Source organism: Microtus oregoni, unplaced genomic scaffold (genome assembly GCF_018167655.1).
Source record: "Microtus oregoni isolate MIOR12 unplaced genomic scaffold, Mior012 000017F_ref0000208, whole genome shotgun sequence".
Taxonomy (NCBI): Eukaryota; Metazoa; Chordata; class Mammalia; order Rodentia; family Cricetidae; genus Microtus; species Microtus oregoni.
The window spans coordinates 12,228,116-12,300,204 of NW_024543076.1; the positions used below are offsets into that span (position 1 = coordinate 12,228,116).

A 72,089-nucleotide genomic window follows, 5' to 3' on the forward strand; every position below is an offset into this window, starting at 1 on the left:
CACAGCTACTTGCATTTTACATTTAAGATCCCAGATGTAATGAAGTAGACCACCATGAGCAGCCAAAAAAAATACAGAGTAAGTTTGTAAAGTAGTATTGAAGTATAAGTTTTGGTCTTTGGTTTGTGGATTTCACTGTTTAAGTAACATAGAGGCTTGACAGAACCGTTGAATTGAAAATAACCCTATACATATGTTTCAGAGTTTACCTTCTGCCTCCTGAGAGCCAGCCTTTGCATGAGGTAGTATACTTCAGTGCTGCCCACACGCTCCGCGAGCACTTAAATGCTGCTCCACGAATTGCCCTCCACACCGCACTCAACAATCCTTATTATTATCTTAAGGTAAGAAGGAAACTTGATTCTCCCACAGTTAAGCTCAAGTCCCAGATATCAGCACCACAAAAATATTCAAAGTTTGCAGTTCTGCTGTAATGAAAGTTAGCAGCTCTGGGTTCTGCACTCACATTTTCTTAAGGAAAAAAATAGATTCTTAGATTTAGGTGAACTGACTCCCAAAAGTCGTCCTCTGACCTACACACATGCCCCCCCCCACACACAAAAATTTTTAAACAAATCATAGGCATAAAGCTTTACAATATAATGCCTTACTCTTGTGAAAAATGATTCCTTTGTAGGTAGGTAACAGTTTGTCAGTGAACAGGTGATAAGACCTAATGAACGTGTGTAAAATTACAAATGCTTACTTAAAATGAGAATTTTTAAATTTTTTATTTATATATTTTTTATGTACTCTGCATGCACACCTACAGGCCAGAAAGGGGCATCAGATCCTAATACAGATGGTTGTAGCCACCATGTGGGTGCTGGGAATTGAACTCAGGATCATTGGAAGAGCAGCCAGTGCCCTTAACCTCTGGGCCATCTCTCCAGCCCCCTTAAATGGAAAAATTACACCGGGATTTCATCTTGGGTTTTTAAACCTAAGAGGCATCTACTCTGAGAGCAGCTGTAGGGCTTTGCTGCAGAAACTCCTCAGGCGTACAATGGCAGACACAGCTGCCTAAAACTTAGAACATTACTAATTCATTTCAAATGTTGAAAGCTACCTTTCTTATGACAGTTAAATAAACTTTTTTTTTTTTTTGGTAGATGATAAGGTTTTTCGTAGATGGATAGGGTTGTTGTACCTGCATGGTCATGTGTGCGCAGGAAGAGCTAGAAGTCTGCCTTTCACAAAAGATGTTTTAGAAGGCACTCTAAGTCCGGAGTGGTAGCACTGCATAGGCTCAGGCAAAAGGATCAAGTTCAGCGCCAGCTTTAACTTAGTGAGACTTGGAAAAAAGTCATGTGGGCAGCCACACAGCTCAGTGGATAAAGGGCCTAAAGTGATTACCTAGTAATAAACCTAGAACCTGAGTTTCATCCCAAAGCCATGTAAAGGTGGATCCCACAAAGTTGTCCTCTGAGCTCCACATGTACTACACATAGCACATGCATCCTCATACATCCCCACAACCTCCTCAAACATATACACATAATAATTTTTAACTAAAAACATGTCCCATAAAAATATCCCAAACTATGGCCGGCTCGTGGCAAAGTGTGAATGTGACGTATGGGAAGACAATACAGAGTAGGAAGTTAAACGGCAGTGGTTTTCAATGGCAGTGGTCATCAGGAGCTTGATAGATTCATATTTAAAGACTTGTTCTAATTATGTGTGTGTGTGTGTATGAGCTCGTGTTAGCCCAGTGCCCACAAGAGGCCCTGGAGCTTAAATTAGGTGTTGTGAGCTGCCTGAAGGAGGACCTATAGCAGCAGGTGCTCTCACCCTGAGCCTACTCTCCATTCTTGGTAATTTCATATTTAAATAACAGGCTGGTTAGATGGTTCAGTTAGTAGGCAAAAGCCTGATTAAACTCACTCTGAAACTCAAACTAGAGGGAAGGAAGCCTAACACCCGCAAATTAGTCTCCCGCCCCCACCCCCCACTAAATGAATTAATTTTTTAGGAATAACAAAAGTTTTAATGTATAAATTAAAAATTAAAATGTTTAGTGGCAGAGTTACAGAAAAAACTGATGTAATTTTAGATGCATTTTGTGTATGGGATTTGTTTCTTAATAAAAACATGGATTTCAAATAGGTTAAAGCCAATACTGAGTTTAGGGCTCACTGGTCGATTGCCTACAGCTCTTTTCTGGTGCCCTCTCTTGGTCTTTGCAGGTGCTTGTACTTAAGGACATCTGCTCACATAGACATATTCATACACATAAACAAAAATAAATCTGTAACTGGGTTATGATGGCTGGCCCAAGCTATATGTTTCCAAAAACTAAAAAAGATAGTACAGTGTTGGGAGCAAAGTCTTTTTCTTTGAGAGATAACTTTTTACTTTCCTATTAATGAGATGTTTTTACTAATGCCACATGATGATTGCTAGAATTGAGTTTAAACAGTTGGAAGGAGCATTTGATTGGGTAACCATTCCCAGAGACTTCTGAACTAATTACAGCAAACTGAAATGTGTTTTGATAGTCTCAACAAATAATAATGTATAATTAAGATTTAGGGGAAAAAAAAACCTTGCTGAATACTACTGAAGTATGAAGAAAGGAAACTAAAAGATTCTACTTTCTGATTTACTAAATTTAGGAATGTTTTAGTTTGGGTAGACCCATGACAACAGCAACTGTTACAAAGCACACATTTAATCGTGGTGGCGGCTTACAGTGTCAGGTTAAGTTCATCATCATGGCAGCGAGCATGCTGACATACAGGCAGGCATGGTGCTGGAGCTGAGACTCCTTACATCTTCATAGGCAGGCAAGAGGAGTGACAGCCTTGCAAGGGAAGCTTGGGGAAAGAAACCTCAAAGCCCACCCCTACAGTGACACACTTCCTCCTACAAGGCCACACCTCCTAACAGTATCTTTGGTGGGCCATTTTCTTTCAAACCACCTCAGGAAGAAGTTCAGCTAATCATTTCGCTTTTAATCATTTCTAAAAAGTTCGCTTTTAATCTGCTGTTTTTAGAATGAAGCATTGAAAAGTGAGGAAGGCTGCATTCCAAATACTGCCCCCGATATCTGCATAGCATACAAACTGCACCTGGAGTGTAGCCGGCTTATTAACCTGATCGACTGGTCAGAGGTAGGTCACAGAGAGAACGTGATAGTTCTTCAACCGCTTCAGGCAAGGTTCTTACAACTTTTCAAATTGTTTTGATTTCAACTTTTATTTTTTCATTTTTGTTTGGGAAACAAATTGTTACACTTCAGAAGTTCCTTAGGAAGTAGCATCTTAGCAGTCTGTATTCACAAGCTTTGTTCTTATCCTGCATTCTTTAAAAGCAAAAAAAAGACTCCAGTCAGTCTGTGCACTCCACAGAATACAGGGTGTAATGAGTACCCTTCGTACAACAGGAGAAATTCCAGTCAGGAAGAACATTTCAGGAAATGCCCTCAAGGTAAAGGACAAGTGCTGCTATCCCGAGAAGAGTAGTAAAGAGATTTTAACTCAACATTAAAGGATGTGCTGAATTAGCTCTTACCAAGAAAAATATGCATCTTCCTGGAATAAGACTGAAAGAAGAGGAGACAACGGCTTTCTTTGCTTTTTATTTATTTATTTTTTTAATTTTTTTTGGTATTTTGAGACTGGGTTTCTCTCTGTAGCTTTTGTGCCTGTCCTTTAACTAGCTGTTGTAGACCAGGCTGGCCTCGAACTCAGAGATCCACCTGCCAAGCCTCCCGAGTACTGGGATTAAAGGTGTGCGCCACCCTGCCCAGCTGCTTTTTAAATTTTTAACTAGCTGTTTTTTTTTTTTTTTTTTGCTGTTCTGCGTTAGTTCTCTAAAACTAGCATATAAAGAGCCAGTGTTATATTAGTATGGTTTTGGGAATCTGAAGTCTGACATGAAAAAGATGTGCCAGTTATCTACAGTAGCAGTACTAATGCCTGATTAGTACAGAAAAGATGCCTAGCAACAAATTTTCTTTTCTTGTGTACTCAAAAGGCTTTTGCAACAGTTGTGACAGCTGCTGAAAAAATGGATGCAAATTCTACAAGCTCAGAAGAAATGAATGAAATAATCCAGTATCCTTTTAAAACCAGGCCTATGGTGTCTTAGTAAAAGTTTTTTAAGTTTCTTTTTTCTTGGGCCTGAGAGTCCAGGTCAGTGATACAGCATGTTCTTAATTAAACACAGGGAGGGCCTAGAATCCAAGCCCCAGCACAAAAAGTACACAAACAAAAAAGCCACATCTAGTAATTCATAGATGTATCCTTCTCAACCATACCATTCTACAACCACCTACATTTCCAAGTGTCCTGAATTAATCTGAGATCAAACCTAGAATTCAACTTATATCCAGTCTGTAAATACATCTTTAGAAGATTGGGAAAGAGTCAGTTCTTATATAATGCTGGGATTGCTATAGGTGTGCACCATCCCACACAGCTCCATCTGAGCTTTATTAGCAGTGTATTCTAACTGCATTTAAATTTTCCAATAGGATTATTTAAAGTTTAGGGAATATTATTTTAACTACCTATTTCAATTACCAGTTAGTTACTGTTTTAACTTTGAAATTTTAGCCTTCTTGTGAAAAAAACTAATTTTCCTTAGCTAGAGTCTCCAGTGCTCGATTTATTAGAGCTGTTTCTGAACTAGAGCTTTTGGGCTTTATAAAACCTACAAAACAGAAGACTGACCATGTAGCAAGGCTGACATGGGGAGGCTGCTAAAAAGCAAATAAGTGAAGACAGGTGTTCCACATCTGACACGCTATCAGAAGAAACTACTGCTGAGCTGAGTTTAACCAAAAAGTGCACTGCTAACCTGAAATCAGTGCATCGAAACGTCTTTGGAGTACTTCAAATCTGATCAACAAATGCATAAATGACCAAAAGCTTTTACACAATGTAACTATACTTGCTACAGTTATTACTAAATTCTAAACAAAGAGTTGAGTGTATAGTGTATAAATGACATACTTTCTTATCCAGAGTAAGTTACTTACACTTGGTCAGCAGTACTCATGCCTTTCTCCAGATACTTTCACTCCTCACACTATGCGTATTGTATAAAATAAAAAACAGGTGTTTTTCTTGCTGTTTGGCTTTATATTTAATGTCAAAATATTCACATGAACAGTCGAAGATACCCACAGCACAGCTAGTAAAGGCCTTCACAAAGTGCACCCAAGCTGACAAAACTCAGAAATATAAAGACCCGGATAAAATATCAGGATCTCTTTCATGCAAAGAACTTAAGGATTGGACACCTAAAGCTTACTTAATGTTCACCCCCCCCCACCCCCACCCCCCCAAGAATTTAGAGACGGATGCCAAAATTGCCTTACAGGTGATCCAGAGAGCCCATGTTCAGGAAAACAAAAAAACAAACAAACAAAAAAACTCTTTAAAAAGCCTTCACACACTCGGGAGGGAGAGGCAGGCGGATCTCTGTGAGTTCGAGGCCAGCCTGGTCTACAAGAGCTAGTGCCAGGACAGGCTTTAAAGCTACAGAGAAACCCTGTCTCGAAAAACTGAAAAAAAAAATAAAATAAAATAAAAAGCCTTCACAGCCGGGTGGTGCTGGCGCATGCTGTCAGTTCCAGCACTTGGGAGGCAGAGGCAGACAGGATCTCTGTGAGTTCAAGGACAACCTGGCCTACAAGAGCTAGTTTCAGAACAGGCTCCAAAAACCTGGAGTTAGAGTCAGCTGTTGATCCCCCCAGATGTGGGTGCTGGGAACTAAACTCAGGCCTGCTCTGAGAGCAAAATTCATTTTAATCCCTCAACACAGATGTACGTATCCCAGATAAAACTGAGAAACTGATGCCCCAGGCTGGCTTCACTGTTGGGTAACCCAGGCCTGCTTGCCTGCCTCAAACTTATGATCTCCCCCAAGTGCTGAGATTATAAAGAAAGGCTTTTACCATTATGCCTAGATCAGAAAATGTTTCTTTAAACAATACAACATTTTATGCATGTAAAATACAGAGGCTGGTCTTAACACCGTTAACACTGGCAGATTTTTATCTTGCCAAGGCACATGTTCTTTTCTTTTCCTAGGTATTCACCTACATTTGTACATGCCATATGCATGCTGATTTTCTCTGCCATCTAAGATTAAGAGCAGCACAACAGGAACTGTTCTCATAATATCAAAAATACTTGTCATACTAAACCATTAAAATGATGTGTTATAATTACTTGACATCCTCGAAAATTCAGCCCTTAGTTGAGGAAAACTGAAACCTCAACTAGCTTAGAAGTAGGGCATTCATTCTGATTATTTCTCTTTTGTTTTCATGAAATACTAATCTGAAATCTTAAATTACTTTGTTAAAGAAATATCAAGCATGTGCTGTGTATCTGTTCCTTCCGAGATACTTCATAAATCAAAGAGCCTTGTCTTCCTCCTACTTTAGCCAAGTGGTAGAAAACAATGGGGTAAGAAGTAGGCTTGCATTGTACTCTTAAAGAATGGTCAGAGCAAATCTCACTTGAGCAAAACTACAAAGAGTTAAAAAAAAAAAAAAACACCCTACCCTCCCGACCCATGAAAGTGCTGAGTGCACTCACTAGGAAGGAGAGCAAAAATAACAAATGTCCTAAGGTGGGAGTGGACATCCAGAACGGGTGAGGTGGCTCAAGCAACAGCAAGTGAATAAGAAGGGCAGGGGTATGGGTCATAGCTCGACAGGTTTATTTTCTTAGGTAGGAAACAACCTAAGCAAAAGACATACACCTGTAAGTGGTCAGTACCTTAAGAGGAGTGATGAAGGAAAGCAGTAACCTGATAGTTGACCACTGAGATTTCCCACAAGGCAAATCTTAGACTAGGGGCCACAGGAGAGACAGTGACACTACAGTGGATGTACATGACAAGCCTTAGATCCTTTCTGCTTAAAAACAGCATGGCTCTATCGGGGCCTGCTGTGGTTCCGTTAAGGACCAGAGGACCATGTGTGAGGCTTAGTCCCTAGGATGACAGGTGGAATGTCTAGGAAGTAAGTAAGGCCTAAAGGAAACTTCTCATGACCCCAAGGAAAATGTAGAATCCAACTGCCAGTCATTTCACTCTCTCGCTCCCTGGCTGATGAGCGAGTGGTTTAGGTCTACACTGCCCTCAGCCATATGCTGCTGCCTCATCGTAGACCAAAGAAACAAGGATAACCAACCACTGAAACCTTCAATGCTGAAATAAACTTCCTGAGGATTTCATTATAGTTACAGAAGGCTTAACTTACTAAAAGAAACATTATGAGCTTGGCTTTGGATATAAATTAGGGGATATCCTGTTAGGCATTTAAGTGAAATGCCACCCAGTGAGGTGGTAAATCTTGTAATCGAGATCAGGTCACCAAAATCAATATCGAAAAAAGAGGCAAGGAACTCAAACTCTATAGCTTTGAGGTTTATGCTTATTTATAGTTAAAATTTCAGGAAAACAGTAAAAGTTAATATAAGAACAGCCGGTAAAGAAGTTGAAGAAATATCTTGGTGTTTTAAGCTCAAATGTTATCCATTGATTGGATTTAATACCAGATGACCTAACCGGGTGTTCAAACTGGACAGCAACAGGGGAGAAGCCATTCACTATTACTTTATAACGTTGAACCCATAGCATCACCTTATATTCTTACACAAAGGTTTACCCTAAGCACTACAAGTTCACTAGTTAAGAATACTTGCTTTTCTTCTTAAGGATCAGAGTTTGGTTTATACCAACCATATCAGCCTCTTCAAAACCACCTGTAACTCTAGCTCCAGAAGATCTACCACCCTCTTTCTGGTCTCCGTGGGCACCTGCACACACAAACACCTAAAACTTTAAGCCTGCCATCTGGTTTATAACTTGTAATGGCTAGGTTGTTAATTGTAGCATAAAGAAAGGCTCCAAAGTAACAGGCTTAGTCCTTCCAGAAAGTTAAGAGTTGTTCCAGAAGCTTAGAATCTTGAATCCTGGGGGTAGAAGGTAGGCTTAGAGAACTAGAGCTAAAAACCCTCAGCAAATGAGGAGCTATGAATGCAGTAGACATTCTGCTTTGGACTAATAGTACGGAGGTTACAGAGAGCATACATGCGCTGGCATTTACAAGTTTAACTTCTTGAAAACAATTTATAGCAGCTTATACTTGAAGGAAAAATTCTCTCAACTTCTATGAATGTTTTCCTAGCCAGTTGTCGAGGGCTAAATTTGAAAGATGTGATCTCTTGTTGGCACAATGTGCGGAGGGGAAAGTTTAACTGGCACCTAACGAGAGGCCAGATATACTTACTGTTAACGCTCTAGAATGCAGATATATCCTAAATGCCAATAGTTGTTGAGACTGAAAGGCTCAGTTTACAGCCAGCCACCATATTACGACTTGTGTTTCTCATACACGAATGGCCTTGCAAACTGCCTGGGATACTTGTGAAGGCCCTACAACACTTTGGCTGCTTGCTTTTAAATGAAGTTATGGAATGCAGTTAAGTTAAAAAGCCAAAATCCTGTTTTCAGTGAATGTATTACAAATGAAATAGTATGTTTAAGACTAGTCTAATGACTAGAAGTATGCTACTACACTTCAGAAGGGGCCAGAAAGATAGCTCAGCAGTTAAGAATACTTGCTCATCTTGCAGAGGACTACAGGAGTTTGACTCCCAGCCTCCACACAGGGAGTCTTCCGGCCTCAGGAACCTACACACATGCATATATATAAATAAATCTTTTTTTAAAACTCAGTAGAATTCACTGAGCAATATTTTTGACTGGGGGGAAGGGAAGGTTCCCTCTTATACTGAACTCCTGACCCTCCTTCCTGTCTCCCCACTATCACAGTACAAGTGTATGGCTAGAGTTTCAGCTTGCTCTAAGAAAGGTACTTTGAGAACCATGAATGGAAAGTGTGTTCATTCATTCAAGTGATGTTAGTGTTTTGAAAATACTTAATGTTTTGGGTATGTGTGTGTGCCTGAGAGTGTATGTGTATACTATGTGCATCTTGTGACCTTTGAGCATCTGTTGGTGAGCTGCTGTGCGGGTGCTGGGAACTAAACCTGGGTCTATGTAAAAGCAAAAAGTGCTCTTTAAAGGCTGAGCCTCTTTCCAGCCCCTTTAATGTTAATTTTGTCAACACCACCCACCTAGGATTTCCTAAGTCTGCCAAGGTTTGTCTAGATCAGGTTGGCCTGTGGGCATGTCTGTGGGGGGGGGGGGGGGGGGGCTGAACTGCTTTCACTGATTAGGAAGAACCAACCTGAAAGAGAAGTGGCACTGGCCCTTAAGCTGTAAGAGAAAGGTAACAGTATTGTGCATCCATTGCTCTCTGCTCTTACCTGGATGCCATTCCTGTTGTTTTGACTTCCCCAGCGATGAATTATAGCCTGGAATTGTGGGCGAAACTACACTCTTTCTACCCTAAACTGTGTATATCAACTAGAGCAGCCATGCTGTCATGTATCACATCATTCAAAAACATTAAAACTGGAATCGAAGGTAAAAAAATTCTACACCTGTTTGAGATCTTGCTATGCAGCTTGCTGTACAACAGCAAGTTACAGAAGCAATTCTGAATCAGAACTTAATTTTTGGAAACAACATTTAATAAAAGGTAAACCTTACCAGAAAACTAACTTTATTGAGTTCTAGAAAATACTTATGAGTTGCTGAGGAATCCCATCGGGACGGGTGAGTGTGTGCCACCCAGGGGCGGACTGTCCCGGAAGAGAGCACAAACCCCCTCCCCCAGCTCCTTCTGCAGGGCTGTCTTTCTTTCGCACGACCCAGCACCCCTCCCCAACCCTGCCCTGCTGTATGCTAGGACCAGTGCTCAACTACAGTCTTAAGCTCCTAAACTAAGGCGACCAACCCAGAGTGGTGAGTGCCTGCCAGCCGGGCAGGCCTCAGGGTCCCCTGTAAGGGAGCCGGGCACCTTCAGCTCAGGCGCCAGGCTTCCTGCGCGCTCCTGGATACCACCCCCCTCCCCTTGCTCCATTCATCCTGTTGGCCCTCGATCATTGGGCTACTGGCGGCCCTGTTTAGTTGCTGAGGAATCCCATCAGGACGGGTGAGTGTGTGCTACCCAGGGCGGACTGTCCCGGAAGAGAGCACAAACCCCCTCCCCCAGCTCCTTCTGCAGGGCTGTCTTTCTTTCGCACGACCCAGCACCCCTCCCCAACCCTGCCCTGCTGTATGCTAGGACCAGTGCTCAACTACAGTCTTAAGCTCCTAAACTAAGGCGACCCACCCAGAGCGGTGAGTGCCTGCCAGCCGGGCAGGCCTCAGGGTCCCCTGTAAGGGAGCCGGGCACCTTCAGCTCAGGCGCCAGGCTTCCTGTGCGCTCCTGGATACCACCCCTCCCCCACTTGCTCCATTCATCCTGTTGGCCCTCGATCATTGGGCTACCGGCAGACCTGTTTAGTTGCTGAGGAATCCCATCTGGACGGGAATGGTTCCTGCTTCTACACTGAAGAGATATACCCTGAGAGTCAATCACAGCAAAGACTGGACCAAGAGCCCAGGCCTCTCCTGGCTCCATTTGAAGGAAGAGATGGGAAGGCGCCAATCCAAGAATTCCTCCAACAATCTGAAAGGCAACATGACACCACCAGAAACCAGGGATCCCGAAATAAGAAGAATTGTACACCCTACTCCTGAAGAAATAGAAGAAATCGACTCAAAAGTGAACTATATGAAAATAATAGAGGACCTTAAACAGGAGGTGAAAAACTGCCATAAACAATTAGAGATTACAAACAAAACGGTAGAGGAAATGAATAAATCGCTCAAAGACACGCAAGAAAACCAAGAGAAACAAGAAAAAGCAATCAAACAGATTAGGGAAGCGGTTCAAGACATGAAGAATGAAATGGAAGCAATGAAGAAAGCACAAACCGAGGGAAGAATGGAGATGGAAAATCTGGGTAAACGAACAGGAATGACAGAAACAAGTACTAACAACAGATTACAAGAGAGAGAAGAGAGAATATCAGACACTGAAGATACCATAGAAAAAATAAACACACTGATCAAAGAAAACAGCAAAACCAACAAATTCTCATCACAAAACATTCAGGAAATTTGGGACACAATAAAAAGACCAAACCTAAGAATAATTGGAGTAGAAGAAGGAGAAGTGCAGCTCAACGGTACAGAAAATATACTTAATAAAATTATAGAAGAAAACTTTCCCAACCTGAAGAAAGAGGTACCTATGTACGTTCAAGAAGCATACAGAACACCAAATAGGCTGGATCAAAAAAAAAACATCCCCTCGCCATATAATAATCAAAACACAAAATATACAGAATAAAGAAAGAATATTAAGAGCCGCAAAGGAAAAAGGCCAAGTTACTTATAAAGGTAAACCTATCAGACTTACAACTGACTTCTCTATGGAAACCATGAAAGCCAGAAGGTCCTGGATAGATGTACTGCAAAAACTAAGAGATCATGGATGCAAGCCCAGACTACTATATCCAGCCAAGCTTTCGTTCACTATAAATGGAGAAAACAAAATTTTCCAGGATAAAAACAAATTCAAACAATACGTAGCCACAAATCCAGCCTTACAGAAAATTATAGAAGGAAAATCACTAACCAAGGAGTCCAACAATGCCCACAATAACTCAGTCATCTAGAGACCTTTCACCAGCGCAACTCAAAGAAGGGAAACACACAAACCCTACTACTTAAAAAGTGACCGGAGTTAACAACCACTGGTCATTAATATCACTTAATGTCAATGGGCTCAACTCACGTATAAAAAGGCACAGGCTAAGGGATTGGATACGAAAACAGGATCCAACGTTCTGCTGTCTAAAAGAAACACACCTCAACCACAAAGACAGGCACCTACTCAGAGTAAAGGGCTGGGAAAAGGCTTATCAAGCAAATGGTCCTAAGAAACAAGCAGGTGTGGCCATACTAATCTCTAACAAAGTTGACTTCAAACTTAAATCAATCAGAAGAGATGGAGAGGGACATTATATACTCATAACAGGAACAATTCATCAGGATGAAGTCTCAATCCTGAATATCTATGCCCCGAATATAAAAGCGCCCACGTATGTAAAAGAAACATTACTAAAACTCAAGGCAGCCATCAAACCACACACACTAATAGTAGGAGACTTCAACACTCCTCTCTCACCAATGGACAGGTCAATCAAACAGAAACCTAACAGAGAAATTAGAGAATTAATGGAAGTAATGAAGCAAATGGACTTAACAGACATCTATAGATTATGCCACCCGAAGAGGAAAGAATATACCTTCTTCTCTGCAGCTCATGGAACCTTCTCGAAAATTGACCACATACTCGGTAACAAAGCTAACTTACACAGTTACAAAAAAATATTAGTAACCACCTGTGTCTTATCAGATCACCATGGATTAAAGTTAGAATTCAACAACAATGCTACCCCCAGAAAGCCTACAAACTCATGGAAACTGAACACTCAACTTCTGAACCATACCTGGATTAAGGAAGAAATAAAGAAAGAAATTAAAGTCTTCCTTGAATTCAATGAAAATAAAGAAACAACATACTCGAACTTATGGGACACTATGAAAGCAGTGCTAAGAGGAAAGTTCATCGCACTAAGTGCCCACTTAAAGAAAACAGAGAAAGCACATATTGAAGACTTAACAGCCCACCTGAAAGCTCTAGAAAAAAAAAAAAAGAAGCAGACTCACCTAGGAGGAGTAGAAGACTGGAAATAATCAAACTGAGGGCTGAAATCAACAAAATAGAAACACAGAAAACAATACAAAGAATCAATGAAACAAAAAGCTGGTTCCTGGAGAAAATCAACAAGATTGATAAACCCCTATCCAAACTAATCAAACGGCAGAGAGAGAATACGCAAATTAATAAGATCAGAAATGAAAAGGGGGACATAACCACAGACACAGAGGAAATTCAGAGAATCATCAGATCATACTACAAAAGCCTGTATAACACAAAACTGGAAAATGTAAAAGAAATGGACACTTTTTTAGATAAATACCATATACCAAAGTTACACCAGGACCAGGTGAACAATCTAAACAGACCTGTTGGTCGCGAAGAATTAGAAGCTGTTATCAAAAACCTCCCTACCAAAAAAAGCCCAGGACCAGATGGTTTCAATGCGGAATTCTACCAGAACTTCCAAGAAGAGCTAATAGCCATACTCCTTAATGTATTCCACAATATAGAAACAGAAGGGTCATTACCTAATTCCTTTTATGAAGCTACAGTTACTCTGATACCAAAACCACACAAAGACTCAACCAGGAAAGAGAATTACAGGCCAATCTCACTCATGAACATCGACGCAAAAATCCTCAACAAAATACTGGCAAACCGAATCCAAGAACACATTAGGAAAATTATCCACTATGATCAAGTAGGCTTCATTCCTGAGATGCAGGGCTGGTTCAACTTACGAAAATCTATCAATGTAATCCAGCATATAAATAAACTGAAGGAAAATAACCATATGATCATCTCATTAGATGCTGAAAAAGCATTCGACAAAATTCAACATCCATTTATGTTAAAAGTCTTGGAGAGATTAGGGATGCAAGGGTATAAATATAATAAAAGCTATATACAGCAAGCCGACAGCTAACATCAAATTAAACGGAGAGAAACTCAAAGCCATCCCGCTTAACTCAGGAACACGACAAGGATGTCCACTCTCTCCATACCTCTTCAATATAGTACTTGAAGTTCTAGCAATAGCAATAAGACAACATAATGGGATCAAGGGGATTCGAATTGGAAAGGAAGAAGTTAAACTTTCGTTATTCGCAGATGATATGATAGTGTACTTAAGCGACCCCCAAAACTCCACCAAAGAACTTTTACAGCTGATAAACACCGTTAGTAATGTGGCAGGATACAAGATCAACTCCAAAAAAATCAGTCGCCCTCTTATACACAAAGGATAGGGAAGCAGAGAGGGAAATCAGAGAAGCTTCACCATTCACGATAGCCACAAACAGCATTAAATATCTTGGGGTAAATCTAACCAAGGAAGTGAAAGATCTATTTGACAAGAACTTTAAGGCATTGAAGAAAGAAATTGAAGAGGATACCAAAAAAAGGATGGATCTACCTTGCTCTTGTATTGGGAGGATCAACATAGTAAAAATGGCAATTCTACCTAAGGCAATTTATAGATTCAATGCAATCCCCATCAAGATCCCATCAAAATTCTTCACAGATCTGGAGAGGACAATAATCAACTTTATATGGAAAAACAAAAAACCCAGGATAGCCAAAACAATCCTATACAATAAAGGATCTTCTGGAGGCATTACCATCCCTGACTTCAAACTCTATTACAGAGCTACAGTAATGAAAACAGTGTGGTACTGGCATAAAAACAGAGAAGTCGACCAATGGAATCATATAGAAGACCCGGAATTAACCCACAAACCTATGAACACCTCATTTTTGATAAAGGAGCTAAAAGTATACAATGGAAGAAAGAAAGCATCTTCAACAAATGGTGCTGGCACAACTGGATGTCAACCTGTAGAAGAATGAAAATAGACCCACATCTTTCACCGTGCACAAAACTCAAGTCCAAATGGATTAAAGACCTCAATATCAGCCCGAACACACTGAAAAGGATAGAAGAGAAAGTGGGAAATACCATACAACAGATGGGCACAGGAGATCGCTTCCTATGTATAACCCCAGAAGCGCAGACATTAAGAGCAACATTGAATAAATGGGACCTACTAAAACTGAGAAGCTTCTGCAAAGCAAAGGACACTGTCACTAGACACAAAGGCAACCTACTGACTGGGAGAAGATCTTCACCAACCCCGCAACAGACAAAGGTCTGATCTCCAAAATATATAGAGAACTCAAGAAACTAGACTTTAAAATGCTAATTAACCCAATTAAAAAATGGGGCACTGATCTGAACAGAGAATTCTCAACAGAAGAAGTTCAAATGGCCAAAAGACACTTAAGGTCATGCTCAACTTCCTTAGCAATCAGGGAAATGCAAATCAAAACAACTTTGAGATATCATCTTACACCTGTCAGAATGGCTAAAGTCAAAAACACCAACGATAACCTTTGCTGGAGAGGTTGTGGAGGAAGGGGTACCCTCATCCATTGCTGGTGGGAATGCAATCTTGTGCAACCACTATGGAAGTCAGTGTTTCGGTTTCTTAGGAAATTCGGGATCAACCTACCCCTGGACCCAGCAATACCACTCTTGGGAATATACCCAAGAAATGCCCTATAATATGACAAAAGCATTTGTTCAACTATGTTTATAGCAGTATTATTTGTAATAGCCAGAACCTGGAAACAACCTAGATGCCCTTCAATGGAAGAATGGATGAAGAAAGTATGGAATATCTACACATTAGAGTACTACTCAGCGGTAAAAAAACAATGACTTCTCGAATTTTGCATGCAAATGGATGGAAATAGAAAACACTATCCTGAGTGAGGTATCCCAGACCCAAAAAGATGAACATGGGATGCACTCACTCATAATTGGTTTCTAGCCATAAATAAGGGTCACGGAGTCTACAATAGGTGAATCTAAAGAAGCTAAGTAAGAAGGGGAACCCAAGGAAAAGCATATAGTTATCCTCTGGGCTAAGGGAAGTAGACAAAATTGCCGGGGAGAAAATTGGGATCTTGGGGTGGGGTGGGTTGGGGGTAAGGGGAGATGGGGAGAGAAAAGTTAGAAGGGAAGGAGGTCGGGCCTTGGGAAAGCAGGAGGGTTGGGATAAAGGAAGGTTGGACAGGGGAGCACGGAACCACAATTCTTAGTTAAGGGAACCACTTTAGGGTTGGCAAGAGACCTGACCCTAGAGGGGCTCCCAGGTGCCCAAGCTGAGGTCCCCAGTTAGTTCCTTGGGCAGTTGAGGATAGGGAACCTGAAATGACCCTATCCTAGAGCAATACTGACGAATATCTTGCATATCATCATAGAACCTTCATCTGGTGATGGATGGAGATAGAGACAGAGACCCACACTGGAGCACTGGACTGAGCTCCCAAAGTCCCAATGAGGAGCAGAAGGAGGGAGAACATGAGCAAAGAAGTCGGGACCACGAGGGATGCACCCACCCACTGAGACAGTGGAGCTGATCTATTGAGAGCTCACCAAGACCAGCTGGACTGTGACTGAAAAAGCATGGGATAAAACTGGACTCTCTGAACATGGCGAACAATGAGGGCTGATGAGACGCAAAGGACAATGGCACGGGGGTTTGATCCTATGTAATGTGATGGCTTTGTGGGAGCCCAGCCAGTTTGGATGTTCACCTTCCTAGATATGGACGGAGGTGGGAGGTCCTAGGTCTTAGCACAGGGCAGAAAACCCTGACTGCTCTTTGGACTGGAGAGGGAGGGGAAAAGGAGTTGGGGGAGGGGGAGAAGGGTGGGAGGAGGGGGCATAGGGGGGAAGGAGGGGGAGGGAAATGGGAGGCTGGGAGGAGGTGGAAACTTGTTTTTTTTTTCTCCTTTTCTCAATAAAAAAAAAAAGAAAATACTTATATTTAAAACACTACTTTATTCAAATACTACCCATGTGTACAATTCGAAAACAAGCAGAATAGAAGTAAATGTTTTATTTTTCCAACTAAAGTCCAGTGCTACAAGGGCAGTAAAACAATGATACACTGGGGAGGGGGGGTGCAGCAATAAACATTTGTTAAAAAGACTGATAGAATAAATAGAACTACCAAAAAAATAATAATAAAGGAAATCATATAAACCCATTCTGAAACCCCAATGAAAGTCCTGAAATACAGAAATGCCCTCCTCCTCCACTATTTCACAGAAGTACTGTAGACTAACTGCTTAATTGTCCTGGGATTACATTCTAAATTATTAATAACTGGTTACAGCTTGGTTGTAGTGCACAATTAAAATCACACTAACTTCATCTGACGTGTCATTCTACAGCTTTATTTACATAACCAGTGAAGGGCATGTTCTAGATGCCAACTTTAATCCCTTTCAAACATTAATATAAAGAAGCCAAATTGTAATGATACAGCAAAACGAGGCCACTGGTATTAATACAAGTAGCAAAGGTCCACATCCAGGTGGTAATGACATCACGGAAATTTCCAAAACCAATTGCTGCTGCCTAAGAGTGGTTGCCACTGACGAAAGCTTGAAATAACCTGTATTCACAGACGGGCACTGGCACTGTTGCAGGTCATAGTTGGGACCTCCTGCAACAACTCAACAAGGAACAGGGCAGCCCACAAATGCAAAAAGCGTGATTCATGAAACATCTGGAGGAGAAAAGGAGTATTAGTGCAAAGAATGAGACAAAATAAAACATATAAGTTTAATTCATTTGTAACATCGCCCCTAGGTATTTAAGTGACCAAGAGCATTTTACTTCTGTTTTAAACCAACCTTGTCTCTACATTTTTTTACCCTAACTCCAACATCAATACATTTTTATCAACTCTTTTTAAATATGAAAACATTATTTCAGTTTGTAGTTCAAAGGTCAAATACTTACAACTAGCAGGCTGTTCTCCATATCGCCGCATTATCTGATCATGCGTAAACTTCACAAATGCATCATATTGTTCTACAAATAAAGATGTGTCAATTATATGACTTGCAAATAACCCATTTAATGTATCTAAAAATATAAATCTACATAAAGGCACTCTAACACCTTCATCCTTCCCATAACCTCAGTAATAATTGTAAACAGAGTGTTTTCCACATCCACAGGATACAACATAAAAATTTAAATTTACACTCGGGAGGCAGAGGCAGGCGGATCTCTGTGAGTTCGAGGCCAGCCTGGTCTACAAGAGCTAGTTCCAGGACAGGAACTAAAAGCTACGGAGAAACCCTGTCTCGAAAAATAAAAAAAAAAAAAAAATTTAAATTTACTAATACTGCAGCTGATCAACATAACTAGTTCTTCCCTAGGGCCATGAAAGTGAGGTGTGGGTTTTAAGAATGTTGAGTTCCTTTTTCTTTCTTTCTTTCTTTTTTTTTTTTTTTTTGCTGTAATGCTTTGGTTAATAGACAACACTGTGTCAATGTACAGAAAATACTTTCACCAGCATAAAACATGGTGGGAATAATTCAGTTCTTACAACAGTTTCTTGGTGTGGCCGTTTGAATAAGAATGGACCCAATAGGTTCATATATTTGAACACTTGAACATTTGAATCTCCAAAGAGTGGAACTCTGAAAAATTTAGAAGGATTAGGAGGTATAGCCTTGTTGGAGGAAGGTACACCTAGAGCCCCCATTGGCAATACTCCAATATTTAGTGACGAACAATTTCCCTATCAAATTTTATTTGATTACCTTACATCACTGGGGTTGGTCTTTATTGTGAAATATTTAACTAGGCAAAGATGTGTTACATCTGTCTATGCTGCATTTGTTTAAATATGTAATCCGTTGTTTTACCTTGCCTGCCTAAGGCACCTGACTGGTCTGGTCTATTAAAAAGATTTATGGCCGGGGCTGGAGAGCTGGCTCAGCGGTTAAGAGCACTGCCTGCTCTTCCATAGGTCCTGAGTTCAATTCCCAGCAACCACATGGTGGCTCACAACCATCTGTAATGAGATCTGGTGCCCTCTTCTGACCTGCAGGCATACAGACAGACAGAATACTGAGAATACTGTACACATAATAAATATACCTTTAAAAAAAAAAAGATGAATGGCCAATAGCTACGCAGTAGAGAGATAGGAGGGGCTATAGGGTGAGATAATAATTAGGAGGACGAATCCTCCTACTTATTGAATCAGAAGAGAGAAGAGCATTAAAGGGAGGAAGGGGGGGGGGAGAGCAGTTAAATAGCCAGAGTAGGACGTACAGAATCAAAGAGGTAAAAAGTCCTGAGGCAACTGTAGATGAAGAGAAACAGGTTAATTTAAATTACAAGAGCTAGTGGGGCAAGCATAGGTAAAGCCAACCTTTCATAACTACTAAGTCTCTCAAGACTTGGGAGCTGGTTAGTGACTCAAGGTTTCCTAAGCCCACACCAGGTCTAGGCCTTCTCTCTCTTACTAGGGATCAGGGTGTAGCTCTCAGTTATTGCCATAGCGCCTCTCTGCACGCTGCCATAATCGACTAACCTAAAACTGATCAAGCCCCCAGTTAAATGTTTTCATGATGTCTCTTCTCAGCAGCAGAACAGTGACTAAAGCACTGGGATATTCTAAAATAAATTTATTTGTTACCTGCAAGTTTTGTGTTCAGTATTTCTTCATATTCTTCTCGAACTTTCTCTTCCCGTTCTTTCAACAAACGTTCACAGATCATCCCAACCTGCCTTAGAGTAAATAAGGGCTGTTCTTTTTTTAATGGTGAGGATGTTGCAGATGAAGTCCCTATGTACAACATAAATAAAACGGCACCTGATTTAGAACCATAACAGAATGCACTCTGAAAGCAAGTTTCATTAGAACTGTGCCATGTGTTGTTCTCTTGCAACACTACAACTCCCAACATCCCTCTGGACTCCAGCGCACGCAAGCGCGGGACACATTTCCCAGAAGCCTTTGCATCCCCCGTTAAAAGCAAAGACAAGCCTTTGTCTTTCCTTTCACTTTTCCTAGTGTGTTTTCCCCTCCCATTAAAAGTGTACCACGTGGGACTGCCGCGTGTCTGTGTCTTTCCTCGCGTAACCCTCGTCTAACCCACAGGAATTAAGAACAACATTTTGGTGCCGCCGCATCGACCCTGAGACCTCTCCGTCCGTTGCCCGAGGCTTTTCCTCTGGGTTTCACCGACAAGGTCCAAAGAACCGACAGCTTTCGCTCACCGCCACCTGTTCTCCGCGGCCATTTCCACCGCTTCATCCTGATCCGTGAGTTACCCCGGGTTCACTTCCTTCCCCCTGGGGCGTTCAAAGACTGTCTGGCCGGCTTTCTTTGCGCGGCTTTCTTTGCGGCTTTCTTTGCGCACCTCGGGCTAGGGCTAGGTTGCTAACCCGCCTCCCCCGGTTCTTTGCCCTCGGCCGAAACGCTCAGTCCGCGCACCCGGAGTTTGGTGCTCCGGGCTTTTTCTCTTTTTTCTTCCTTTTTTTTCTAACTTTTTCCTGTCCGCTTTCGGGCCGCTCCTTGTGGCACCTCCGGGCCCTGTGCCCTAAAGAGCTTAATCGCCTCCTCTCAGCCGGGACTTTCTCTCCCATACGGTTGCTGGGCTCGGGGCAGTTAAGTGTTAACACGCCCCAAATTCGCTCGGATGCCTGCGTTTTTGGCTTGCCGTGTTTGCGGTACTCTGTTGGTACCTTTTTGCGGCTGGGCTACACTTCGGCCATGGGCTCAAAAAATTCTAAACCGGTCCCCCCATCTTCCCCGCTCGGGCAGCTTCTGGAAGCTCTCGAACCCCACGCCCTCATTCCCTCCATAAAACTTTCCAAGTTAACACGGCTTTGTTCCAAGACTTGGCCTAAATACAATTCACAAGGCTCCATTCGCTGGCCTTCCCAGGGATCATTTGACCCTGACACTCTGCGGGAGCTGGCAAAGTTTTGTCACCGGTCAACTAAATGGAAGGAATTAATGTACGTGATGGCCTTCTTTTATATGGCTCTAAAAACTGACCCATCTATCTCGTCACACTGTTCACCGGCTCACAAGTTTTTGGCTTTACCCTCCCTCCAGGAACCCTCCACTCCGACCATGGACCCCGCTGACGATCCCCCGCCTCCCCGACCTCGTGGGACCACTCCTTCCCGCCCTGCCCAATCGGGGGCCACCTCCTCTATCCCCCCTCCTTCAAAAGTTTCTTTTAGGTACAAAAAGGAGTCGCCTACACCTTCTCCCCATGCCTCTAAACGCTTCATTCCTAGGTCTCCAGGAGTTCCGCGTAAACATCCTTCTGGGTCGCCTTCCCGTTCCTCTGAACCCCCCAAAAAATCTCATTCCCCCCGTCTCATATATCCCAGCCTTTCCGATCCAGCTTCACCTAACTTTTCTCGCAGCAGGGCTCGACTGCGAAGACAATTAACGATTTCTTCCCGTCACAGCAGGCGCAGGCCGTCCGAATCAACTTCGGATTCTTCCGTCTCACCTCCCCGCCCCACCCCTCTGCCTCGGTCTTCCAAGACCCCCTCAGGCGCTAACCCCACCCACCGCCTTGCGCCTAATTTCACCCCTCCCCTTACGTGCTCGCGAGCCGCTGCAGCAGACCCTGATCAACCCAAACCAGCTACTGTTCTGCCCTTACGAGAGGTAGCTGGGGTCGAGGGCCCACTTCGGGTGCACGTCCCCTTCGCCTTATCGGAACTTTCACATATTTCTAAGCTACTAGGGTCGTATACGGCTAACCCCACTAATTTCACAAAAGAGTTTCAATATTTAACCCAATCTTACAGCCTAACTTATCATGATATTTATATGATTCTCTTTAACAACTTGCTTCCTGAGGAACGCCGACGGGTCTGGGAGCAGGCGAGACTGCATGCTGATGAAGTACACCAGACTCAGCCTTCTCATCCACCCAGTGCAGAGGCGGTGCCCGAACAGGAACCCCACTGGGATTACAACTCCCCCGGGGGCATTCTGTCCAGGGACAGATTCTTAACCTGCCTCCTGGTGGGATTAAGAAAGGCGGCTCTCAAACCAGTCAATTATTCTAAACTTGCAGAAATATTTCAGGATACAAACGAGAATCCTTCTGCATTCCTTGACCGTCTCACCAAAGCTATGCTACAGTTCACAAACATGGATCCAGAATCCAACGAGGGCAGACAGCTCCTGATGTCCCACTTTGTCAACCAGTCCTACTCAGACATCAAGGCGAAGCTCAGACGTTTGGAGAAGGGTCCCTTAACTCCACAGGCACAGATCCTGGAGATGGCCTTCAAGATCTACCACTCAAGAAATGACAAGGCCAGAAATCATTGCCACGTGATCACCGCACCCGCCAGGCCAGTTGAGGTGATGGACTCCACTGCCCGCCCTCCGCGCGTGGCTCCCCCGCCCCCTGGCCCATGCTTCAAGTGTGGTAAGACAGGTCACTGGTCAAAGGCGTGCCCCAATCCCCATCGCAACCCAAGGGGCCCCTGCCCAAGGTGTCACAGGGAGGGTCATTGGTCCACAGACTGCCCTCATGCGTTCGGTGACGCTGGGGCAGCCGCCCCAGAGGACCCCCAGGTTGACCTATTGGGTCTGGCTCTGGAAGACTGAAGGTTCCCGGGCTCCTCCACCGACAACCCGACTGCTACGCCCATCTGCAACCAGGAGCCCCGGGTACTTCTTACAGTGTCGGGACGCCTCATCTCCTTTCTCTTGGACACCGGAGCAACATATTCGGTTCTAAGGGAATTTTGGGGGCCAACCTCCCCCTCACGTTCCCCTATTGTCGGGGTAGGGGGACAGCCTTATCTACCTCTCCAAACTCCACCTCTCAATTGCATATTTAAAGGTATCTTTCTCACTCATTCATTTCTAGTTCTACCAACCTGTCCAGTCCCACTCTTGGGAAGGGATCTTCTGACCAAGCTGGGAGCTTCCATTTCTTTTGCGCCCCCCACCCGTTTCGTTTCAGATCCGTCGGTGACACAGCTGCTGCTTCTCCTGGCTCCGCGACCCTCTGATACTAACATGTCTTTTCCCCTCCCAGCTTCCCAGGTGGACCCTCTCGTGTGGGACATCCAAAACCCAGCTGTCGCTAAACACCACCCCCCCCCCGTTATTATTCAGTTAAAAAACCCTACTGGGTATATCACCCAAGCCCAGTACCCGCTTCCTTCCCAAAGCCTCAAAGGACTAAAACCTATAATCTCTGATCTCTTGAGGAAGGGGCTGCTTCGCCCCACCTCATCCCCCTTTAACACTCCTATACTGGCTGTCAAAAAATCTAACGGAACTTATCGTTTGGTTCAGGACCTCCGGCTCATTAATTCTGCTGTCGTTCCCTTACACCCAGTGGTACCCAATCCTCTCACACTTCTGTCTAACATTCCTTCAGGGACCTCCCACTTCTCAGTCTTAGACCTAAAGGATGCCTTTTTCTCTATTCCTCTCAGCCCTCGGTCTCAGAACATCTTTGCCTTCACCTGGACAGATCCTGATACTAATTTCTCCACACAACTAACCTGGACCGTCCTGCCTCAGGGATTTAGGGACAGCCCACACCTCTTTGGCCAGGCTCTGGCCTCTGATCTGCTCTCACTGTCCCTCCTTAAATCAAAACTGGTACTCTATGTCGATGACATCATGCTATGTAGCCCCTCTTTGGAGACTAGCAGGACTGACACCGCCACCTTATTAAATTTTTTATCCAAAAAGGGCTACAGAGTCTCGCCTTCGAAGGCTCAATTGTCCACCACTCAGGTAACGTATTTGGGGTTAACTATAACCCCAACACAAAAGGCTATCACCTTAGACAGAAAGAGACTAATTCAATCTCTTGCAGTTCCCTCCACCAAAGAAGAGGTTCTGTCATTCCTGGGAGTGGCCGGTTTCCTGCGATCCTGGATTCCCTCATTCTCTCTCCTCGCCCGCCCCCTATAAGAAGCAGCCCTCGGCTCTATGCATGAGCCCCTGCTTCACCCCATCACCAAACCTTTCCGGAGACTCCAACAGGCCCTTACCCAGGCTCCAGCTCTCCATCTTCCGGATTTAACCCGCCCTTTTTCTCTTTACGTAGCAGAAAAAGAGGGCTATGCCCTGGGAGTTCTAGGCCATCAACTGGGACCTTCCTTCGCACCTGTAGCTTACCTGTCAAAGAAGATGGACCTCACCACTCGGGGCTGGGCACCCTGCATACGGGCCTTGTCAGCTGCGGAACTTCTTATTCGTGAGTCAAAAAAGCTAACCTTCGGAGCACCTACTACGGTTTTCTCTCATCATAATTTGTCTAACCTCTTAACTTACAAAGGCCTACAGACCCTACCTCCTTCTCGAGTTCTTTCGCTTCAGGTGGCGCTGGTGGAAGACACTAGTCTCACATTCCAGTGCTGCCCACCCCTCAATATTTCAAATCTTCTACCTCAACCTGGTGCTAATGATTCCCCATCCCATTCCTGCATTGAGGTCCTAGAGGACCTACTGCCCCACCCCTCACATATACAGGAGGGCAGTCTGCCCCAGGCCACCCACACCTGGTACACGGACGGCAGCTCCTTTCTATGTGACGGGACACGCAGAGCAGGTTACGCCATAGTGTCAGACACAGAGATAGTCGAGGCAAAGCTACTCCCTGCTCATACTACCAACCAGCAGGCTGAGCTGATAGCCCTCACCCGTGCCTCCCAGTTAGCCGCCGGACAATCTTTAAATGTTTATACAGATTCTAAATATGCTTTTCATATCCTGTTGTCCCACGCGGCCATCTGGAAGGAACGCGGGCTTCTCACAGCAAAGGGAGGGTCTATTACCAACTCAGAGTATATTATGGACTTGCTGAGGGCCTCCTATCTACCTAAAGCTATAGGAATTATTCACTGTCGGTCTCATCAGTCTGACAGTTCTATTGCTTCCAAGGGAAATAATCGGGCTGACAGAGCAGCTAAGACAGCAGCTCTTAGCTCAGATCTGCCTCAGTTACCTCAGGGAGTACTTACAGCACAGCCTACAACCTCACAGACACCTCCTAACACTCAACAGATCCTGTCCTACCTGCACCAGCTTTTTCATCCGAATGAAAAAGCTCTGCTTCATTTTGTAAAAACACATATCAAACCCACGCCTGAGGACATCAGGTTTCTAAAAGCCACCACTGCCTCCTGTCAGATCTGCCAAAAGTCAGATCCCAGGACTAAATATCGTAGCTTCCCTTTCCCTACCCACCAAGCAAGGGGCTCCCTTCTGGGAACTGATTGGCAGCTGGATTTTACTCATATGCCCACAGTCAGGAGGATTAAATATCTCCTGGTTCTGGTGGATACAATGTCTGGGTGGGTTGAAGCCTTCCCCACCTCTAACAAGAGGGCCCAGACAGTCTCGATATTCTCCTCCGAGAGATTATTCCTCGGTTTGGACTCCCAACTTCTCTTCAGTCAGATAACGGTCCAGAGTTTACTTCTCAGATTTCTCAAAATCTGTCTAAAGCGCTCGGGATCCCCTGGAATTTCCATATACCGTACCTCCTCAGTCGTCAGGTAAGGTAGAACGAACTAACCGCTCTTTAAAGGAAGCCCTCATTAAGATGTCACAAGAACTCCACCTCGACTGGGTAAGGCTCCTGCCTTTAGCTCTTTTCCGACTCCGAGCCCTTCCAAGGGGCCCCCTCCTCATCTCACCCTTTGAACTCATGTATGGGCGGCCGGTCTTAACCCCCGGCTTCTCATCGGAGACTTCCCCCCTTCCTGACCACCTGCTCACTCCCCTCCTGTTCCACTTACGCTCACTACTATGGAACTTCACAGATCACTCACTACCTCGACCATGTGCTAATACATGTCCGCCGCCAGTTAAAATAGGGGATGAGGTATTACTCTCACCCCCAGGCCAGCGCCCTTCACCCCTTTCCCCTAAATGGCAGGGCCCTTTCAAAGTAATTCTTTTAACTCCCACAGCTGCCAAGCTTAAAGGAATTCCTCATTGGATTCACCTGTCACATCTTAAACCGTTTATCTCCACAGCTCAAGATAATCCTTCATACACGGTGACTCAAACCGGACCCTGTACTCTTAAGTTCCAAAGGACGCCGGATTCAGCCCCCCTACTACAGTCTAAGGACAATAATGGTCCCGATCCGTCGCTGTGTTAACACACCCTCCCTTCTTTAAATTCATAAATAACCGTCTAGCTGTCGTTACAGGTACCCCCATCAAATACGAAGGCAAGTGGTAAGCAGATTCTCCTCTACAAAGCTCTTTTACGTAACAGGCCAGCCGCTGACTGCAGCAGTGGCCCCTGAAATGTTAAGAGATGTATGGTTAGAATCTATTTCTTTTAAGACAGTTTCCTTAAGCTCCGGGATGCCAGCCCAACGGATCAAACACAAAGGAATAAGTATCACTTAATTTTTTTTATCATTTCTTAACCCCGGACATCCTAAGACCCTCTCCCCCCCTCTTCACCCCAGCTCCCCAAAAATTCCCCCCCCTTCTTTTAATTTTTTTCTTTTACTAATGCAACTTTTGCCTTCCAGCATCTTAATGATGACCCAGCTACTCAGGAAAAGCCACACAGATTTCTTCAATCAGCCGCCTCAGACGACAGCCAGGACTTCGAACATCAGTGACCGACTACACCAGCCAGCAACCCTGGACATCAGTGACCGACTACACCAGCCAGCAACCCTGGACATCACTGACCAACTACACCAGCCAGCAACCCTGGACATCAGTGACCAACTACACCAGCGACCGCAAACGCCAATGGGACATTGCCAAGATAATCGGACATTCCCTGGACCCCTCAACGCCCAAAGCCAGCAGGAAGCAGCCATGAGAGACTGGACTATGCCCCCATTCCCAACCCTTTAAGGTCCCCCAATTTTTTTTTAATCAAACCAAAAGGGTGAAATGTTGTTCTCTTGCAACACTACAACTCCCAACATCCCTCTGGACTCCAGCGCACGCAAGCGCGGGACACATTTCCCAGAAGCCTTTGCATCCCCCGTTAAAAGCAAAGACAAGCCACGAGTTCGCCCCTTCTTGTCCCTTCCCTTTGTCCCTTCCTTTCACTTTTCCTAGTGTGTTTTCCCCTCCCATTAAAAGTGTACCACGTGGGACTGCCGCGTGTCTGTGTCTTTCCTCGTGTAACCCTCGTCTAACCCGCAGGAATTAAGAACAACACCATGTCCTTTAAAATTTATTCTTTATGATAAACAGGTCCAACTAGTAATTCGATCAGCTGTGACTCTGGAAAAAGAGATGTTATCCAGAGGAAAAGCCTAAAGATGAATAGAGAAAACCTCAAAACAAAATTATTGTAATGATGGAGCTCATTACAAAACTTTTAATATCCTCCCAGCAAATACCTGCTTAGAACGTTTAGTGGCTCATTTACAAAATTAGCCACAAAAGAAATATAACTGATTTAAAGCTTCAGTTTAAAATTAGAGTAGTACTATAAAAGACACTTGTTTTATTATCAACTGTTTATATTTAAGGCCATACGGTAAAGCCTCACAAGCAGATTATGCCACCACTTCAATATTCCTCATTTTCCAAACGCTTTACTGTCCTATTAAAGAATCATGTCTTAGCCGGGCAGTGGTGGTGCACACCTTTAATCCCAACACTCGGGAGGCAGAGGCAGGCGGATCTCTGTGAGTTCGAGACCAGCCTGGTCTACAGAGCTAGTTCCAGGACAGGCTCCAAAGCTACGGAGAAACCCTGTCTCGAAAAAAACAAAAAAAAAAAAATGTCTTAAAGTTGCTATAGGGAAAATTCTGGAATGTAGATACTTAATTTAAAAACATAATTGATTCTAAGCTTTGAATAGTGATCATAATCTCATTCATTAATATAATCTAATTCACATAAGTTCATTCTTAAAACTCCAACAGAACCAAAGTTATCAAACTAATGCAGCTGTATCCAAAAGCAGTTGCACCAGTGTTTGTCAGTTTCAAATAAGCAAGAATATTTCTTCCATGCTTTCGTAACTAAAAAGTTTTGAGAGAAAATTGTTAACACAGAGAGCGCAGATCTATATTAAAAACTTTACGAATAGGATATCAACATATCTCTAACAAATTGACTCATGACCAAATATTCAGAAAGTCCATTTTTGTGACTTCTTAAAGGGGGAAGGCTCTTATCATGATTATTTCTTTGAATTGTGTACTTTTCTCTAACAGTTTTTCATTAATGCCACCAGTTAGGCTAGTCTGTAGGGGGGAAAACATCTGTATTTTATGGCTCTGAGTTCTGAAATATTATTAATTTAACAGTCACTGATAGTATCAAATAATGAGATACCTCATAGAAAATTATTTCCTTAAACAGTCATCCTCTTTAAGGATCATTTAAAGTACTTTCAAGTATATACATACAGACAAAAGCATAAAAATACATAAAATTGGGTGTTTTGAAAGTTTTTAACGGAAGTTACAAGTCATTATACTTACAAAGTGTCCGTTTTAGGGCTGCTAATAAGGTGGCTGTCTGGTTGCTGGGAATTCAAGTGCTGATTACTTTAATATTATAACTAGCATAATTTTTTTTTTAATCTTAGAGAAAAACAAGTTCTTTAAGTCACTATGGGCATTTGCATCCTTTCTTCTCCCGTAATTTCTCACATAGCATTTCTTTCACTTATTAAAGTTTCTTATTGGGGCTGGAGAGATGGCTGGGTGGTTAAGAGCACTGACTGCTCTTTCAGGGGACCAGGGTTCAAGTCCCAGCACCCACATGGCAGTTCATAAATGTATCTAAATCCAGTCCCTGGGCAATCTGACACCTTAAAAACATTACACATAAAATAAGGCTTTAAAAAAAAAAAAGTTTCTGATTACCTGGTGACGCTGGTCCACTGATGAGAAATGCATGTGGCTGTGAATCAGAACTACAACCCGGGTCTGTCTGCTGAAAACTAGCTTCTAAATGTCTTCTCTTCTGCATACGCTTATACTCCTGTTTTATGTTGTACAGAATTTGTTCTAAAAGGAAAAAGTACAAATTTGGAAAGATCTAAATTTTCATGATATACAATTTCCTTGAGCACAGTTAACAGGGGCACGTTTTTAGAAGTAGTATATCCAACCCTCTTCTGGCCTCTTCAGGCACATACATGCAGCATACACTCCCATACACACATATACACATAAAATGAATCCTAAAAAATAAACAGCCCACCTGAAACCTAACAATTCAAAGTCAAATCCTGTTGAGCACTAACTAGTAAATGCTAAACTTAAGCTTTTTACTCAAAACAGTGGTCAGATAGTCTGATTAAAACCCATTTACTTAGAGTAAACTCAGCTCATCTATCCATTACATATAGAACTACTGAAATGAACAGGCATTTCCAACCATTAGAAGGGAAGACTATGTACATTCCAGCACAGGCCAGTGAAAAGTGGTGACCACAGATCTAAAATAACAACATCCAAGGCAATTAATACTTCACCATGCATAAAACTGTCACTGCCTTAGTTAATATGAAGCACAATGAAACCTGAAACTATTCCAGCACTAACAACAAAACATTCTGAATCTTGGGAAGAAAAAGCCCATGTGGTACAATACACAAGAATCACTGCACTACAATGCAGTTATCTTTTTTTAAATATTTATTTATTATGTATAATTTATTTATTTATTATGTATACAATATTCTGTCTGTATGCCTGAAGGCCAGAAGAGGGCGCCAGACCTCTTTACAGATGGTTGTGAGCCACCATGTGGTTGCTGGGAATTGAACTCAGGACCTTTGGAAGAGCAGGCAATGATCTTAACCACTGAGCCATCTCTCCAGCCCCCCAATGCAGTTATCTTTAACACAGCCACTGAAACAGTTAAGATCATATCCAGAATATTATTTTTGAGCCAATACGATTCACTATACAGAGACTTCTAATTGAAAATAGGAACTTTGGGGCTGGAGAGACAGCTCAGAGGTTAAGAGCACTGGCTGCTCTTCCAGAGGTACTGAGTTCAACTCCCAGCAACGACATGGTGGCTCACAACCATCTATGAGATCTGGTGCCCTCTTCTGGCCTGCAGGCATACCTGCAGACAGAACATTGTATACATAATAAGTAAATAAATTTTAAAAAAATCATTAAAAAAAAATAGGAACTTTGATCTAACCAGAAGATGCCTGAGGTTTCCACTCCCCTAGTCACCTACCTCCACTTTCTCACTAACCCCTTTAGCTCTATGTGAAACTAAATCCCAAGAAGTTTAGTGAAAGCAGAAGTAAATGCAATAAAGAGACTTATATACAGTAACAATCCTATTCAATATTTAATACTGGTGCCTTTCATTTTTAATCTTCAGTAGTCTCTTTTCTTTGTCTAAGAAAATGTTCAGAATTTTAAAGAAAGGATTATTTTACTTATTTTTTTTTGGTTTTTATTTCTATTTCGTGTATGAGTCTTGTGCCTGCGTGTGGATAACTATACTATATGCATGTAGTGACTGTGGAGGCTAGAAGAGGGCATCTGATCTCTTGGAGCTGATGTTAAGGATAGTTCTGCCTGCTGGGAACAGAAAGGTCCCCTGCTACTAAATTCCAGTTCATATGACACCAAAAGGGATGTGTTGGATATCCAACTGCTTTTGTTGTGTGCCTCTAATGTAAGTATCTTCTCAAAGAGCCTACAGGTTAGAAACTGTGGGCAATCTTAAACTTTAAAACAAAGCAAAAATAGCAACAGCAATAAGCAGGGGAGAGAAAGGGGAAATGGAACCAATCAAAACCCAGAACGGGGAAATATATGTGCTACAGAGAATACATGGTCTGGTCTAATCTAGAAAATGTATGTGCTACAGAGAATACATGGTCCGGTCTAATCTAGAAGCAGAGTTAATTCAGCTCTTAGTCCAACTCACCAGTCATAAAGGCAAAATAATTTACAGTTACTTAAAGGGTTTACAGTAAGCTGTTGAAGTATCTCAAGTTATCAATGGCTTTATACTACCAGTGAAATAACAGAATCTGACCTTGCAGTGGTTACAGCACTTTTTCTTCCTCATGTAGATGCTAAATGAATGAATGCCTCTTGACAGAAATGTTACATAATGCAAACTTAGAATCTAACTCGGTTTGCAAAGACAGAGGGGAGAAGACTTTAAGGACAGCATAATTAAAGTTGAAATACGAATCCATTTCCTATTCATGTGCTCAGGCATTCTTTCTCCCAAATAAGCTACACAGAAAAATGGGTGCCAATACTTGCTAAGTCATGTTTCACACTCTAAATAACATCCTATTTGATTCTAGTACTTTCTTTTATTATTTTTAAAAAATGCTTATGTGTAATGGGGCAGTGGTGGCGCAAGCCTTTAATCCCAGCACACAAGAGCTAGTTCCCAGACAGGCACCAAAGCTACAGAGAAACCCTGTCTAGGGGGGCAGGGGAACGGGACCCAAACAAACAAAAAGTTTATATGTGTCTGTCTTTGCACATGTGTGTGAATGCCCAGAGACCAGAGATAACCCTGGAGCCAGAATTACAAAGAGTTGTGAGCTGAATACCATGGTTGCTGGGAACAGAACTCAAGTTCTCTGCAAGAGCAATAAGCACTCTTAACTGCTGAACAATCTTACTAGCCCCCTATTTAAAATATATATATATATATATGAATGAATGAATGAATGAATGAATGAATGTGTGGCCAACATTTGAAAAACGGTCTCTGATTTCTCCTAAGATAATCATCATGTGATTGATGACAAACAAATGCATTTTTCTGTAGTGACTACTATAAAAGAAGAATTAAGACCAACTCTCCACAAGAAAATACTGATTGGAATCTAAAGATTAATTCATGAATTTAAAAGCCAAAAGATTCTGAGTTGGGAGTGGAGGGACAGTGCAGTGGCCCTCAGAAAGTGAAGACAACACAGGAGCAAGATGGCTACCTCTGGATTCAACTGGAGATCCTGCCTCAATAACTAAGGTTAGGAGTGACTGAGGAAGACTCCAAATGTCAATTTTGAACCTAAGCTAAGACATAATGCAAATATGTATACATACATACATGTACACTTACCATACACACACTTACACTCCCCCCCCACACACATACACAGAGAAAGAGAGAGAAAGAGGTTTAAAGAAATAGTCTGGATTAAAGATACAAATTAGTGAGTCATCTGTGAGTAGAAACTTAAATCATGCGACTCCTTTGGGAACTATTAAGTGAGGTGGCCATGGAGCTGAAATTAGAACTAAAGAAATCCTGTATTTTGCTGGGCAGTGGTGGCACAGGCCTTTCTTTAATCCCAGCACTCAGAGGCAGGTGGATCTCTGAGTTCAAGGCCAATCTGGTCTACACTGAGACCCAGGACAGTCAGGGCTGTTTTGCAGAGAAACCGTGTCACAGGAGAAAAAAAATCCTAAGATTTTTTTTTTTTTTTTTTGCTTTTTCGAGACAGGGTTTCTCCGTAGCTTTTGGGTCCTGTCCTGGAACTAGCTCTGTAGACCAGGCTGGTCTTGAACTCTCAGAGATCCACCTGTCTCTGCCTCCCGAGTGCTGGGATTAAAGGCGTGCGCCATCACAGCCTGGCTCCTAAGATTTAAAGTTAGAAGAGCACAGAAAGAATAGCCAAAAAAATTCAAAACATGAAAATTAAGTGGCATTAATTCACATCACTGCTGACTGGCTTGGAAGTTGTCGGAGGTACAAATGCAAACAGGCATCTGAAAGCTCTTTCAAATTCCTTTTAGAGCACAAGCTAGAAGAAATGTTTTCAACTGAAGACCCAAAAACAGCAAAGTCAAGGAGGTCTGTGGGTGGGGGTAGTTAGGAGGACAAGACTCCTTTGGAAAAGAAAAATCTTCCTTGATTTTTATTAACTCAGTTACTTCACAAGGATACTTATAAGACAAAGACAAAGTTGGTAATGTTGGTACGAGGAAACTAAAGAAATTACCATATTATGACCTCTTTTTTTTTCTGTAGAAAGGCAAGATTATTTGTTGAAAGTATGATTATTAGACAAATTTTAAAAATCCCATTCAACTCTGCCTGCCTATTCCCAGCACTAAGGTGGAAATGCTTTTAGTCCACACAACCCCAGACAGAGCAGGACTACCATCACTTACACATTTACATGAATGTGTTCTGTTTCAGTGTCTTCTTTCTGAAATGTCAGTCAATACAGACCTAAGTGTGGGGCCCGCAGGTTAAGATCTACTACTCTGCTGTGCTGTATTGCTACTCCCATTCCACAAGTATCACAAGCTACCTAAATAAATCACAATAAAGAAAGCTAATGTTTAAAATTAGAATACCAAAACAGCAATACTAATATTTAAAATGAAGTATGACTTCATCTAATTGATAACTCAAATAATGACCACTATGCAAAACAAATTATAAGAAATCTCATGTCATGATCAGAAATTCACATAAGAGATGTCCTGAGTCTCTAAACTGCCTCCTCTATGATAGGTATGTTATGATATCTATATTCATTCAGGGAGATGTTTTGTTGCTGTTTTAAGTAAGGGATTACCCTAAACCAGAAGATAAGCATTGCTGCAGATCACAATGCCAGTCTCCAATAACGCACTATTTCACACTAAGTCACTGAAGGCTGATACAGTCAATATCAGGTTACACTGTCCTGGCAATAACAACTATTATCTATACTTCCAATTACATCATAAAGTTCTTTCAGGTAATTATATTTCAGCACTGGATAGTCTCTTAGGGATAGGGACAACAATACTTGAAAAATCCTACTATATTTTATTCAATTGCTAAGGCAGTTTAACATTGCTCACAGTACTCTTTATTTTTGAAGCAGGGTCTCAAAATGCAGCCCCTCCTGCCTCAGCCTACTGAGTGCCACCACACCCAGTACTATCTCATCTAAAAAATAAAACAAGGTTGGGCAGTGTGACATGTGCCTTTAACAACCCAGCACTCTGGAGAAAGTGGCAGTCAGGTCTACATAATGAGTTCCAGGACAGTCAGAGTTATGTAGAGAGACCCTGCCTCAATAAGTAAACAAGCAAATAAGAAAATTAATAGGTAAATAAACGACAAGTCTCAATAAACAAATAGCAAAAAAGAAAACAACAGTTCTCCTAAGCTCATCCCTAATCTATCCTCATTCTTATTTTCTTAAGGTGTTATAAATAGTAACAAAAATAAATACTAAAAAGTCAGCGAACATATAATTTCAGAAAAGTGAGCAAATCTCTAATTAATGGTGCAATTTCTCCAAATGAGACTTTTACAATATTGTAATGCTAGCAGTCCATATTTACCATCCAAGAGGAATATGAAGAAATATTAAGAAGCAGTTAGGAGCACTTGTTGCTCTTGCAGAGGACTGAGTTTCCATTCCCACCACCTACAACCTACAACAGCTCACAACCATCCCTACCTCCAGTTCTAGGGGATGTGACTTCCATAGATACCACATGTGTGGGATTCACATTCATAAACACTCATACATATAAATAAATAAATCTTTTTCTAAAAAATACCCAGAAGTATCATTTAAAACTTTCACTGCAGCTGGGACATGGTGGCGCACACTATAATCTCAGCACTCAGGAGGCAGAGACAGGTGGATCTCTGTGAGTTCGAGGTCAGCCTGGTCTACAAGAGCTAGTTCCAGGACAGGCTCCAAACTACAGAGAAACCCTGTCTCGAAAAACAAAAACAAAACAAAACCCTTTCACTGCAGTAGTTCCTAATTACACTTTCCTCATAAAATACTTTAACTAAAAAGAACTTTGTGCCAAGACGTTAGCTGAGAGGGTACTAATAATTCTGAAGCTAGTTTCAAAGGTGGTATCATTCATTTGCCCCGCAGCAGCTCTAAACTTGAGAGACCTGTCTGTGGTCATTCTTCCCAGACTATTTATGACTCTCTCAGGGAGTTGAGATATGCTGAGATAAACTGAGTTCTAGAATTGCTATACTCAGCAAATCAACATACAGAGCAGCATCTGTAGATACCAGACCCGTTCAAATAGGAAGTGTTTCCCTTCTCCTTACCTTTTAAAAATTGATAATCTTATCAAAGGCAAGTAATCCATCAAATTTTCACATATGCAGAGAAAATTTTGTGGATTAACAATACTGCACAGTATTAAGGTCAATAGTAAGGGGTACTGTTTAAATACTAGGACTACAGGATCATAAAATTCTGATGAACTAATTAATCCAGTTATAGGTAACTGGAGCTACACACTCTTAAGTATCAGGTTTACAATACAATCCACAGTACAAAGACCACTACTAATGCATTTATTTGCCAATTCCACTGAGAAACTAAAATTTAGCAGCTGTCTAAATAACCACAAATATTAAAAGACACTCTGACTCAATAAAATGACATCTGAAGTGAGACACTGCCTTCTCCAACAGACATATCATTTGTTTGCCTAGAAGCATTTATATTTTCTTTAAGCCAGCTGGTGTCTCCATTTGGAGGCATGTATCAATGTCTAGTGAACAATCTATTCCCCATTCACAAGCTGTAGTTTCCATTTTTTAATGGAACGCTTCCAACAAATACAATGAGTTCTTACAATGGAATTTAACTTTTCATCCAACTCAGTTCCTAAAACAAACTACAAACAATGTACACATTAAAGTTAACTAGCCAACTCAGAGTCAACAATATCCACAGAAGGTCATTCACCAGACCACTGATTCATAGTATAATTTCAAAAACAATGTGTTAGATTTGACTGATAGTACCAACAGTCTACGGTTTTATTAAAACAGTTCCTTTCATGGGGTAGTGGTGGTGCACACCTTTAATCCCAGCAGAGGCAGACAGATCTCTGTGATTCAAAACCAGCCTGATCTACAAAGCAAGTTCCAGGACAGCCTGAGCTGCTACACAGAAAAACCCAGTCTCAAAATACAAAATAAAAAAAAAAATAAATAAAATTATAAAAAATAAAAACAACTCCTTAGGAATGCCTTACTAATCTTTTGGTTATACAATAATATAGATATTAAAAAAAACTTAGATTGCCAAATAAAAGTCCAGTACTGGTATGAAATACAGCTCCTTACAGTGTTGGTCAGGTGTCCAGAGATCTCTCCAAGACTACTGTCAATGTTATTAGCTGCCCTCCAGAACTTGATGGTTAAGACTCTTGCTGAGGACCACACACCCTGGTCACTGGATAAGGAGCAAGCTGGTTCTGACCCAGAAGCTCCTCCCTGTTAGCTAGCTTCCACAGCAGCAGGTGTTTCGCAGGCTACTACGAAAGAAAAGTCATCCCAACAGCATCACCCAGCTGTCAACTCTGAGCTACAAAACTCATGTCTGGCATGACAAGTTCATGAGTAAAACAGTGGCATGAATGTCACGGGGTAAATGCCCTGCTATCTGACTGCGTTTATGATTTCCACCTGCTCCAAGGCAGAAACACATGTTTGACTCTGTAAACCTGGCCAAAAACCCAAAACTGCTCTAGCCTAATATCATTATTTTGTTAAATGGCCATGGTAACAAACTGCCCTATAAATTGTATCTCTGTACCTATAGATTAATGTAGCTCTCAGACCTCAGAAAATTTTTCTTGTATACTATTCACAGTTAACACAGAAACTCACAACTGGTCAAAGTGCAGAGCTCAGTTATAAAGGATCCATATCATATCTCTTCCCACCAATACTCAGGAACAATCATGGAACAGGCAGCAAATAAAGTAAGGGCCAGATGTCAGGGAAGACCAGAATCAGTGTCTTCTGCACATGACAGGACTGAATACAGCAATCGTCATCACAGGTTCAAGACCTGCATAAAAGATCAAGCCAGTCAACACTTATGCACAAGACTCCACCCTTAGCTAGGACCTATTAACAGCTGATGGTATTTGGTGTAGAAACAGTCAATTTTCTTTAAGCTCTTAGTAGATCAATCATGCTCCAATGGATAACCCTAATTCCATAAGCAACACAAATTGGGACTTGATAGGCTATTTTAAGGGGCAGGGGAGAGAACATGAAATTGGGAAGCAGAGAATGGGGGTGGAGTGGATCTGGGGAAGAGTTAGGTGTTTGATCAAAATACACTTCATGTACGTATGCATTAAATTCTCAAAGTACTAGGGGAAAAAAAATATATCCTTAAAATCTTATGTAAGGCCGGGCGGTGGTGGCGCACGCCTTTAATCCCAGCACTCGGGAAGCAGAGGCAGGCGGATCTCTGTGAGTTCGAGACCAGCCTGGTCTACAAGAGCTAGTTCCAGGACAGGCTCCAAAACACAGAGAAACCTTGTCTCGAAAAACCAAAAAAAAAAAAAAAAAAAAAATCTTATGTAAGGCATAGTAGGGTGCATCCACCCTCTAATCCCAGCATTTGGGAGGGAGAGCACTGAGTTCCAGGCTAGCTAGGCCTTCATGATAAGAACATTTCAATCTCTCTCCCTCCCTCCTTCCTTCCTTTCCCACCAACTTCCCAGGATAAGTATTTGATACACTCATTTCCCCATCTTCATTTAAATGCTCTTCTCTGTCTCCAAACCAATCTACTATCCTTTTACACACTAAGTATTTTAGACATCAATCACTGAATTATAATCCTAGGTCAGAGTATGTACAAACTTTTTTTTGGGTGGGTGGGGGTACGGAATAAAAGATCAGACAATAAATATGAATTCCGGGGCAAAATACTCTCTCCACAACCTTACTAAGATAATCTGTAATGGACTTTCAACCTTTTAAAGGCGGACAGGCATAACTGGATCCCAACTGTTTTTCATGGCACTGACATTTAAATTCTTTTGATTTTTCAATGTCATAAAAATAATCATTTTTATTCTTTTTCAGCCATTTTAAAATGTTATTTTAAAAAAGCCTTGCCTCCCAGTCTGTACAAACAGATGGCCATAGTTTGTCAAACCTACCTAAAGCAATTCTGAATCAGTAAGTCAGGCACACCAAAAATCATGTTTGAGATATGATGTGTAAAAGGGGGCAAGAACTGAAGCCACTGTTAATGAACAGAGTAACAGTTTCAAGTCTTGAGGGTAAGCTAGACTCCTTCAACTAGCCCTTTTCTCTAGTATTAAGTTGCAAGTTTAAAAAATATTGACTTAAACAAAAGCAGTCTTCAAATCAAAGTTTGGAATCACCTTCTTGGAATGTCTAAAATAACAGTCAGGGTTTAAACCAGTGCCCAAGTTCCTGAAGCTGCTAATAAGCCCCATAAAAGCCTCAACATCACCATCAGAAGTGACCGTGAGGTCTAAAAAAGAGCAATGAGAAAGACAAACTGCATATGGTACAAGCACTGTATAAACTTCCAGTTCTTTAGTTGTAACCCAAAAAAGTTCAACCATACATTTACAGTATCATTAAAAATTACAGTAAATATGTACATTTTAGCAAATTTAAACTTTCAGCAATCTCCCTCATTTTTCAGGATGTCAATTTTCTACATCAATATTCAAATTAATTAAAAATACCCACACTTACTATTTAGCCAACTATAAACATTAATTAAGATGTGATTTTAGGTTTCAAGATAGGATCAAACTATCAGCTGGCTTAAAGACTAGCAATAATTCTAATCATTTTACTATTGTACTTTACCTAATTGAAATGTGAGAGAACACAAAGTATATTAATCTCTGCTCCAAAGAGAGCAATGACATGACAAATTTGAAAGATCACTATTATTTCTGAACAAGTTCCTCTAAGTAAAGGAAGGTGTATAGTTCCCTGGTGTTTCATGTATGTGTTCAAGATTATTTTAATTGCATAGGGATATACTGTAACTCACAAACCTAACACTACCCTAATGAAATTTATTGCTGGTTACAGCTACTTTGAAAAGACCTCATTAGTAGTTAGGGCACCATTTCAATGCTCAAAGATACCATTTCATTAAACACAACTAAAATGTCTGCCCCAAAGAACTCATTCTTCACTTTGTTCTCGCTTTTTCTGTAATGTCTAAACTAGTGGTTCTCAACCTTCCTAAGGATGTGACCCTTTAATACAGTTCTTCACGTTGTGATGACCCAACCATAAAATTATTTCGTTGCTATTTAATAACTGTAAGTTTGCTACTGTTGTGAATCGTTATGTAAATATTTGATATGACACCTGGGGTCGCAACCCACATGTTGAGAACCACTCATTAAAACATATCCGTCATGAATGCCTTTATACATATATAAGGGGGAGGGGACCAGTTTAGGTATGATCATTAAATAAAACTTTTGGCATTCCTATGAAAACTGACTGCAACTCTTAAAATAGTATTGCCCTAAGTTAGATCAAATATTTAATAGCAAGAATAGGTAACTGAGGTCTCACCATGGATTTGGGTATGGCTATTTAAATGTGACAGTAAGAAAAAACCCACTTGGTACAGTTAATTGTATATGGAAGTTACCAGATACAGAATTATATAATTCCCGTCTTTTTTAAAATGAGGTTCTGGGGGAGAAATTTCAATTAAGCCAATCAAAGCTCTAAGGATGAGATCACCAAGGGGGCTCTCTCTCTGGCACTCACAGACCTTTGCATGCCACACAGCCACACACAAAGGAAATAGGTTTAGACTTCAAGTCCACAAAAGTCTGACTTAAGACGTGCACGGGGGGGGGGGGGGGGGGGGGGGGGAGATCCCTAGGTACACACATCATGTACAAAAGCAACCAAAGGTGCACCAGGCAGTCACTTTCCGAATGTTTCAAGACTTCAAGACGGGGGCTGGAGAGATGGCTCAGAGGTTAAGAGCATTGCCTGCTCTTCCAAAGGTCCTGAGTTCAATTCCCAGCAACCACATGGTGGCTCACAACCATCTGTAACGAGATCTGGTGCCCTCTAATGGCCTGCAGGCATACACACAGACAGAATATTGTATACATAAATTAATAAATAAATATATATATATAAAAGACTTCAAGACGGAAGTCCACTGGAATCTTGGGGTATTCGTTACTCTCGAGGCTAGGATGGTTTTCGTTGGGATAACTAAAGCGTTTACAAATAAATTAAGTCAGTCCCAATTTAAAGGACAAGTTCTTTTCATTAAAAGTTCGGATTTCTTAAGGACTAGACGCATAGCGAGATCACATTACAGTACTCGGGAAGAACATTTGCTTTGTTGTTGACCCTGCTAGAGAAACAGGTCTTGACTCAGCCAAAGTGGCGTTCTTGTGGGTGATTAATGACAGGCCTACAACTCGCCCCAGTGACATCCATCCCCCTCCAAGCCCCACCCCTCCTATACTAAAACCAGCCAAGTCTAAAATGGAGGAGGGGCTGCCTTCTCGCCTCAAACCACTCAGTCACTGAGTTAATAGCTGCAACCAATCGATTCAGCCCAAGAGACCGGGAGATTCGGGTGAAATGTGACCCTTCTCTCGCCGGACTTATAAACAATATCATCCACTCTGATCATTTCCGCCGGGTCTCTACAGAAGGACACAATCCCAGTGACCCTGCCCCCAAATGATCTTCCTCACAAGGAGCTAGCTACCCCATAATGCCGGCCAGCACGGCCCGTACCCACCCAACCTGCCGACACCGCCCCCACCTTGGTTCAGGCCCTTTCCCTTTGTGTCCGCACCCCAGATGCCCGGCCGCAGCCCACCCCGGCGGCCCCGGGGCCGAGGCCCACCTGTGGTGAGGCGGGAGGAGACGTCGCCGAACGGGGAAGGCTCCATCCGGAGATACTTCTGCGGCGAGGCGGCGGCGGCCGAGGCGGCGGCGGCGGCGGTGGCGGCCGCAGGGGAGGCGGTAGCCGACGCCGGGGCCGACAAAGGCGCGCACCGCCTCCGCTTCGGAGACGCGGGGCTCAGCAGAGGATCGAAATCCAGAGTCCTTTTCAGAGTGGCTCCGCACGCCATGGCGGCGGGCAGCCGAGGCCCGGCTCGGGCGGGGCCGGGAAGGACGGGGGCAGGAGGGCCCTCGGATGCGCCCGGTGGGTGTGGGGCCCGGGACGGCGGGGCCGCGGCAGGGCAGGTGGGCGAGGCGCGAGGTTCGCGACGCCGGCTCGGGGCCGCTCCCGAGAGGCCGGGCCACCCCCGCCGTGCGCTCGCTCGCTCGGACTGGAGCGCGCCGAGGCTGCTGCGCCGAGACCGGCTCCCTTCGGAAGTGGACCCGGCCAGGGGCGCGACCAAAACGCGATCTCCCACGCGCCGGGGCCGACGGAAGCTGGCGAGCGGCTGCGACGCGAGGCGGCTGGGAGTTGGCTGCGGCCGCACAGCGCTAGGCAACGCACTCGACCCTCTCCTTCTCCGCAGACCCAACTCTGCCACCCGCCGCCGGCCCCAATATGGCGTCAATAACAACGCCGCCGATTCAAATCCTGCGGCTCCAGTGCGCCTGCGCACGAGGGGCGGGCCGGGGCGGGCCCACCCGAGTGCACTCTGGGATTTGTGGGGTTTCGCTCAGGGCTGGAATCCGCCTGAAAGACGGTTACTCAGAAGTCACAGAAACTACGACTCCCGTCATTCAAGGCGCGCGGTCCCGAGTTCCGGGTTGAAATTTAAATACCCCCTCATAAGTAAGAGTAAAAAGATGTAAGGAAGAGAAAAAGGAGTCTCTGAGACAGTGGAAAAGAGGAAACGAACGCCCTAGAAAAAGCAGGCTAAGCAACTTAGAGGTCGGCATAGTAACTTAAACGGGAAATAGCAAACAGCTAATTTAATAGCCTGAGAGAGATACATTTTGCTATCAAAAGCGCCCAAAACCAAATCTGTCACATGGAGAGAATAGGAAATAATGAAAACGCCAATTTGGGACCATGAGACAGAACAACAGTAAAAAGAGATTACAGGATCTTTGAAGGCTGTGCCTTGCATTCCCCAGATAGCTACTTGTTTATGCTTATTGAATTCTACAAAGCTGAAAAATGAATAACATTTGAACGAAGCACAGAGTAAATTATTTTACTCTGAACAAAAACCACTTGACACCAGCAATTAGTTGAGTTTGGAAGGTCGGGCGGGGGTCTGCGGAAAGGCAAACAGGTGCTTACAGAGCAGGACCCATTTGTAAGCAAAGGGGGAAATGTTTCTAAAATGTATATATTTAATCCAATATCTAAAATAAGGACCGAATGCTGCATTGATGAAGTTATTTCTGTCGATGCTTTCCATCTTTTGCCTGTGGATGCTAGCGCTATAACGTTACCTGACTATCATCAAATGATTATAAATGTTAACTTTGTCTAAAGCATGCTTATGTCTGCCGATTACTCAGAAATCAACATCTGTAGCCGCTTTATAGTGGTTTGGGGCAATAATTCGCTATCCCCATTTGTTTAGAATTGTTCAGCACCGCAAAGATCAGCCCACTTGATCGCACTGTATAAGCAGCTGAGCCGAGCTTATTTTAATTTAGAATGTACTCTTTACAAGGTATCTTTTGGGAAAGACCTGTGAAACAATCGCTTAACTAAGACATTTACTGAGGAACTGTTTATTAAGGCCTGAACACTCCACGAAATCTGGCTATTATGATGAAACTGAGCACATAGGCATATTTTGTGTAAATGCAGAGAGACAGAGGTTCTTGAGGAATATTTCTATTTTATTTTCTGTAATAAGGTGGGGTGTATCCCACCCAGGCTGGCGCCAGATTCACCCTGTAGCCAAAGATGACCTTGAACTTGTGAACCAAATGCCTCTACGTCCCAAGAACTAGGATTAAGATTCCCAGCACTGAGGTCCTACTCAGTGTAGGTACTGCCAGGGGAGGAAAACTACCGACTAAGCGTGCCAGGATTTCTTTCTTTCTTTCTTTCTTTCTTTTTTTTTTTTTTTTTTTTTTTCGAGACAGGGTTTCTCTGTGGCTTTGGAGCCTGTCCTGGAACGAGCTCTGTAGACCAGGCTGGTCTCGAACTCACAGAGATCCGCCTGCCTCTGCCTCCCGAGTGCTGGGATTAAAGGCGTGCGCCACCATCGCCCGGCTCAGGATTTCTTTTTCCACTAAGATTTGACCATAGTAGCATGGAAGTAAAAGGGGAACCACCAGCGGGACAAATTGAGGTTATGTGGACCAGGTGAAGAGAAATAAATGCGTGATGTGAAAGCAAAAAGGGAACTGCCAGGAGTCAAAGGGTAAAGGCCTGAAGGGAACAACAGAAAAGAATTAGGTGTGAAAGTGTCGTAGTGAAAGCTATTGCATTGTATGCTAATTTTAAAATATAAACAAGAAATTCAGTAGGATAAATAAAACAACTGTGTAGAACTCAGAAAGAGAAACTTATACGGATTATAAGAGTTAGACATTCTACTGGGAATATCCGTACACCTAACAGTTTGCTCATTTATGCTTCTAGTTTTTATTTATTTATTTTTATTTTTTTTAAATATTTATTTATTATGTATACAATCTTCTGTCTGTGTGTATGCTTGAAGGCCAGAAGAGGGCACCAGATCTCATTACAGATGGTTGTGAGCCACCATGTGGTTGCTGGGAATTGAACTCAGGACCTTTGGAAGAGCAGGCGATGCTCTTAACTGCTGAGCCATCTCTCCAGCCCCATCTAGTTTTTATTTTTATTTTATTATTTTTTTTAATAGGGTTTCTCTGTAGCTTTGGAGCCCGTCTTGGAACTAGCTTTTATAGCCCAGGCTGGCCTCGAACTCACAGAGATCCACCTGCCTTTATCTCCTGAGTGCTGGGTTTAAAGGTGTGCACCACCACCGCCTGGCTTTCTTCCTATGTTTTTAATTGGTGTATTTATAGTAGTGAGGGTTTCCCTTAATTCTTTACTCTCTCTGGTTTAAATTAAAACATGGCTGAAGCAGTTTCAGTTGGAAAGTTGGAAATTCTGTCAATACAGTAATCTCTCTCTCTCTCTCTCTTTCTCTTCTCTTCTCTTCTCCTCTCTCTCTCTCTCTCTCTCTCTCTGATGTTTTTTCAAGACAGGGTTTCTTTGTGTAACCCAGTGTTTCTCTGTGTAATCACTCTGGCTGTCCTGGAACTCACTCTATTGGCCTTGAACTCACAGAGATCTGCCTGCCTCTTCCTCCTGGGTACTGGGTTAAAAGGCGTGCACCACCACCAACCTTGCCTGTAATTCTCTTTTATTAGGTTTGCTGCTATAGGCTCATATAGCTGACAGGAGGATCAGGAGTTCATGTGGACCAAACAGCAACTTCTTTTTTTTTTTTTTTTTAAGTTTTTTGAGACAGGGTTTCTCTGTAGCTTTGGAGCCTGTCCTGGAACTAGCTCTTGTAGACCAGGCTGGCCTCAAACTCACAGAGATTCGCCTGCCTCTGCCTCCCGAGTGCTGGGATTAAAGGCGTGCCCACCGTCTGGCCCTCCAAACAGCAACTTCATGACAATCTTGGGCTATATGGACTCTGTCTCAACAACAAATGAGTTCATACTAGAGTAGTGGGACTTTCAAATCCATAAAGACTGATTTCTTTATAAAAAGGGAGAACATGGATAAAGACAAAATACAGATGCTTTTGACGACAGAGGTCACAGTGAGGCATTTGCAGCTGAGTGACACCAGTGAGTACCTGCTTGTCACCAGTAGGTAGAAGACAGGTTCTCCCTTACAGTCCTCAGAAGGAGCCAACCTGACAATACCTAGATCTTAGAAGTCTAGCCTCTAGAACTTTGGGGTCATACATTTGCGTTGCTTAAATCACCCAGTTTGTGGTACTTAGAGCAGCTATAAGAAACTACTCCAGGAAGTTTGTGATCATCATTTTAGATAGATGATAGAAACGTTATATTTAATCCTAATAGGACTGGGCCATGTCCCTTCTGCTAGTGACAAAGGAGCTCGCTGTGAAATTGAGAGGACCAGGAGCATCTGTCTCTGCGGACCTCTGTCTATTTCTGGGTTCTCTGCTCTATACTTTCACCTGACCTTGGAAGATAGCAGGGCTAGCATGAATGAGAATGTCCCACAGGCTCACAATCTGAATGCTGAGCCACCAGGAGTGGAGCTCCCTGAAAGGATTAGAAGGATTAGGAGGGTGTGGCCTTGTTGGATGAGCATGTCACTGAGGGGGAGGGCTTTGAGATTTCCAAAAGATGACTCCTCCCAATCCACCATTTCTCTCTGCCTGCAAATCATGATACAGTTCTCACCTGCTACTCCAGTACCACGCCTGCCACCTATGCCCTGGCCACGCTGATATTAACTAGACCTGAGACGTAAACAAGCCCCCAATTAAATGCTTTCTTTGATGAGTTGTCTTAGTCATGGTGTCCCTTTGTAGCAAAGGAAGAGTGACTCAGAGAACAGCGTTGGTATCAGCTGCTCCAGGACCCCTTCCTCAGTGCCTCATGACTGAGTCTCGTCCACATACCTTCACCTCATCCTCACCACATTGCAAAAACGTCTCCAAGGGGATCTGCCTCTCCCTCACTTCATAAATATCCATTGATTAAGGTTGCTTTTTGTTGTTTTTGTTTTTGTTTTGTTTTGTTTTTTACCATTCTGTCCTCTCAAAAACCCATATTATACTTTTAAGTTATCCTCTAAAATGCCTAACAAGTCTTTCAGGGCAGGGAAAAGCAAAACAAGAAAAAAGAAAATAAATATGGCTCTTAAAAAAAACATTCAGTTTTAACATAATTTAGAAATGAATTTTGAGCTTATGGATCAAAGGGAAAAATTAACACAATAAGTTAAATTAGGTCATGTGAATCTAAATATATAGTACAATTAAACATTCCTGTGACCTACACAACCAGGCTTGTTCTGGTTGTAAGTACAGGAAGGTTTTAAAGGCTGGTCGTGTGTATGTAGGGCAGTTATGATGTCACTAGCAATTATCTTCTGAGATGCAAAATCTCCCAAGTCCGAGTAGAAATCACACCGCCTTTATCAAGAGTCTGATCCTTGCTTGGTATCGGACTTTCTTGCTTGCTTTCTTGTCTGCTTTTTGTTTGTTTGTTTGTTTTTGCGGGGGGGGGGGAGTTGTTAATGTATTATTATTGTATCTGTGTGAGGGTTTCAGATTCCGGGGAACTGGAGTTAGACAGTTGTGAGCTATCATGTGGGTGCTGGAAATTGAACCCAGACCCTCTGGAAAGGCAGGCCGGTACTTTTCACTGCTGAGCCACCTCTCCAACCCTAGTATTAGACTTTCAAACAACTCTGGATATAGTCCTTGAAATCGATTCTGACAAGGCATTCTGTGATTAAAGTCAGTAAAAGTAGACATGGATGATAACACAAAATCAAATCATTTGGAGCCTCAAGATCCTCTTCATACCATAAATCATTTTCAAACAATTTTCTACATCAAAAAATATAGTAAAAATAAATGCAAATATAGGAGTGGAGAAATGTTTGCTAACTTCATGCTGAGTTAGAATCAGGAACAGCGTGTAGAATCAGGAACAGCGATTCTAATTCAGAAGCCACTTCAAATCTATATTCAGAGCAAGCACTGCCTAGCACAGGAAAAAGTAATCATTGTGAAAATGAGTGCAATTGGGAAGCATAGACATTGTAACTCCTTCGTCAAATGTTTTACAGGCTGTGTAAGCCCCTTCTCATCTCCGGATCTGGAATATACAGAATTTTTGTTACAGATATGATCGCTAATTTTTATTTTCTTTTTTTTGTTTATTTTTTTAGTTGTTGAATCCAAAGACAAACACATAGGCATCCTCCTGAATATTAACCTTCAGCAAGCGATGAAAGGAGACAGAGACAGAGACCCACATTGGAGCACAGGACTGAATTCTCAAGGTCCAAATCAGGAGCAGAAGGAGAGAGAGCACGAGCAAGGAACTCAGGACCATGAGGGGTGCACCCACACACTGAGACAATGGGGATGTTCTACTGGGAACTCACCAAGACCAGCTGGCCTGGGTCTGGAAAAGCCTGGGATAAAACCGGACTCTCTGAACATAACGGACAATGAGGACTACTGAGAACTCAAGAACAATGGCACTGGGTTTCTGATCCTACTGCACGTACTGGCTTTGTGGGAGCCTAGGCAGTTTGGATGCTCAACTTACTAGACCTGGATGGAGGTGGGGGGTTCCTTGGACTTCCCACAGGACAGGGAACCCTGATTGCTTTTCGGGCTGAGGGGGGGGGGCTTAATTAGGGGAGGGGGAGGGAAATGGGAGGCGGTGGCTGGGAAGAGACAGAAATCTTTAATAAATAAATAAATTTAAAAAAAAAGAAAAGAAAAGAAAAAAAAGAAAAAAAAATTTTCCACCTCCTCCCCATTTCCCATTTCCCTCCCCCTCCTCCCACACATCGCCCCCTCCCCCCACTCCCCCTCTCCCTCCCCTACTCCATTCCTCCTCCCTCTCGAGAATGAAGAGCAGTCCAGATTCCCTACCCGGCCGGAAGTCCAAGGTCCTCCCAATTCTATCCAGGTCCAGGAAGGTGAGCATCCAAACAGGCTAGGCTCCCACAAAGCCAGTACGTGCAGTAGGATCAAAACCCAGTGCCATTGTCCTTGGCTTCTCTTCAGCCTTCATTGTCCGCCATGTTCAGAAAGTCCAGTTTCATCCCATGCTTATTCAGTCCCAGGCTAATTTTTATTTTCACTGTTGATCTGTAGCAATTATTTTTAGTTGATTGAATAGACTATAAAGTAATTAGAAATAAAGAGCTGCTAGGACAGTTTCAATGCATTTGTAAGTTGAAAATGTAAGTCAAAACTGTATTTAAAAATTACTACCCTAATCCGCCTTATCCAGAAGCTAGCCAACAGTGTATTATAGGAATCATTTGTTTTCCCTCCTGATCATATGACTGACTAAAATGGCTGCACCGAGAAAAGATTTAAAAAGCAAAATTTCTACAGAATGCATTAACATTCCCCCCACCATCTTCAAATTGAAAATTCATATGTTGAGCCATATGCTTCTGCCAATAATTTCCAGAAGCCACCTAGTGCAGTCCCAATCTCAAGACAAGATTATCTGTCTAGTCAGATCAGTGTCTGCCTGACTCCTCAACATTTTCATGAACATGCCGGGCGGTGGTGGCGCACGCCTTTAAACGCGGGAGGCAGAGGCAGGCGGATCTCTGGGAGTTCGAGGCCAGCCTGGTCTACAGAGCTAGTTCCAGGATAGGCTCCAAAGCTACAGAGAAACCCTGTCTCAAAAAAAAAAAAAAAAAACCATAGATGAACATTTTCATGAACATGACTGACAACCATAAATCTTCTACACCCGCTTTAGCTTCGCCATCAAAGGCTGATTTCTTCCTGTGCAGTATCCTATAGAACGCACACAGGCGCCGGGCGGTGGTGGCGCATGCCTTTAATTCCAGCACTCCGGAGGCAGAGGCAGGTAGATCTCTGTGAGTTCAGGGCCAGCCTGGTCTACGAGAGCTAGTTCCAGGACAGGCACCAAAAAAACAAAAACAAAAAAAACAAAACAAAAAAAAACACACACACACACACCACACATGCACACACCAGGAAATAAACTGGGGCTCACTTAGCCAGAGGGACGCTTAAGCCACTGGACAGTCTCTAAGTCAAACTAAGATTTTTATGAAGACCTTGTCTAAAAATTTGCCTGCTTTCTTCAAGTATGCCTTCACAAACATCTTTCCCCTTACTCAGAAACGACCTCTTCTTTACAGAAGGCCAGAGTCTTTTGTATTTCCCACCATAAGCAGATTAACAGAATCAAACAGAAAGGGAAATTGGAAATACAACATACACGTGCTACAAGAATGCAATCACTGAGCACCACAGAAAGAGACTGCAAAAACAGCCACGGTTTCAAGAAGCTCAATAGCCTTGAGACCCCTGTCTGTTAGGGTAATCAGTCCTCCTAAATTCAACCTCACTGGAAGCATTGCTGCAGTATAATAGTACCATGTCAAGAGCGGTAGAAGGACCAAGTTTCAGAAACAAAAGTAAGATACCCACTTAAATTTGGACTTCAAACTGATTTGCTTACAAGTGTGACACAATATTGTATGGGTTTAGCTGAAAGCCAGATTTTACTGGGTGTCTTGTATTTTGTCTGTCAGCCCTAGATCAAGAGCAAAGATGGTGAACCCCAAGTCACAGAGAAATGCTCAAACTAGGTTTCTTGCTCAATTGAAGAGGTATATAAAAATATACTAGAAAGTATCCCATCCATACTACCTATGATTTAAAATTAAAATTTCAGTTGTTTGGAAATCTATTTACACAAAATAGTTTGAGCCACAGGCATTCTGTTAACAACAGAGGGCCAGGCATAGAGACCAGTAAAAGACTTGTTTGACAATTGCAAAGCTCCATAGACCGGTTCACCTAGGTGGGCACCTTGGTCCCCTGAAGGTAGCTCCTTGCCCCATTCAGACGTGTGGTTTTAGAACACAGTTGCGCCTGCTGCAGATGTCCCCTGCATTTTCCCCAACCTGAGTCGCAGTGGAGACACTCTCTGCAGCCAGTTCCCTGCCTCTCTTGTGCCTTTGGTGCTGCGATTCCACGATGTCACTCAATGAGCCTCTTCGAGACCGTGAGATGAGCCTTTCTCGCCTCTACTAGTCCGGGCTTCCTTCTGCAAATGCGTGACCATAAAGACTGTCCAGGTGTGTGGTGTGAAGACAATGAGAAGAGTTTACCTTTCCTCCCAGGGGCAGCTGTTCAACGTAGACTCACTAAGAAGAAAGGTCACTGATGACCTCTGGAGTCTTTCTTAAGGCTCTCGCTTTATGGTGGACCCAAGACGCGAGAGATTTCCTCTGAAACTTGGGTCCCAGAATTTTCTTTTTCTCCAGCAAACATTCACCAGCTACCATACTCCAATTATAATGACCTTCCTCTTTTTTTGGTTTGATAATTCACAGTTGTCAACTAAGCTTAAAATACTTACTGAAATGAAGGCCACATGGATTGAAGAGTATCAGCCAGTCCCACTTGAAGGTTCTCTGAGAAATCCAAGGGTGATAAATGTCAGGAATATGGCCCAATTTATGGCGCTTAAAGTCCCCCCTGCCTCTTGGTACTCAAGAGATGTTCCTGATCATGTTAATTAAATGCTGCCTTTGTAGCTTATTTTGGGATATTAAATATAACTTGAAAGATGAGATGAGGTGCACCTAAAAACATTTTAAATGCAGAATAATATTCTTTGCTTAAACTGTGCATCTAGTAGCCACTGTCTCTAAAACACTTTTTGCAGTCTTTGAGATGAGCATGTTACTGTTCTCCATTCAAAGAAGTTTGCAGCTCCAAATCAGTGGGGCCGGGGTCAGAGTATGCGTCTCTGCCCACCCCCTTAAATAGATAACTTAGAGTCTTTCTCGGCAACATCTGGGAGGAGTAAACATTATTCATAGAGATCCCACTGTGACTCAGGAGTGTTCCCAGTCCACCCCAATAAAATTCTACAAAGCAGAAGTCTTTTAATCACATCTTACCACCGAGCTTGTGGCTCATGCTAAGTTGAATACTCTAAAAATGAGTTAAAGCGATTACCCAGTCTCATAAAGCTGAAAGGGTGTGGTCAACACTCTGGACTTAGGCCTCAAACACAACTTTAAGAGAAGACATGCAATAGTTTAAACCTTGAAAAACATATATGCAGCAAGTGGTATCTATCCTTCCACAGAACTGTGTGAGAAGATAAGCTTCTTTAGGAACTAGGGAGATGGCTCAGGAAAGTATCTTGCTGCACAATCTGAAGGTCCTGAATTCCAACCCTCAGCACTCACATGAAAATCTAGGTGTGCAGTACACACCTGTAGGCCTGAGGGAGTTGAGAGAGGCAGATCCCTGGGTCTCGCTGGCCCAGTGAGTGTGAAGTGCAGTGAGACGTCCTGTCCCGAACATATCAGTTAGAGAGCAACTGAAGAAGACAACCTTAGGTTGACCTCTGACCTCATTCACACGTGTGCATTTGCACACATGAAATATAAGCTTCTTAAGATCTGTTCAACGTTTATTTGGTGACTCATCTCTGTGCCTCGTGCTTCAGTTACAGATAAACAGAGAGGGCACCGTCTTTCTTGGAGGTCACCAGTGAATACAACCAAGTCTGTGGGCCTGAAGCGAAAACTATGGCCTGCGGGTTGAAGGGAAAGGACTAATTCTGCCCCAGTGTTCATTTTTCTGTAAACCTTATAACATGAAGGCCTCCTCCGCCGTGTCACGCATGTGACGCACAAAGTTACAGGCAAAAGCACCTGTACACATGCTTGTGTTTTGTTTTGTTTAATTTGGTTTTTTTTTTTTTTGAGGCAGGGTCTCTCTGTGTAGCCTGGGTTGTTCCAGAACTCACTGTGTAAACCAGGCTGGCCTTGAACCCTTTATGTAAACCTTCATGGCAAGGATGTGCCTCTTAAGAATTTTTAACTCTTGAGATGCAGGTGGTAAAGAAGGTGATGTATTTTCTTTTTTTAAAGAAAGATGATTCAATAGTGCACGGGCAAGTCAATTTGTATAATGGAAGGGGAGATGGCATTTAAAACGCACTTGCTGTGAGAGCAGGAAGGCATAAATTTAAATCACTTGCATCCGGGTAAAAAGTGCAGAAGGGTTGCGTGTGGCTGTAACTCCAGCATTGAGAGGCAGAGACCAGTGGTCCTGGGGGCATGTTGACCAGCCAGCATCACCAAAATGTTGAGCTCTGTTGATTGCCTTGGCGGGTTACTTAGTCTAGGGTTTGTAACCCGCCTGGCAGTTCAGTTATTCCAGGGTCCCCAGAGAGGCGCTATCTGGAAGATAATGGGCTAAGAAAGAGGAAGAAGGTTAGGCAAATTTGTTGAAGCCTCCGTTTATTAGAGATGGGGTACAGCTTATATAGGGTAAGGAGTTGGGGGGTAGGCACAGGGGTCTGGGTTCACGTTGGTCACGTGGTTCATGTTGGTCACGCAGGCCAGGAGGTTACCTTCGGTCAGGTCACGTAGGCCAGGAAGTCACAACTAGGAGTTGACACACCTAGTTCTCTAGATAGTTTGGAATGTGGGGTGGGTTCCGCTAACAGATAGCTCTCCATTAACAGCCAATTTGGGTGTGGGGTAGGCTCTGTCAATAGAAAGGTTTCTTAACACAATTGGGGGTGTGGGGTTCTCTGCAGACTCCCCAGGGCAATGGTTTCTGCAATAATCCTAGGAGGAAATGGCTCCTGACAGAGCTCTGGGTTTGGTGCACACATGTGTACATGCTATAGGCACAAAGAATTTTATTTATTTTTTATTTTTCTTTTCCTCGAGATAGGGTTTTTCTGTAGCTTTGCAGCCTGTTCTAGGGAGGTACCAGCAGCCTGTCCTGGAACTAGCTCCTGTAGACCAGGCTGGCCTTGAACTCACTGAGATCCACCGTCTCTGCCTCCAGGAGCACTGGGATTAAAGGCGTGATTATTTTAAGACAGAGTTTCTCTGTATAGCCCTGGCTGTCCTGGAACTCATTCTGTAGACCCGGCTGGCCTCAAACTTGGTGATCCACCTGCCTCGGCCTCCCGAGGGCTGGGATTAAAGATGTGAGCCACCATTCCCCCCCCCCCACACACACACATGCAGAATTTTTTAACTTGAGTATCAGTGAGAAAGGTATTTTTCTTCTAACTTCTGACCTCTTCAGATTACATCTGGTCCAATCTTTGGTCTTGAAAGGCTTTCCAGCGCCAGTTGCTTGTGATGTTAATCTTGTCTGTCAGCATTATTGGATTAAGAAACCCGAGGCGCTTAGTGAAGCACACACCTCTGTGTATGTGAGAGAGAGATAGCTTCCTTGAGATTATTAGATTATGAGGGCGCCGATGTAAAAATGCATTAGTTCTTTGACAGACTCATAAATGCAAGGTCATTATTGGACACTGGTGGAAGGACATGGAGCCTCATGAGAGGACGCAGGTCACCTGAGGTGTATTCCTATAGACTATTTTACCATTAAGGTCTTCGTTATTCCTTTTTTCCCTACTTCTTCCTTCTGTGAAGAGACTTCTTTGCCACATTCTCCTACTGTTATGTTCTGCCTTGTAACAGTTCTAGAAACATGGAACCAAGCAGTCCTGGGCCACATCCTCTGAAGCAGCTAAACTGAATAATTCTTTCCTTAAATTGGCCACACAGTGACAAAATCGACTCACTTTCCTTTGCAATAGGCTTTTTAAAAAACTGAGCCAGATGTGCAGGAGGTAGAGGCAGATAGAGCTCTAAATTTGAGGCCAGCCTGGTCTACATAGTGATTTCTATGACGTAGAGAGACCCTGCCTCAAAACAGAACAGAACAAAGACAAAGGCAATGTGTATACGTTTTTTTGCCTGCACATGTACTTGTGCACCATACGCATGCCATGCTAGAGGAGGCCGAAAGAAGGCCTCAAGCTGGAGGTGCACAAACGTGTGGGTGCTGGGATTTGAACCTGGATCCTCTGGAAGAGCAGCAGTGCTCCTAACCGCTTCATCGTCACTTCAGACCCTGCAATCGGCTTTTTTTTTTAAATTTATTTATTTATTAAGGATTTCTGCCTCGTCCCCGCAACCGCTTCCCATTTCCCTCCCCCTCCCCCGATCAAGTCCCCCTCCCTCATCTGCTCGAAGAGCAATCAGGGTTCCCTGACCTGTGGGAAGCCCAAGGACTGCCCACCTCTATCCAGGTCTCATAAGGTGAGCATCCAAACTGCCTAGGCTCCCACAAAGCCCGTACGTGCAGTAGGATCAAAAACCCACTGCGATTGTTCTTGAATTCTCAGTATTCCTCATTGTCCACTATGTTCAGCTAGTCCGGATTTTGGTTTCTAGCCATAAATAAAGGACATTGAGCTTATAATGCATGTTCCTAGAGAAGCTAAATAAGAAGGTGAATCCAAAGACAAACACATAGGCATCCTCATGAATATTAACCTTCATCAGGCGATGAAAGGAGACAGAGACAGAGACCCACATGGGAGCACCGGACAGAAATCTCAAGGTCCAAATCAGGAGCAGAAGGAGACGGAGCACGAGCAAGGAACTCAGGACCACGAGGGGTGCACCCACACACTAAGACAATGGGGATGTTCTATTGGGAACTCACCAAGGCCAGCTGGCCTAGGTCTGAAAATGCAATCGGCTTTTTGAAACTTTTTACTGGGCCGGGCGGTGGTGGCGCACGCCTTTCATCCCAGCACTCGGGAGGCAGAGGCAGGCGGATCTCTGTGAGTTTGAGGCCAGCCTGGTCTACGAAGGGAGTTCCAGGACAGGCTCCAAAGCTACAGAGAAACCCTGTCTCAAAAAACAAAAAAGAAACCTTTTACTGAATCTTCCACGTAGGATAAGTAATTTACTGTTTATAATAGGAACATAAAATTTCCTTTAGGAACATCTAAGTTTAAAAAGTGAACTATAGAAAACATAGGCTAACAGGACACATCTTTCATAGTCTTGGCAAAAGTTACGGCTAAATGAAGTGTGGAAATTCTTTATTACTTTTCAACAATCTTGGAAGGTAGGATAGGTCTGAGTTCAGCAATCCCCCGAGGCCGCCATGTGGAAGCTGAGAAGCGAGGATTGAAACCTAGACGTCTGTATCTTTAAAGTCAGTGTGCTGCATCTGTCTCCCTTAGACCATGACTGTAATTTTTTTCTTTCCTCCAAGGGCTGGAACTCTGGACTCTTCATTGTAGTTTATTATCTAACACAGCAGTTCTCAAAGTGTGTGCCTTCCAGACAGTCTTTTAGATAAAGGTGGTTTCACCAAATCCCAGGACCCTATGGTCTGTTCTATTCTAGTTTGTTTCAAGGGAACAGGAATTTCTTTGAAGGTTTCTTTATCTGCATTGTGACAATACAATGAATACAGAAGCAGACACGAGAGTCTAGCGTCCCTGTCTTATGCCAGATATTAAAAAGACTAATGGAAACAGCAATTTTTCTCACTAACCATTTTGGGATTTTGAAATTAAAACTTTTAATAATAAAAATCATGAAATGTTTATCAAGACAGAGTGAGTTTATTATTCTCAAATGATTTAAATTTTTAAAAATAATTTTATGTGTATAGGTGTTTTGTGTGTATAAAAATAATTTTATGTCGGGGGCTGGAGAGATGGCTCAGCGGTTAAGAGCACTGACTGTTCTTCTAGAGGACCTGAGTTCAATTCCCAGCAACCACATGGTGGCTCACAACCATCTGTAATGAGATCTGGCGCCCTCTGGCCTGCAGTCATACATAGAGGCAGACTTTCTATACATAATAAATAAATAAAATCTTCAAAAAATAATAATAATTTTATGTGTGTATGAGTATAGATAGGTACACATGTGCACCACATGTGTGCCTGGTATGCAAGAAGTCAAGAAAAGGCTGTAAGATCTCTCAGAACTGGAGTTATAGATGGCTGTCAGCCTCCATACGGGTGCTGGGAATCAAACCTGAATCCTCTTCGAGAGCAGCCAGTGCTCTTAATCCTCAAGCCATTTTTCAGTCTCCTCAAATGATTCTGTAATAATTTGAAATATTTATCTATTCTCATTTTTAAAACAGTAAAACATTTATCATATATCTATCACTTATCTCTCATTTAAATAAGTTCCATGGTATTAACATGGATGTAAAGGGTTCATAGGTATGGAGCAGCATTTAGCATGAAAAAAAAAATAAAAAGTATTTAAGATGATTGATATATTGTCTTCACTCTATCATACCACACTGTTTACATACATCATTATATTCCTAAATATCCCACAATCACATACAGTTATAATTCATCATAAATATTAAATATTGCTTTCTACTTTTAAGAAAAGTTTTTAAGAAGTAAAACGTAAGTGTTTAAGAAGAAGTTGAGACTATGTAGTATGGTAATATTTATTAATGGTACCTTTTTTTGCTCCTAATACTTCTACTCTCTCTTGTCTCTCCCCTTTCCATTAAGACAGGTAGCCCCTGAGCTTCACTTGTCTCAGAAGAGAGATATTACCAAAGGCAAGGCTGAAATGATGTTAACCCCTTGCCCTCACCTCATGAGAGGCTCAAAGGAGGGCCGCTGGGATCCCGAATATTTGGGAGGGTGAAAGACACCAGGGAACAACTCTGGACTCAGAGTTGGAATCACTTGTAGATCCACACCGAGCTGGGAAGTAAGATCAACTCACCTCTCCTAGAGTGTTTGAAGCATCAGATATACCTATTATGTCTACTGGAAAAAAAAGACAATGTCCCAGTCCACAAAAGCTGCAACCAGTTGTCCTGAGGGCCAGGCCGGCCTATAGATGAGCTTCTCTGGTTTAGGAGAGCATGTACAAGGGTTGACTGTTTTCATCATAATGCATTGGGAGAAATACTGATCGATTTTTGTCAACTTGACTCAAAGTAGACTCTCCTGGGAACCTCAGCTGAGGAGTGGCCTCCATGATGTTGGTCAGTAGGCAAGTCTATGAGGGCATTTTGTTGATTAACAATTGCCATGGGAGGGGCTGGAGAGATGGCTCAGCGGTTAAGAGCATTGCCTGCTCTTCCAAAGGTCCTGAGTTCAATTCCCAGCAACCACATGGTGGCTCAGAATACTGTATACATAATAAAAACAAATAAATAAATATTTTTTAAAAAAATTAAAAAAAAAAAACAATTGTTATGGGAGGTCACAGCTTACTGCAGGCAACGTCATCCCTGGGAACGTGGCCTAGGCTTGTATAAGAAAGCAAGCTGACAAGGCTATAGAGTGAGCCAGTAAGCGGCATGCTTCAGTTCCTGATTCCAGATGCCTTCCCTGCTTGAGTTCTGGCCTTGGCTCCCCTCCGTGATGTACTGTTATTGGGGCTTGTGAGCCAAAGAGACCCTTTCCTCTCAAGTCACTTTTGGTGTTTATCATAGCCACAGAGAAGTAGACTGGGACAGGACCAGGAAGTGGCTCTCCTGGCCGCTCTCCATCTCACCATTTCCCTCTTCACCCTTCCTCATCTCAGCCTAGAGGACAAGTGTGTTCTCCAAACCTTGCTCTATCAAGTGCTTGACCTCCTCTATGGAGACTCCAAGACGAAGCTCAGAACTTGAGGGAACCATGAACGTATCTATTCTTGTGAAGTTAAAAGGGATAGCCTTCGTTAACTACTCAGAGGAGCGACTGACATTTGAACTGGAATCTGGGCTGCCATTCATTAGCTCTGTGACTCTGAGCAGGTCATGAAACTGGTCTCTGTTGACTCATGTGTGAAATGGGGACTTTATAGCACCAGGCTCAAAGAAGGGCTGACATGAGGAACAAACGAGTAGTTACTAACATTATCATAAAGGAAGCAGACCACAGACCACAAAGAGGTGAGAAACCCATTTCAGAACAGCCTTGTGTTAGGAAGTGAATGGGGAACCATGATGTAGGTCCAGCTTGTGCTCCCTCGGTTCCCCCACAATCAACGCTAATGTGGGGACCCACAAATGTGAGTCCTGTTCCACCTTGACTAAAGGTCAGAGAGTTTGAGTTTATTTTTACTCTTTCAAGGTTGTTGACAACAGGTGTGGTTACTTGCTGTTTTGGTTGTTAGGAAGGCCCGTAGAGGCGGGTCCACTCCACCTTGACCAAAGGTCAGAGAATTCAAGCCCATTCCTGCCCCTTCATTTTAAAACAGGAAGTTTGACTTAGGGAGTGGTTGCCTACAGGATACTTGGTCTAGGGTGTATTTGCTGCATATCCTGCCCAAAACATCAGAATGCTTAACTCAGGAAACGGTGGCTCAATGTCTCTAGTATTGAAGCAAGTGATTATTCTTTTTTTTTTTTTTTTGGTTTTTCGAGACAGGGTTTCTCTGTGGCCTTGGAGCCTGTCCTGGAACTAGCTCTGTAGACCAGGCTGGTCTCGAACTCACAGAGATCCGCCTGCCTCTGCCTCCCGAGTGCTGGGATTAAAGGCGTGCGCCACCATCGCCCGGCTAGCAAGTGATTATTCTGGTTGCTCTTTGAGTCATGGTAAACCAGTCTTTTGCCTCCTTCCCCCCCTTTTTGTATTGGAGTACGGGAGCGTACGGAAAATAAACGTGGGCGGATTCAGTATTCAGTATTCACTGGGTTGCCCTCCCAGTGCTATCCTGTGTCTCTATTTCTTTCATATCTCTGTTCCACCTATGTATCATTTCTAATCTACATGCCCCTACCCTGGAATGTATGCATCAGTCGTGGCTGGACCACAACAGATGTCACCCCAACGTGTCTCTTAGGACATTAAGTTCTGGTATAAACTTTATGTGGGAAGGACAGTGTGGTCAAAAGAACTGCCTGCCACTTGTTTAGACAAGCATGTCTCTTGTTCTGAGAAAGAGAAGGACAAGGATCTGAAGGTGGCCATTTAGAGGGTCCTTAAAAGTGAGACACCACAACTCTGCCCCAGGACCAAAATCCTCTTAGCTCTGGACTCTCTAAGCCAGGCTGGGCCAGCCAGAAAACAGGGATGCAGCTCACAGTCAGACAGTAGACACCAGACTCCTGCTTTACCACTTTCTACCTGAGGTTTTTGTTTTTGCTTTGAGACAGGGTTTCTCTGTGTAGCCCTGGCTGTCCTGGAACTTGCTTTGTGGATTGGACTGGCTTTAAACACAGAGATCCACCTGTCTTTGCCTCTGAAGGGCTGAGATTAAAGGCGTGCGCCACCACAACTGGCTCTTTAGAGCAGTGTACTGAGCTATCATTTCCTCTATCTTCAGCTGCCATTGAGCAACGGCATATCTACCTCTGTTCAGTTATTAGATGTAAGCAAAGCACATAGAGAATGCTCAATAAAGAGTGTCCCAGATGGGACTGGCAAGGAGCTGAGTGGGGCAAAGGTCTACATATCTGATTGGTTGAAGAATCCTGAAAGGACAATGCAAATGACTAATGTAATAAAGACACGTCATGGCTAGTTTTATGTCAGCTTGACACAGGTTAGAGTCATCTGAAAGGAGGGAACTTCAATTGAGAAAATGCCTTCATGAGATCCAGCTATAGGACATTTTCTTAATGATTGATGGGAGGGCTCAGCCCATGGTGGATGTGCTATCCCTGGGTCCTGGTATATAAAAAGGACCCTAGATCCTTCAATAGGAAAGCAGGTCCAGCAAGCCATGGGAACAAGCCTGTAAGAAAACCAGCTCCATGGCCTCTGCGTCAGTTCCTGCCTCCCGGTTCCTGCTGCCCTGAGTCCCTGTCCGGCTTCCTTCAATAATGGACTGCAATGTGGAAGTATAAACCAAACGTTTATACTCAGCGTGCTTCCTGCTAACATGGTGTTTCATTTCAGCGTTAGAAACCTTACTTAGGACAACACAGTCAGCTCATCTTGCAATTTGTGCTTTCACTTTCTATATTAGTGACTTTTCTATCGCTGTGATGAAGCTTCATGGCCAAGGCTACTTATAAAGGAAAGAGTTTAATTGGGCTTATGATTTCAGAGAGGTAGACTCCATGATGGCAGAGCAAAGACATGGTGGCAGGAATGGCGGAGGGCTTACAGTTGAACCAGAAGACATGGTGGCAGGGAGGGCAGAGAGCTTACAGTTGAGCCAGAAGCACAAAGTAGAGAAAGGGAGCACAGTGGGAATGGGAATCTTTTGAAATCTCAAATCAGACTCACAGGACCACACCTCCTCTAACAAGGCCACGCTTTCCAGTCCTTCGCAAACAGTTCCACTGAATGGGGAGCAAGTATTCAACCATGAGCGCCTATAGAGGCCGTTCTCGTTCAAATCACCACACTTCCAGTCAAGATTGGGAATTACAGATTTGTTAGAGCTCCACTGGGCTTCTTCGGAGCCTGGAGAGATGGAAACTGAGGTAAGAAGAGGTTTATTAAACTGTCTCTACCCCAGTTTCCTATAAAGGATAATTTGTGATAGTGCTTATCTTAGTAGAAATGTGATCAAACTCACAAGCCTATGGGGTTAGAATAGATGGAGGCCTCAACTCGTGTATTTCCACGATCCACCACTGTTTTTCTTTCTGCATACCTACTTTCTCTTGTTTATGATGTATGATATTGAAAGTATCTGACTCCGTTAATTGTGCATCATTTTGTTTCTAGTTTTCAAATATAGCAGACCATACCAAGGACATACATAGTTCAGTGGTGTAGTAGTCTACACAAGGCCTTATGTTCAATCTCGAGTTTTGGAAAAAACCAAAAAGGAAAAGAAACCTCATCTAAGTACACCTGACCATTGGGGTACAGAAGTGCATGCCTGGAATACAAGCACTCAAGATGCTGAGGCAGGAGGATCTCAAGGCCAAACTGGGCTATGGACAAGAACCTGTGTCAACAAATAACAGCAAGGACAATAACACCAACCATACACCATAAACAACCAGGCAACAAAGGTTCCAAATTCTTAAATTCAAAGTCTCAAGAGAGGTAGTTTCCTGCACTGGCCCCTGGTCATGGTGTTCTCAATTAAAGTTGTCTTTGTCTGCGGTCAAGACAGAAAACACAGTGGGAAAGTAGAGACAAAGTCAGACAATTAAAGAAGCGTGTGAAGTGCTCAGCCTCACTAATATGCAAATTAATGCAAATCAGTATAACAATGCAAGCCTTTGTTTCTGGACTGTCAGATTGGCAATAATAAAAATACAGATAGGTCTATCAAGATAGCTCAGCCGAAAAAGGCACTTGCCACCAAACTTGATACCCCAAGTTGTGTCCCAAGGAAACACGTGGTGAAAGGAGAGAACTGATTCTGTAAATTGATTGCTCTCTGACCTCCACAGGGTACCATGGCACCTGTACACCACACACACACACACACACACACACACACACACACACACACACAAATGCCCCCTTCTGGCTTGCAGGCACACATGGAAGGAATGCTGTACACATAATAAATAAATATTAAAAAAAACCCAAAACAAATATATGCATACAAATAAAAGTGACTGCAAAGTTTAAGGGTAGAAAATGATATGTGTTTGTGTGCTATTGAACATTATGTTTTGATATTTGAAATGTGTATACCATCAACCCAGGAAATTTACTTATAAGAATTTATTGTAAGGAACCGACTAGAGTGTACCTGGGCCTGTTAAAGCTTAACAAATGCTCTTCAGTGGATGGAGGGATTGTGGTACAAAGGACTCCTCAGAGAGCATTACAAAGGATGAGAAAAGTCCTTATATAAGATGTATATGGAAGTATCTCCCTTCCCCGCCAATCTCATAGCTTGTGGGGGACAATCTTCAGGAAGTGAAGAATGAAACTTGGGACAGTTCCATCTTTGCAGGCACTGGGTCAAAATCTTCCAGAGACTGACCTGGTGGGTGGTTTACTCTTTTTATGTATTGAAACAGCAAAATTTGTGACTGGTGATCTTTCCAATAAGAATGGATTTTACTGATTGATAAACAGAGCTTAGGGCTAGGGTCTGGAGGAAGGATCTGATAAGCATAAGGGTAGATTCTACTGGTGGGAGGATGCAAAGCACATGGAAACTCTCTTATGGGGATTTGTGGTATTCACCGCAGAATTAGGACCTGAACAATGCTCAGGTTATTGTGGGGATGCAGGTGGAGCCCGGCTCCTAATAGAACAGCAAAGTATAACCAGGTCTTTTGACCTGCATGCCACTCCAGCATTGCAGGCAATCGGGCATCATTCATGGCATTCCACCGAAGAAAATAGGTCCTTGTGATTGACAATCCTGGTTTCTCCAATGTTTATTCTAAGATGTGCTTCCTACATAAAAGCCCTGAAGCCAAAAATAAAAACAGAATAGACAAGAATGGTCTTATTTTTTAAACATATGATGTGTACGGTGAATACTATTCAGAGTAATATATACTATATTCCAGTCCTAAAAATGAATGAAATCACTACCAACAACAAAAATAACTTGAGCATTTCCCCAGTGGCATATAGACCCAACACAACGAAGATAGCTGTCCCACCTGGAGCCTGGGATGTGAGAAGTTGGAGGGCGGACACATCCTCAGGCGGGACGTTAGTGCTCTTGTACTCAGAGAATTTGGCTTACCTGTAACCAAAGCGCCTTCTCTCTTTATAGAAGGATTTGTACACTTGAACTGAACTCTTTGCACAAGCCTAGAAGTAATACATATCTACATTTACACAAGGAACGAGGAGGCAGGTGGATGAGGATAGTCCAGACATGCAACTGACTGAAGGGTCGCACATACAAAGAACTGGAGGTGAACCTTGGGAAACTGGGGGTGGGCTAGGTTCCTTCCAGAAACACCCTTGCTTGTTATAAATCATAGCTTTGGTGCTTACGGGTTATTTTAGAACTTTAGTGGACTGAGAAGCTACAACTCTCACCAGGATAAATTTTAGAAAAGCATCTCTCTTTGAATGGTTCTTCTCTTCATGGGAACACGTTGACTGTTCAAGGAGAAGTTGGTCTGCTGTGCAGACAGCTTTGCAGAGCGTTCCATCACATGCTGTCAGTCAGTCATGTTAATTTGGCCCAGAGGGAAAACAGCTTCCATAAAGAGCTTCTGTCTTCGTTTGCAGCAGGCAGCTTACCAATACTGATTTTGGTGCAGTGTGAGAATCAAGCGGATTTCCGGTGAGAAACGGAGCATTTATTCACTATTTTACTTTTTCAAGCCTCTAACACCTGGACAGGCAAACTCTTTGGGTGCGATGTCAGATTTCTCCTTTTCAAATGCCTTCCGCCGCACCAAGCAACTCCCTAGAACTTTAGCATTGCTAGCTTAGGTAAACGCCTTCCAAAAATAGTTACAGTAATGGGAAGGTTGGGGCTAATACAACTCTCACGTTATTGCAAAGACAGGCTTTTTAAATGATTTTTTTATATGAAACCTGCTAAATCACTGATGTTAAAATTGGTCATTCTTTATGACATTAAGATGCAAACAGTAATCATAGACTCTGCTAGCTGGGGGATTATTTTGTTTGGTTTCCCCCTGGTTATATATGAGGAATCTGAAGGACTGGGAATTTTAACTGCGGTTTAATGACTAAGAAATAGAAGGGCTCTTTTGTACTGTCTAAACTAATGGTTTATTTATTCATTTATTTACTTTTAACCACAGCTAGTCAAGTAAGTCTCTTTTACCCTTCAGCCCCACATTTTCCTCAGAGATACCAAACAATCACTCTGCCCGTACTTCGTACTTCTCACCTTCCGCCATGGAGAATCTCCCTGGCATACCAACACGGGATGGGATGTCATGTCATGGTGTCATGTGATTATTGTGCTCTACCAGCCGGCGCGTCTCCAACTCAAGGCTGAGCACGTGACCTAAGCTAAGTTGATCAGACTTTCTCCTAGGAATTTGGAAGAGAGACAGGGACTGAGTCATTTTGCCTGTGAGGAGCCAGACTGCAAGGTCATGCCCAGCTGCCTTGCTGCAGCGGGCCAGATCGTCAAGATCATCAGAGCCAGGGGAAGCTGAGAAACCACGAGTCAGCAGAGTCTTCAAAGACAGAGGCACAAAGAAGTATCAGACAAACCCCAGGGGCAAACAGGAAAGTCGTATACCTGAGTAAAGTCCGGGGAGAGGAGCAGGAGGAAACTGTGAAACTTTTATCCTGCTCCTAGAGGGCCAGCTGCTGTGACTTCTCCACCGGATTTCGGTCACCACACCATAACCTGGGGTTCCAAAGAGGCGGAATTCTGCAGCATCCATCTAGTTCTCCCCGAGACACTTTACAATTCATATGGACCCTTGGTATGGCAACTCATGTCTGAAATCTCTGCCGTCAGGAGGCAAAGGCACAATTGGCTCAAGACCAATGACAGTTAGATCGACATCGTGAGTTGTGGGACCACCAGGGAACAAAATGAGACCCTTTTCGCAAAAAGCAAAGCAAAATAAATGACTTCAAAAACTTAAATATACAAATATGTGCGTATTAAAATACACATTTTGATGTAAAGAGTGACCACTCTCATGGTGATTTTGGGTACTGACATGTGATTTCAAAGCCTACAGGAGGGCCCACTGAACCACCAAACACCCTACCCGGCACACCACTGGGACCATGGTGTGTCCTGTAACCCAGATATAAAAAATCAAGCTGGTAAGTCTTTTCCAAAAATTAGTGCTCCCGTTGTAACCTTACTTGAAAAAAAAATGACTTAATTGATACACAAAACCAGTTATTTCAAAATAGAAATTATAAGTACATTCAAGGAACTCAAAGAGGGGATGCGTTAATCCCAGAATGAAGACTGTGAAAACACAAATAGTTGAAGGGAAATTTCAGTGTATGGAAATGAAATTAAATAGAGGTAGAATTTCAGAAGAAATGCCAACTGGGATAAAACTGTAGTGAAAAAATATAGTCAGTGAAATAAAAACCTGAGTGGAAGAGCTGGAAAGATGACTGGGTGCCTAAGTCAATTACCATCAGAGGAAAGCCAGAAGGGTCTCTCTGCATGTTGTTCAAGTTTGAAAGACCACAGATGCCAGTTCAGACTACTATACAATATCAACTAATTATCAGTTATAATCAAAGGGAAAAGTTTTCCGTAATGAAAACAGATTTAAGGACTTTTTTATGTAGACAGTATTCTGTCTCCATATATGCCTGCAGGCCAGAAGAGGGCGCCAGATCTCATTAGATGTGGCTGTGAGTCACCATATGGTTGCTGGCAATTGAACTCAGGTCTTCTGGAAGAGCAGGCAGTGCTCTTAATCTCTGAGTCATCCCTCCAACCCTGATTTAAGGACTTTATGACCACTATGACAGCTCTACAAAGGATATTGACTAACTACTTGGGTATGAAGAGAAGGTTAAATATACCAAAAGTAGCACAGGAAATGAATAAGCCATTCTTTAACAGTCAAAAGAGGTCTAAGAAAACACAATCACAACAAAATAACAGGAGTTAATATTATTAAATAATAACTTTTACAAAGCTACAGAGAAACCCTGTCTCAAAAAACAAGAAAAAGTATTTTATTTATTTTATTTTATTTTATTTTATTTGGTTTTTTCGAGACAGGGTTTTTCTGTGGTTTTGGAGCCTGTCCTGGTACTAGCTCTTGTAGACCAGGCTGGTATTGAACTCACAGAGATCCGCCTGCCTCTGCCTCCCGAGTGCTGGGATTAAAGGCTTGCGCCACCACTGCCCGGCTCGAAAAAGTATTTTTAATATTAACAGTCTCAATTAATAAACAGTCCTTAATAAAGAGACATAGACTAATAGACAAGATTAGGAAAAAAGATTCATTTTTGCTGCCTTCATTACATCTCACCACCAACAATAGGCACCACTTTAGGGTAAAAAGATGGGAAAAAGTATTCCAAGAAAATGGAACTAATAAACAATAGACATATAGATAGATAGAAATTCCAATATCTGGGGCTGGAGAGATGGCTCAGAGGTTAAGAGCATTGCCTGCTCTTCCAAAGGTCCTGAGTTCAATTCCCAGCAACCACATGGTGGCTCACAACCATCTGTAGTGGGGTCTGGTGCCCTCTTCTGGCCTGCACAGACAGAATATTGTATACATAATAAATAAATAAATATTTAAAAAAAAAGAAATTCCAATATCTAACAAAGTAGACTTTAAAACTCTAGTCAGAAGACATGAAGACAGATACTTTGTATTACTATAAGGGAAGAACCAACATAGAGGATACAGTCGAGGATACATTTATGCACCAGACACAGAGTAAATACACCAAACATAGTGTTTTACAAAAGAAATTCAATTAAATCTAAAACTACAGATTGACCTCAACACAGTGATAGTGGGTGACTTCAATATTCCACCCTTTCCAATGGACAGGTTATCCAGACAAAAACTAAATAGAGATACTCTGGAATTAAGTGTCACCATAAATACAATGGCTCTACCAGACATTTTTACAGATCATTCCACCCAAACATGAAGTATATACTTTATTCTCATTGGCCCATGGAACTTTCTCCAAAGTGAACCGAATATTAAAACCTGTCTCAACAAATATAGGGAAATTGAAATAGCATCCTACATTTCTTTTTTTTTCTTTTTTCTTTTTTTTTTTTGAGACTGGATTTCTCTTTAGCTTTGGAGCCTGTTCTGGATCTAGCTCTTGTAGACCAGGCTGGCTTGGAACTCACCAAGCTCCACCTGCCTATGTCTCCTGAGTGCTGGGATTAAAGGCACATGCCGCCACTGCCCAATTTAACATCCTACATTCCATCTGGTCACAAAGGAACAAAACAACAGAAAGTACATAAACTCAAGGAAACTACTGAATGAAAACTGGGTCAAGGGGGAAAAATCAAGAAAAAGCTTTAAAATTTTTTAGAATTGAGTGAAAATGAAAACACAGTGTACAAAAACATATGAGACACAATAAGATGAAAATGTATAGCACTAAGTGACCACATAAAAATTTTAAGAGATATTATTTAATAAAATAATGATGTACTCAAAGACATAGAAAAAATAAGAATGATACCTAAAATAATAGATGTGATAATATAATATAATAAAAATCAAAGCTGAAATTAATGAAATTGAAACAAACGACAATCAATGAAATGAAGGGCTGGTTGTTTGAAAAGACTTAGCAAGATTGACAAGTCTCTAGCCAAATTAACTAAGAGAAAAAAGAGAGAGATTACAATAAATCAGAGACAAAAAGGGAGACATTACAACAGACACTGAGACAACTTAGAGACTTATCAGGACATAAGTTAAAAGTCAATATTCCACTACAGTGGAAAACCTAAAAGAAATGGATATATATGTACAAATTCAGCTTCCTCCCAGAGATTCAGGGATGGTTCAATATACATAACCAGTTAACATAATCTATAATATAAATAAACTGAATAGCAGAAACCACATACTCATCTCACTAGATGCAGAAAAGTCCTTTAACAAAATCCAACATTTCTTTATGATAAAAGTCTTGAAGAATCTAAGGATACAGGGGATATAGCTCAAAATAATAAAGGAAATATACAACAAACCCATAATCATGACAGGCATAAAAAAAAACTCAAAGCATTTCTGCTAAAGTCAGGACCAAGGCAAAGCTGTCCACTTCTCCATACCTGTTCAATTTAGTGCTTGAAGTCTTAGCTAGAGCAAAACAAGTGAAGGTGATAAAGGCGATACAGATAAAAAGGGAACCAAAGTATTGTTATTTGCAGATGAGATGATTCTGTACAAACAAGACCCTAAGGACTCCACCAGAAAACTACAGCTGATAAACACATTCAGCAGTATAGCAGGTTGCAAATTAAACATGCAAAAATCATTAGCCCTCCTATGTAAAAACATCATACGTGCCAAGGAAGAAATTCTGGAAACAATACCACTCACAATAGACAAAAAACAAAACAAAACAAAAAACAAACAACAAAATCAATCACAATAAAGATAAACAAAAAAAGTTAAATATTTGTAATTTAGGACATTGAAGAAAGAAGTTGAAGAAGATAACAGAATGCAGAAAGACCCTTTATGCTTATGGATTGGTAGGATTATATGTTGTAAAAATGATCATCCTGCCAAAATTAATCCGTACAAAATCCCAACAAAGTTTTTCACAGAAATTGAATAAATAATCTCACATAAAAACAATTACAAACCCGAGGCTAGCCAAAACAACCTGGAGCAATGAAACAACTCCTGGAAGTATCAACACCCTTGACTCTGGCTTCAAGTAATATTTAAGAGTAGAAAAATCTTGAGTCATCACCCAGACACAGAAGGCACCAAGATGTGACTGCCTCGTTCAAAAAGGTACAAAGCCACGTGGTGAACACAGACAAGAATTATGGGCTAATATAAGAGTTAATAAGAAGCCTGCTCTACTATTAATCATACCACTTTATGATTAAAAAAAAGAGTAGAAAAATCTTTACCCACAAGTTATACTTGAATAATAAACCAGAATGTTACTGGCATAAACAAACAAACAAAAACCACATTGACCACAGAGAAACCCTGTCTCGAAAAACCAAAAGAAAAAAAAAACCCACATTGATTAGTGGGGTAGAATTGAGGACCTTTATATAAGTCCTACAGCAATCTGATTTTTGACAAGGAGGCCAGAAAGTACCCCCTAGAGAAAAGCCAGCATCTTCAATAAATAGTTTGATTAAACTGAATGACTGCATGTAGATAGATCAATCCTTATTTCTTACCTTGAACAAAACTCAAGTCCAAACATATCAAGAACCTCAACGTGCCGGGCGATGGTGGCACACGCCTTTAATCCCAGCACTCGGGAGGCAGAGGCAGGCGGATCTCTGTGAGTTCGAGACCAGCCTGGTCTACAGAGCTAGTTCCAGGACAGGCTCCAAAGCTACAGAGAAACCCTGTCTCGAAAAACTAAAAAACAAACAAACAAACAAAAAACAAAACAAAACAAAAAACAAAACCCCAACGTAAGACCTGATATATCTATTTTACCTGAACTTATAGACACAGAAAGGGACTTTTTGTACAGGACCCTGATAGCACAGGCATTAAGGCTGAGAGTTGAAAATGGGACCTCAGAAAACTGAAAAGCTGTGAACAAGAGGCCTATAGAATGGAGAAAAAAAATATCTTTACCCCCTAATATATATGAAAGAGGCTTAGTATCTAAAATGTACAAAGAACTAAAAAGCAAAATATCATGAAAACAAGCAAATTTAAAAATGAGAGAAGAAGCCGGGCGATGGTGGTGCACGCCTCTAATCCCAGCACTCGGGACGCAGAGGCAGGTGGATCTCTGTGAGTTTGAGACCAGCCCGGTCTACAAGAGCTAGTTCCAGAACAGGCTCCAAAGCCACAGAGAAACCTTGTCTCGAAAAACCAAAAAAAAAAAAAAAAAAATGAGAGAAGACTCTAAGTAGAGAGTTGTCAAAAGATAAAATGTAAATGGTTGGTGCTCTAGGAACTCCTTCAGCCAATAGCCTTTAAGATACCAGCCCACTTTGGGCATGGTCTCATGTACTATAAATGCAGACCCCGAAAAGTGTGTGTGGGCTTCTTGGCTGCTGGATTTGGTTCCAGTTCCCAGGGCATGCAGAGGACTGCTGATTGCTGCACTTTCCGTGAGTTTATCCCCAGATAAATAAATCTTCATTATACTCCATTCTGGGCTATTGTGGAACTTTTTGTATGCCAACAAATTGGTGCCTATGTGGCCAGAGTCCACGCCATTGCCAGGCCCTGCCCAGACCCCCATCTGTGGTCTTCTGCCACCCCATGCAGCTGAACTACCCCTCTGGCACGCAGCTATGCACCTTTTGGCTGACCCGTCATGTGGTGACTTGGCAATTTCCCCCCTCCTGTGCCCGCTCGGCTTGGTCCCGCCTACTAAATGGCTGACTTACTGCCACCCTTGGCTTTTGCCAAAACTCCTCCATGGCGTCTCTGGCTTCTGCCAGGCCTGCTTGAGAGCAGGGCTGCTCCAACTTGCATTCAGTTCGGATCCACGAATGTCTGGCCCAGGCTTTGGCCAATAACCTCACAGCTAGTGACTGCCTACAAGCTCTGGGTTCCTTGAGATTCTGTCCAACTCAGACCTCCATATGCATATATGCTGCTCTTAAGTAATTAACTTAATTTGTTAGTAATTAAGTCCCACGTAATTCAGGTACTGATCTAGGACCTGCCTTACTGCTGCAACTGCGACACCTGCTGGCCAATCAAGGTTATTACACCTACAACAATTTTCTGAAAATTATAACAGAGGTAAGTTAATTTGATCAATAAATAAATAAATTTGAAAATTGTAAACTAACCCCAAGGTAATTGCAGACAATATCACTATCCAGAATTTTTTTAAACATTTATTTATTTATTTTTATTATGTTCTGCCTGTATATATTCCTACATGTCAGAAGAGGGCACCAGATCTCATTATAGATGGGTGTAAGCCACCATGTGGGTGCTGGGAATTGAACTCAGAACCTTTGGAAGAGCAGTCAGTGCTCTTAACCTCTAAGCCATCTCTCCAGCCCCACCATCCAGGAATTTAACAACCTTTTTGTTTCTAGTATTGATGGAATTCTGCAAGAGTTATATGAGCTACCTTGCACATATTTTTTTGTGATCATGGTGACCATAAGCTTTGTTCTTCATATTATATCCTTAAAGCAGTGGTTTGATAACAGAGCCAAGAATGAGAAACTTTTAGGAAGAATACAGTCTTTAGCTGAAAGGATTTATACCAATGAAAATAATAACCTTAATTTGATAAGAGAAATTCAAATTCATGTCAATGGGTTATGAAACCTTACAAAAGAGTACTGGGAGATTATCTGAAAGGGTACATACTGTTAAGGTTGACAATCAAAAATCTGTCAAAAAGTTATGATAAACTAGCAGATAGACCATCCCTCTAGGAAGGCAATCACATATCATCCAAATAATATCTAAGGATGAGAAGGTATCATTAATGGAAAAATTTAAAACCTTGGAATCACATGCGCAGAAAGAGAACCAGAAATTAATTGACTTGATAAGATCATTAGAAATATTCACAAGTCAAGAGATTTCAGGCTTTACAAAGACAGTGCTAAAAAGATTTGAATCAATTGAGGAACTTGTCAGAACTTAAAAGCAAGGAGAGAAGGTAGAGGCAAAGGATTTAGCATTACCAGTAACCCTCAGAGTCAGAGGTGATTTACCAAAAGTTTTAGCTACTTTTCTGCTATTACCTCTGACAGACAACAAATACCCAGTATCCAAATGGATACAAAGTCTGTCAATGGAAACCTATAAATATAAAAGATTTAAAAGAAATTAAACAAGCAGTAGTATCTTATGGCATGCATTCACCATTTTAAGGAACTGATATAGGGTTTTTTTTTTGTTGGTTTTTTTTTCTTGTTTTGGCTTTTTGGTTTTTCGAGACAGGGTTTCTCTGTAGCTTTAGAGCTTGTCCTGGAACTAGCTCTTGTAGACCAGGCTGGTCTCAAACTCACAGAGATCCACCTGCCTCTGCCTCCCAAGTGCTGGGATTAAAGGCGTGCGCCACCACCGCCCGGCTCTGATATAGGTTTAACAATAGAAAAACTGCAAGCTTTCGAACAGATGGTACAGGAGAAACTAGGTGCTCAGCATTTTGAAGAAGCATTCAGCCCTTGGAATTCTCCTGTATCTGGAAAATGGAGAATGGTGACAGATTCAACCAGTTGCCCTCTATAATCTGCAATTCCTTTGCCTTCCATATTGCTTGAAGGATAGTTTCTTATAGTTATTGATTTATAAGATTGTTTCTTCACTATACCTTTACAAGAAAAAGAGAAAAATTTGCCTTCACAGAGCCCACTAATAGGACTTAACCAAAGTTGGTTGCCCCAGTGTTGCAAATGAGACTTTGGATGATTGCCCAGGTAACCAGTTGTCTCTGTCATTTCTTGCACCTTTTGGAAGTTGCTTGATTCACTTCCTGTTTACTCAAGTAATATTATTTCCCTTCTCAGGTCTTTGATGGAGTTGAAGACTAGAAAGTCATAGTTGCTTTTCTCTTATGACTTAGCCAAGTCATTTTTAATATAAGACTTACACTCCTTAGGATAGGATAATTATTGAAACATTTAGCATATGTTTCTTGTTTGATGTTGTCCATGCTGGTTGTATCTAATTTTTTTTTTTTTGGTTTTTCGAGATAGGGTTTCTCTGTGGTTTTGGAGCCTGTCCTGGAACTAGCTCTTGTAGACCAGGCTGGTCTCAAACTCACAGAGATCCGCCTGCCTCTGCCTCCCAAGTGCTGGGATTAAAGGCGTGCGCCACCACTGCCCGGCTGTATATAGTTTTGTATTAGGCTTAGAACTCTCTTATTTAGACATAAGGAGGAGGTGCTGTGGTACCTCCTTCAGCCAACAGCCTTTAAGATACTGGCTCACTTTGGGCATGCTCTCATGTACTATAAATACAGATGAAAGCATGCATGAGCCTCTTGGTTGCTGGATTTGGTTCCAGTTCCCAGCGCATGCAGAGGACTGCTGATCGCTACTCTTTCTGTGAGTTTATCCCCAAATTAATAAACCTTTGTTATACTCCATTCCAGGCTATTGTGGCGCTCTTTTGTATGCCAACATCCAGGATTTTTTTTTTCAAATGTTTAGCATCCTTAGCCATCAGGAAAATAAAAACCAACTGAGATCTTATCTTATCCTAACCATAGTGGTTAATATAAAAGAATGTCAACAAATGCTGGCACGGATGTGGGAAAAGAGAACACTTATTCACTACTTATGGGGGTGTAAACTGATGCAGACACTGTGGAAATCAGGGTGGAGTTTCCTCAAAAAGCTAGTAATCTATCAACAAGAGCTGTATATAATCCAGCCATACCACTCTTGAGCATGTACCTAAAAGATTCTATATTCTACTACAGAGATGCTTGCTCATTCATGTGCATTGCGGCTCTATTCACAATAGCCAGAAAATAGAAACAACCTGGATGTCCATCAACTGATGAATAATGTAAATGTAATATATTAATATAATGAAATATTATTTAACTGTTAAAACAGAATGTAAAATGTACAGGTGATTGATGGAGCTGGAAACAAACACCCTGAGTGTAATAATCCAGACTCAGAAACATAATCATCACAAATTTTCTTTTACATGTGGATGCTAGCATTGAATCTTTAGATGGGTCTGCCTCATTTAGAATGCACACAGAGACCAGGAAACTAGTTAGGAGCAATGTGGGGTTGACTCTAGAGAGGGCAGGTATAATTTAATGATATATAGGGCAAGAGACAGTTAATGGGATAGTATGAGTTAAATAGGATAGAAGATGAGAGAGCATAGTAGAGGAGGGACTATGGACAGGGGTATCTAACACTAAAGACTTTTC

The 72,089-nt window shown here is 42.4% G+C and overlaps 2 protein-coding genes across 2 annotated transcripts in view; one reads left to right on the top strand and one right to left on the bottom strand.

The window, feature by feature from the left end:
• The window catches only part of Orc3 (origin recognition complex subunit 3), a 45,175-nt gene extending 40,096 nt beyond the window's left edge, over window positions 1–5,079 (top strand). Inside the window, exons 17-20 of the mRNA XM_041667452.1 lie at window positions 203–344; window positions 3,000–3,116; window positions 3,982–4,061; window positions 4,607–5,079. Of these exons, the coding sequence (XP_041523386.1) occupies window positions 203–344; window positions 3,000–3,116; window positions 3,982–4,061; window positions 4,607–4,712 (445 nt within the window). The 3' untranslated portion in view covers window positions 4,713–5,079. The remainder of the gene's footprint in view (window positions 1–202; window positions 345–2,999; window positions 3,117–3,981; window positions 4,062–4,606) is intronic.
• Window positions 5,080–16,482: 11,403 nt separating this feature from the next.
• Window positions 16,483–40,816, bottom strand: Akirin2 (akirin 2). The gene is made up of 5 exons (XM_041667878.1): window positions 40,126–40,816; window positions 28,352–28,495; window positions 19,168–19,317; window positions 17,472–17,543; window positions 16,483–17,235 (listed from the first exon to the last, which is right to left on the bottom strand). The coding sequence occupies exons 1-5, from the start codon at window positions 40,352–40,354 to the stop codon at window positions 17,225–17,227; spliced, it is 606 nt and encodes a 201-aa protein (XP_041523812.1). The 5' UTR covers window positions 40,355–40,816; the 3' UTR covers window positions 16,483–17,224.
• Window positions 40,817–72,089: the final 31,273 nt, after the last annotated feature.

What these genes read in the sequence shown, in the direction of transcription:
- Akirin2 (XM_041667878.1), bottom strand. Translation starts at nt 40,354, where the DNA reads ATGGCGTGCGGAGCCACTCTGAAAAGGACTCTGGATTTCGATCCTCTG. An exon ending in CTCCTCCCGCCTCACCACAG is followed by an intron (nt 28,496 to 40,125) that starts GTGGGCCTCGGC and finishes TTTTCCTTTTAG; the next exon opens with AACAAATTCTGTACAACATA. An exon ending in CAGTGGACCAGCGTCACCAG is followed by an intron (nt 19,318 to 28,351) that starts GTAATCAGAAAC and finishes TGTTGTACATAG; the next exon opens with GGACTTCATCTGCAACATCC.